Below are 62,595 nucleotides of genomic sequence, written 5' to 3'. Positions count from 1 at the left end.
CTCTTGTGGCTTCCCTTTGCTTCCCCATCAGAAGTCATATTTCTGCAGGGAAGCAACGAAATCTGCAGGGGACATTAATTCTGCGCACATGTGCAGTGGTGCAGAATTCCCCAGGAGTATTTTTAATGCTCTGTCAGCTATGGCTAAGATTAGCCTAAATGAGATATTTTACACACAGTGCCACCTAGTGGCTGAACACTATAACTGTTTAGTATTCCATTGTAGGATCTGGCCTAAACATCTGGTTCATGTCTGGTCAACTCCAGTACATATGGAAAGTCAGAGCAAGTCAGAGCACTTACAGTTCCAAACTCCAAAGACCATCATTTCTTAAAGGTGAATTTAAACTTCTTGTCTGTGCTTTCCAGGTAGCTGGGTACCCTCAATAAGATAGATCCTGAGTGGATGGCAGTGGGGAGTACAGTGGGGAATTCCTGTTGTAGTCAATGGAACTACACATGGGAATAAGTGTTGCCTAAAGTCAATGGGACTACTCAAATGCTTTGCTGGATCAGAGCCTAAATCTTTAATGTAGCCTGCTCACTGTATTCCACTGAATATTTTGTATTAGAATTACTGCAGTGCAAAAGGCAAAAAGTAGTATCTTAAATATTGCAGCACTGGGTAAAAAGGGAAAGTCTTATTTGAAGTTAATATGAAATATTAGACCTAAGAGTGAAAACTCAAGTGGACTAGGCTCAGCTGAATTTAAATGAAAACAAGTGGTACCATGAAATAGCTGCCTAAATCAAAGGTGTAAGGTGGTTCTGGAATGAGCAGAGAACCTTGTTTTCAACCAAATAGTCTCTAGGATCTATGCACACAGCCTGGTGGAACTCTGTCCAGATATGTGCCCTAAAGAGCACACTAAACATGGCCTCCCAGTCAGGGTAACCCTTAGTCTGTAGCTTCTGGTGCCAGGATTTAAGAGAAAAACTCCTGTGTTCTAACAGTAGAAACCACATATTCCAAAAGTTTTATACCAACATGTATTCTCTGAGTAACACTGCAAACTTCCCATAGTGACTGTATGGGGAGACTATTTGACACACACAAATATTTAGCAACAATTTTCAGCTGGAAGCTGAACGTTCCCAGAATCACAGGGAGGAAATATAAGTGATTAATGGATTCTCTGCTGAACAAAAACTACTTAGGCCTGTCATTAGATAGTTGCTATGGTTTCTTGATGCCTCCCGGCAGCAATTTGCTAGCTTAGCAAGAAAAAAGATACAAAAGAATGCTATAGGAAAATGCTCCATGAAACACTAACAATTGTTCCATGCACAATTCTGTGCCTGTCCTGAATATCAAGCCTTGAATATATACTTTCAATTAATTCCTTAAAACAAAGAGAGGTCTTTATTACAAACAAACACCTTGAAATATATCTTGTTAGTAATAGGTAAAGCATACTGGAGAGTTTCATCTGGATTAATGTTTTCTTCTTCTAAAAAAACAACCTCTCTTTGTGAGAATAAACACTCTTTGCAATTTCTGAATTTTCCAAATGATGCTAGGGTAAGATGGACTCTCCATCAACAGATGGAAGTTTTCATGGGTTTGAAATATACGATAAGGGAGAAGTTAATTCAGACTTGTTTAATAAAAATAGATAAGAATGGGCCAGAGGTGATATTTTTAAAAGCACCTAAGAGTGAGATTTGCACCTCACTCTGGCCTTTTTACATTGTGTAAAGGGGCCAGCGTGACATAAAGGGTCTCTAGAAGTCCCAGATCCAGGTACTAGAGAATTTTCTCAGGACAGGAACTGATGTGGATATCTATACGCTGTCCTCCAAGGATCTCTCCACTAGCCATTGCGTAGAGGCCATGCTACATGGCAAAAGAGTATATTGGTGTGGGGGCTTAGCACATAGTGCTGCAGAGATTCTGGACAGCATTGCCACCCATTCAGCAGCATGGCGAGGCTGCCGTAATTTTCACAGGTGCTCAGTGCTGTTTAAATGACTTAAGAACATAACATAAGAATGGCCATATTGGGTCAGACCAGTGGTTCATTTAGCCCAGTATGCAGTCTTCTGACTGGCCAGTGCCAAAGCTTCAGAGGGAATGAACAGAACAGGGCAATTATCAAATGTCATCCAGTCCCAGCATCTAGCAGTCAGAGGCATAGGGACACCCAGAGCATGGGGTTGCACCCCGACCATCTTGGCTACCAGCTATTGATGGACCTATCCTCCTTGAACTTATCTAATTCTTTTTTTAATCCAGTTTTAATTTTGGCCTTCGCAACAGCCCCGGCAATGAATTCCCCAGGTTGATTGTGTGTTTTGTGAAGAAGTGCTTCCTTTTGTTTGTTTGTCTGCTGCCTATTTATGTCATTGGAAGACCCCTGCTTCTTGTATTATATGAAGAAGTAAAAACACTTCTTATTCACTTTCTCCACTCATGATTTGATAGCCCTCTATCATATCCCTCCTTAGTTTTCTCTTTTCCATGCTGAACAGTCCCAGTCTCTTCAATCTCTCCTCATCTGGAAGCTGTTCCATCCCCTTAATCATTTTTGTTGCTGTTCTCTGTACCTTTTTCCGATTCTAATGTAAACCTTCTGCCCGTCAGAGTTGGCAGCAACAAGGGCCGGGTTCAATATCTAGGGGTTCCATTCCAATAACACAATGCAAACCGGCTCGAGCCCCCACCCAGTGACCTGGGACAAATATATACCACCCCCGCTGGGCGCCTCCAAGAGGCAATACTTCCCCTCTCGCAAGCACAGAGTCTGAGTGTAGCAAAAGTCTTTTAATAACAGAGAGAAACAATGTGGCATTATGTTGGGGAAACACCACCAACAGGATTCATAACACAACCCATGAGCAAAAACAACCCCACCCCAGGCAAATTGGGGCATGCCCTTTTCCCTTTGGTTCTTGAGTCCAGCAACCCCAAATCACCCAAAGTCCCAAAAGTCCAATGCCCCAAAAGTCTCTGTCCCTGGTCAGGGCAGCCCCAGAGTTCGAAAGTTTATCTGCGGAGCTTTACCTCCCAACCTGGGTGGAAATGGGACGGGGGTAAGAGGCACCTTACGTGATCTGAAGCTGACCGCCCCATAGCGGCGCTCCACTCCGCCAGCCGCCCCACAAAGTCCTTCGCTCAGCTGCGCTCCGCTCCGCCAGCCGCCCCACAAAGTCCTTCGCTCAGCTGCGCTCCGCTCCGCCAGCCGCCCCACGAACTCCTTCGCTCAGCTGCGCTCCGCTCCACCAGCCGCCCCACGAACTCCTTTGCTCAGCTGCGCTCCGCCAGCCGCCCCACGAACTCCTTCACTCAGCTCCACGACCCACAAGCAGCTCCTGCCATCCACACACTGCTCCGCGTCGAACTGCTTCACCAGCCGTCCCGCAAACTGCTCCACAATATATCTTCAGGCTCTCCCACTACTTAACACAACACTCAGTGATTTCAGCTCTTAGGTGAATTCAGCTTATAGTAGGGGAGCCCCAGTGCTGGTGCACTGTCAGCCCAAAGTGAGCTCAGCAGCCTATAACTAGACTTCTAATGAAATCAAAATTAGCTCTGATATTCCACAGTGGAGAGAGGAGGAAGTACAATCAGCATGTAAGGCCCTTACCAAGGGGCCCATACCACCAAGTATTAATACTTGTCCCCAGCCTCTCTCCATTCACACAGTTTTGGAACCCATGACCCTTGCCTAGTGAGTGCTACTTAGTTGATGGTGAATCCCTCCATCATAACAAAAGGCCACGTACAGTTCCAAGCACAGTTCCCATAATCAGGGTAATAACAATTTATTCTTCCTGCCCCAATAACAGAGACACTGGGGATCCCACAGCAGCCAAAGTGACCATTTGGGCAGCTATGGTCTCATTCTAGGCATGGTGGGTGTGCCTATGCAAATGAGATCGGCCCCTGAAGTTCTTTTCCACAACTTGCCACACCTCACCACCAGATGTCAGGGTGGAGCTCATCCTGACACTGCTTACACTAATATATCTTTTTTGGGATGGGGACTACCAGAACTGCACACAATATTCAGGGCATGGGCGTACCATGGATTTATATAGTGCCATTATGATCTTTATTGTCTTATTATCTATCCGTTTCCTAATGGTTCCTAACATTCTGTTGGCTTTTCTGACAGCTTTTTACTGAGCAGATGTTGTCAGAGAATTGTTCACAATAACTCCAAGAGCTCTTTCTTGAGTGATTACAACAAATTTAGACCCCACTTGTTACCAGCTTTGCCCGTTACTTTGGGGTAGGCTCATTTATTAGGGTTACTCTTCTGCAGGGGAGGGGGGTGTTCTGTAATTCTATCAATGTGCTGCTTATTTCACTTGTGCTCTCATACAGAACTCTACTTCTCCCTGGTGCAAGTTCCCTCCCAATGGAGCTAGCCTGCAGGACCTAGGTTCCCCAGGGCGGGGTTCTTCCAGCCCCAGAATCAGACGAACACACACACGTTAACAGAGCGTGTCTGAGAGGACCGGGTTAATCAGCACTCCCAAGCTGACCCCTGCTATGTCCCTGGCCTTTGTAGGCTGGGTCAAGAAGCATTTCCCAGCTGCCACCCTCATATGTTGCAGGTTCAGCATGTCCCGATCCCCACCTGCATATTACAATTGTTCTGGTAGTAACCCACTTGATGAGAAAACCCCACAGGATTTTTGAGTGCTGCAGGGATCTTTAGCTTAGGTACAAGGAGGTTTGCAGCACAGCAAACAGGAAAGCCACAAAAAAAAAAAACAAACAAAAACACGAGGAGGAGGAGAGAGAGAGAGACGCAACCAGCTTAATCATGAAAGTTATTTATTTAAGGCAGCTTCACTATTTTGGATACCAGCAAAGGATTTATTACTAGAATTGGACTGATAACTACTGAGCTGGGTGTGTGCAGGTGTGGGTTCATTAACATCTGGAGCAGAGATCCCCCATGATGCAGTGCTTCCCTGTTTTTCTGGTCCCAGAGTTCATTGTGATTCTTGGCTTGGAATCTCTGTTCTCCATTCTGTATGCTAATAGAGATGCCTCCCTGTCCCATCTTCAATGCAAATGTGGCTAGGAGAGTTTCCTTAATCCTGTCCCCCTTGTCTGGAGGGGTTTAGGTGTGTCTCCCCCTGCCTTTTCATTGCTTTTTGTAAGTCTTTCTTCTGATTGGCTTTGGTTCAAGCAGAGGTGGGGGGCCCTTTGTGAGTCAGACAGGTTAGATACTGTGCCCTGGTTCCCCCAGAACACAGCTGACAGGTAACACCCTATTTTGTATGTATAGTCGGGGTTATGTTTTCCAATATTCATTAGTTTGCATTTATCAACACTGAATTTCATCGGCATTTTGTTGCCGAGACACCCAGGTTTAGATCTCTTTGTAACTCTTCACAGTCTGCTTCGGACTTAACTTTGGAGCAGCCAAGCATCAGGAGGACACAAAGGTGGCTCCACCACTCTGGGCGGCAAGTTCTATGCTGTGCTTGTAAAGGTACCAGCACAGAACCTCACCCTGAGTGACTTAGGAGCACAAGTCCCATCAAGTCACTTGGATGCTTTAAAAAAAAACCCCTGACTTCCAGGATAATTTGGTACAGCATCATTAACTTCAAAACAGCTATGCCAATTTACACCAGCTGAGGACGTGGCCCACAAGAACTGTCACCACACTGGCTGAGTATATAGGACATTAAACTGCTCCGTGATAACACTTAATTAATTAGCATATATTTATGTAGGTCATGCTGGATGCCAAATTATACAGCATTTGGATTCTCTCCAGTAGTTTTGCCTCTGTTGTGAAAGAGATTGTTCTACTATCTAATGAAATAATTTACAGGAGTTATGATCCGGATGTCAATTTTGTTGTCCAGTATTGTACCACCCAAAATGTGAAAATGTGATAGAGGTAATCACCCATTTTTTCATGGTTTGTGTGTATAAAACCGTCTTCTGTACTTTCCACAGTATGCATCCGATGAAGTGAGCTGTAGCTTACGAAAACTTATGCTCAAATAAATTGGTTAGTCTCTAAGGTGCCACAAGTCCTCCTTTTCTTTTTGCAAATACAGACTAACACGACTGTTACTCTGAAAAAACACCGGTGATTAGTTATAATACTGTAGACAGCTACATTAATATTGCAACTGGACAGAAATATAGCTAATAAAAAGAATTTACAAGGCAAATTCTAAAAACTCCTATAAGTGTTTATGCAGCGCCATTCTGTGAACAAAACTGCTTGCTCTCTCACTCTCTGTCAGTGGAGACTACCATCCGATTGATAACATGGCATCAGCTTCATGTGATGATGCAGGGTAGGACTTAAAGAACCAGCTTGCCTATAAAAAAAAAAAAAAGGATTGGAAATCAAAGTTCCAAGTTTTGGTAACAGAAATTAAGCATTTTTTTTAAAAATCAGAGAATTTAACTTTTTCCATTGATTTCTAATCGGAAAGCAATTTGGGGCCATAGACAGCAATTTTTTGATGCACAGTAGTCAGATCTGCCATGTGCATATCATTATATACAAAATCCACTACCCTGGGATCAAGGAAGGATTCATTCCAATGGCAGGAGGCAGGTATCATTTGCATTGCCATCACCATGCCCTTTGAGGGATTATGCCAGGGAGAGCTTCTTTAAATGGCAACTGAGAATCCATAGAAAGTTAAAGCCCACTGGTGGAGCCTGCACAAAGATTCAGTGAATCAGAACATTTCCTAGTCAGGCTGGTTATGCTCCTTCTCTGGTGAACACTGCCAACCGCTGAGGCACCACTGCCCTGCTCCAGCCCTTCCATCCCCTGCAACAGAATGCTTTCAACCAACCCCTCCCTCTCTCTGGCTAGATTTTCTGCTGTTTGGAGCCTTCTGCTGCGGTCTGTATCAGTAGATAGGGTCCCTATGTGTACCCATAAATTACCAAGATGATGACTAGGAATTTGATTGTTATTCTTCTGATACTTAAGGTACTTAATTTGTTGGTGATTCACTCTGGTATATAATTAGCATAACATTTATTTTACACGGGAGTGTTTTGCAGACCCACGAGTTGTGAAATGGCATGGAACTTACAAAATTCTGTATGTTCCGCCAACATAGAAAATCTGCGAGAAGCTACATATCTGACTCAGAATTTGAAATCTCAGAGTCAGGCTGTCAACATGACTCCTCACAGACGATATGCATCTCTAACATTTTAAATCAATGTTGTTATGGCTCTGGAGTGAGCTGTCCCATTGCCCTCTCTCTCTCCCAATCTCTCCATATGCAACATCTTTCAAGTGATAGGCCTACAGGCATTCTCAGCATTCTCCCAAGCAATTGCTTCACTCCTATCTGGGGCATTTCCCACCCTCAGACATGTGTCAGACATTTGGCATTATTCATCAACTGCCTCAGTTTCCCCACTCTTGGATAGAAGGTGATACACAGCACGCCTCCGCTGTGCCCCAGTTTCAGCCACAGTAATGCTCAGCTCTGCCTGAATTTCCTTGATAAGAACAGGCAGTGAACGGGCTTCCTTGGGTACTGAATCTGGCCTCAGAAAGATTACACTTGATCCACTTTGACTCACACCTGACACCTCCCATGTGGGAATGGGTGGAGACTTCCCTCCTCCCTACTCCAATTCATGTGCTCATTCACAGATGCTGGGAAGTCACTTCCTTCCCATTGCTCCATTGGCATTTTGGCTTGCACCTTTATTTGCATTCATGCAACTTGCTGGCACAATGTGCACAGTTCTGGCCTAATTTCCAGCTTGCCTTGTGCACACAAATATTTGAAAGAAGGCCTTTGAAAAGAGGCATCTGGGTGTTATTCAGCTATGCAACCCCCAATCCTGCAAATCAAATAGTCACTGAGGGGATCCTGTATAATCAATAATTAGAATGTTATTTGGTGGGGAGGTAGAACACAAGATGACCTCAGCTAAGTGGTGATCCATGCTATAAAGTTTATTCTGGCCTGTTTGAAAAAATTAGAAGTTATTTACTTTGCACAGTAACTGGAGTTCTTAGAGATTTGTTTTGCATGTGCAGATTCCATTAATGGTATGCATGCACCCTATGTGCTCAACTTCAGAATCTTTCGGCCAGCAGCGTGTGCATGGGTCTTTGTGCTTGTCAGAAGGGCATAAAAGGGTGGAGAGCATAGGCGCCAACTTTTCCTGGTGCCGGTGGGTGCCTGACCCCCGTCGCTCACCACTGGCCCCGCCCCGACTCCACTCATGCTCCACCCCCATTCCAACCCCTACCCCAAGGTCCCAGCCCCAACTCCGCCCCCTCCCTGCCCCTATTGGACTCTTTCCTCAAATCCCAGCCCCAGCCCCACCTCTTCCCTGAGTGCGCTGCTTTCCCCTCCTCCCCCATCCCTTCCAGCACTTGCCGCCATGAAACAGCTGTTTTGTGGTGGCAAGCGCTGAGAGATGGGGGAGAAGCGGGGACGCGGCGTGCTCAGGGGAGGAGGCAGAGGCCAAGGTGAGCTGGAGCGGGGGGGGGGTGAAGCGGGGAGCTGCTGGTGGGTGCAGAGCACCTACCAATTTTTCCCAGTAGGTTCTCCAACCCCGGAGCACCCATGGAGTCGGCGCCTATGGTGGACAGCACCAACTGCCATCAGTTTCCACAGAATCTCAATATAAGGAACTCTAAAGTGAAGAAATGGAGGTCAGGTCACGGAATGTGCATACGGACAACACATCTCGAAGAACTCCAGTTACTGTACAGGCAAGTAACTTGCCATTCTCCTTTGAGTGATTGTCCATATGGACATTCCACTGATGGTGACTCTCAAGCAGTCAACCCCATGCATTGGAAATAGGATCTCACAGTCTAGGAGAAGAGAGACTGGAGTACGCCTTTCCAAATGCAGCATCGGACCTGGAGACTTTGATAACTGCATAATGCTTAGTGAATGTATGAACTGATCCGCAAGTAGCTGCTTTGTGTATACAAGATGGAGCTATTCTTCAATGAGGTTGCTGAAACTGCCTGAACACTAGCAGAGTGAGTCTTAAGGATGGTAGGCTGGTCCTTATTTGCTGCCTCATAGCAAGCCCTTAAGTTAGTAAGGCTTTTGTCACAGTCCCACATGACATTCTCATAAGCAAGCTAGGGAAACGTGGGCTAAATCAAATTACTGTAAGGTGAGTGCACAACTAGCTGAAATACTATACTCAAAGAATAGTTATCAATGGTTCACTATCCATCTGGGAGAGCGCATCTAGTGGGGTCCTGCAGGGGTCAGTCCTGTGTCTGGTACTATTCAATATTTTCATTAATGACTTGGATAATGGAGTATGCTTATAGTATTTGCAGATGACACCAAGCTGGGAGGGACTACAAGCACTTTGGAACAGGATTAGAATTCATGAATTTGACAACTTGGAGAACTGGTGTTAATTCAACAAGATGAAATTCAGTTAAGACAAGTATTTCACCGTGGAAGGAAAAATCAAGTGGACAACTACAAAATTGGGAATAACTGGCGGTATCATAGTACGGATTAAAAGGATCTGGGGGTTCTAGTCTATCACAAATTGAATACAAGTCAATAATGTGATGCTGCTGCAAAAAAGACTAATATCATTCTGGGGAGTATTAACAGAGATATGTAATATGTAAGAGATGGGAGGTAACTGCTCTGCTCTATTTGGCATTGGTGAGGCCTCAGCTGGAGTATTGTGTCCAATTCTGGGTACCACACTTTAGAAAAGATGTAGGCAAACTGGAGAGCAACAAAAATGATAAAAGGTTTAGAAGATCTGACTTATGAGGAAAATGTTTTAAAAAACTGGGCATGCTTAATCTTGAGAAAAGACTGAAGGGGGACCTGATAACAGTCTTGAACTCTGTTGAGGGCTGTTATAAAAAGGATGGTGATCAGTTGTTCTCCATGTCTCTGATGGTAGTACAAGAAGTAATGGGCTTAATCTGCAGCAAGGGAGATTTAGGTTAGGATGTTAGGAAAATCTTTCTACATATAAGGGTATTTAAGATCTGGAATAGGCTTCCAAGGGAGGTTTTGGAATCCCCATCACTGGAGGTTTTTAAGTACCGGTTGGACAAACACATGTCAGGGATGGTCTACTTGGTCCTGCCTCACCACTGGCACCTTGACTAGATGACTTCTCGTTGTCTCTTCCAGCCTTAATTTCTAGGATTCTATGATTGTCAGAGATCCATCTTCACAAATATTGGGAAGATACAGCCTTGTCCTGAAGGCCAGAACACATCTAACTAAGCTGGACAAAAAAATTTTGGTGAACAGCAAATTCACTGAAAAATTCATTTTTCAGTTCAAACAAAATTCAGCTCAATTTCATCAAATAGTTTTGGCAAAAAAAATTGGAAAACAATTCTAAAAAGTTGAAACCACTCACTTTGGCCATTTCAAAACAAAACATTTCAACTTTTCATTTTGAAAAAGCTCATTTCAACCATTTCAAAGCATTTTATTTTGACTTTGCACTTTGAAATGGTTATTTTGTTTGGACATTTAGGTCATTAAAAAAAAAAGATGAAGAATATCCCAAAATGAAAGCCAACATTTTTTTTGTTTTTGGTTAAACAAACATTGTGTTTGACCCAAAACATAGGTTTTATTCATTTTGTTTGTTTGTTTCAGGGGTTAAACCAAAAAAATTCAGTTCACAACGTAAACTATTTACATACTGCATGTTTTCTAGAAATGTGCAATTCCCACGGCAGTAATTGTACTTGAGGTGCCCATCATTGGCAGCCCTGTATCTTTTGCAAGAGAAGCAGTACTTAAACCCCAGGGACCTCGAAGAGGTCATTTTCATAAAGTCCAAATCAGTTGTTTGTTTGCTTGAAATTTGCCAGTGGATAAGAACAACTATGAACAACTAAAACTATAACCATAACTACACAAATAGAGCTGGAGTACACAGCAAGCCCTTTGCCTGGTTGACAGAAGGCAACTGAGAGGAAAGGATAGCGGTCTGTGAACTCCGCCCTTTTGTATCCTTGCTGAGGCACATGAGGAGCTGCATGGTGTACACGCACTGCAGATACTGCTGTCCAAAAGACTCTGAACTTGAGTACACGGGGTGTTTGTGCACCATTAGTGGAATGTGTATGAACAATCACTCAAGGGGAAAAAAAACTATCCTTGCTTACCTTCTAAATTTTGACTCTAGATACACTTAAAGGACTTTTCAAATCCACTAGGTGGTGTAATTTGTCTTTTTCTGTTAAATATAGCTTTACAAATATTCATCAAAATTAATCTCTAAATGTAGGCAGGAATACGTAATTATACAAATTATGAAGCAAGAATCTTGTCGTACAAACAATAACCTTACAGAGGTGTATAGATTTATTAAGGCCAGAATGTAGTATGTCCTCCCTCCTCACTGAAGTTATGATTAATTAAAATAGCTACAGTCAGGAAAGGGGATCTGATTTCAAGAACATTCATAGAACCAAAAAGAGGGAATTCAGTAATTGCCTTGAGTCCCCTAACTCCAACCTAAACCTGAATTAAATTAAAGGGGGAAGTCAGCTTTTATACCTTTTTTAAAAATGCCTGAAGGATCAGACTTCACTCTGTAGGACTTTATTCGCCCATGCAAAAAGAAAATGGGCGCTAAGTAACCTGTATTGATACTCAAATGTTTCAGTAATTAATAATTAGAAGAAATTATTGAATCTGGGGTCTTTTTTTCTAGTCAGATAAAATTTGGACATTTCTATCAATTTCAAATATCAATTTTCCTATAAAGCTTTGAGCCTGTGAATTTGTATTAGTTCCCTTCAGGATCTGGTATAAAAGAATGACCAGTGATGCCTTTGATTTACTAGTTCACTGTATATGGTTTATGGGGGGTGGTCCTGTGGGTCCTGCTTAACATTTAGACTCAGAAGCCACAAAAAAAGGAGAAAAAAACAAGTGGGGCTGAATTAAGCAGAACTGGCTATGAAAAAACATAGTTAACATCTCAGCTGCTATTGTCATTGCACCATCTGCCTATGTTTCCTCTTCATGTATATTTGCATAACATATTTTATCAGTGGAGAGTTCAGGTTGCTCAAGTGCATTTCCAAACAACAAAACCGCTAGAAAGTCAGGAAACTACCAATTAAGCTAGCATTCACATCCATGTCAACCTCAATTCACGTTTCTTACCATCTAAATACCAAGGTACTCAAACACACTCACAGAGTGCACAAGTAGCTCTCTTTATTTTATTTATTTATATCCTGATACATCTGAGATTACCTGTAGCAGATCAGTTGGATGGTAAGGCGGGAAGCTTATTTTACTTCCATTAGAATGTAATCAGACTATTTGCTGGTATTCATTCTAAATGATTTATTCCACTTTAAAGGGGGTGGGGAAGGAAAACCACAGCTAGGCAGACAAAACATAGAACATTTCAGGAAATATAATTTAAGAGAAATATTACATTAGAAATTTGGCATAAAAAATGAGGTTAATATGGTGTTTCTACCGGTATTTCTGTATTTTACACACGCTCAAAATATGAATGAAATGTTAATGCAACAATTAAGTTTGTGCACAAACTTTTTTTAAATTATGAAATACAAGTGGTCAAGTTATCAGAGAAATGTTATTTTGGACAGATTGTTCCTAACAGCAATGGGAAAATACTACAAAATATAATGTGGGTGAGTTTGCTTTCATAAGAGGGCCTTCATACTTGTATTTTCTTATTTTATTTTAAAAACACATCTTTTCTTTTGAATTAATGACACTGCCTCACTTTGAAGTGTAAATATATATCTTAATGCAAAGACATACAGTTTGGACAAACACCAGGAATCACAGCAATGCTTTTAAGAAGTCAGTCATGCTGCATTCTAGTGTGCAAAGGCCAGTAAGATGAATAGAAAGTGTGATCTAATGATCAAGCACATTCTAAACATTCATAGGAAGGAAGGAAAGGAACACTGTCAAAGTATGGAGCCTTGTTTACAGAGAATAAATTGAAAAAAAGCCAGACTAATTTCTCTTACCTTTTTTTCAAAGTCCATATTGCTAGAGTTGAGCATGTACGGACACCATTTAAAATTTAATGAGATTTCCTATTGTGCATATTCGATGACCTGCTCAAATGTTAATAACATTGAAAGATTTGTTTCAGAATGCGAACTTAGCAAAAGCAAGCATTCCTCATTGGAGGATCCTTATATGACAAGTCTAAGATATTTGATCTAAAAAGTTAACAATATTTTTTTCCTTACTATTTTTTTTTAAATTTCTTCTTCATAACCAAGAACTGAAGGGATTTTCCCCTCAGACTTTCCAGAACAAATTTCACTTTTGGGTTGAGACAAAACATGAGATGTTCTCCAACAGCAAAATCTATCTGTAAGTTAAGGCCTCATGAAAAACAAGGGGTTAATAATGGGAATAGTTTTGCAACCATAGCTGTAGCTTTGGCTACCCGTGAATAATATATGTATTAACCACAGTTCTCAAACTGTGGCCCTGTGCTCCCTGGAGAGCAAAAAATGACTTCTCATTTCCATATGTTGAATTGCATTAAAAGACATTTAAAATACTTGGATAATATTACTTTTTCATGCAAACAATAGCTGCAGCTGACTCAGGGAACCGGTGGTCTGTGCAATCACAAACCAGAGGAAAGGTTGTCCATGAGAAACTCTGTATTATGATACAGTCCACCCTATGAAAAAGTTTCAGAAGTCTTGTGATAGGTGCACATTTGCCTGTATTACATAGATGAATGCGTGTTCATATCTCATTAGTAACTTCCATTGATTTAAACATGATTTGTGTCTCTTCATTGTCAAAAAATCTGTTAATATAAATACGTATAAATCTGACATTACCACTAAATACACAGCTTTATAGGGAGAAAGATCCTCAAAGGCACTGAGGTGCCTCCCAGGGGTGTTAGTTTCCAAGCACCTTTGAGGATCTGAGCCTTAGGGTACCATCTACACTTGGAGCTGGGGGTATGATTCCCAGCTCGAGGAGACATACTCACATTAGCGCTGATTGAGCTAAGCCGCTAGAAATAACATGTAGCCACGGCAGCACTGGCGATGGGACAAGCTAGCTGACCCAAATATGTACCCATCCTAGGCATGTGCTCAGGGAAGCTAGCCCATCCCGCCATTCACGCTGCTGCGACTACACTATTTTTAGCACGCTAGCTCAATTAGAGATAGCAGGAGTATATCTCCGTGAGCTGGGACCCACACCCCCCCGCTCCAAGTATAGACATACCCTTAGTGCTGGATAGTCCTGTGTCCTTCAACTTTCAGTAAATATTTACGGATCACAAAGGTGTGTGTACTGATTGTGTGATAACTTGACTTACACACTTACACAAACATTGCTTTTAGCAGTGTTACAGATTATAATCTAAACAGCGTATATATCGCCCAAGTATTCAAACCAAGGTGCCTAAAGTTAGACACCTAAACCCATATTTACACACCTGAATAAAAATGGCTTGTTTTCATAGGTACTGAGCAACTGCAGTGCACATTTACTGTAATGGCTGTCAACAGGATCACTGAAAACTCAAGCCATTGTTATTAAGGTGTTTAACTTTAGACAAAGCAATTGGGAAATTATGGCCAATATATTTACCAAGAATAAAAGATGCCTCCCTGTAATTCACAGAGGATTGCCACAGGCTCCCACTTCAGCAGAATGGGGGAACAGATTCCTTAAAATACAGGCTACATAACAACATCAGTACCGATCACATTATACTTCCTCTCCACACTATCCCCGTTGGATACAATCTGTATAGAAAGATCGATCTAAATACTGCATTGCACATATCTGGCTGGTCTTGCAGTCCCCTTCACAGACAATGCTTTTGTCATAACTCACAATGAAATTATTGTAATATTGTTGAAACAGTTTGCTGTGTGGCACAGTGAATTGCTTTGCCATTTCATATAAATTTTCTGGCTTCAAGTCTTCAATACCGTATGTTTTGGTCAGGATGTATTCTAGTTTCCAGTTCGATTCATTTTTCATGTTGGCTTCTGTGAGATTCAAGTAAAACTGCCAAAGGTCCTACACGTTTAAAAAAAGGGGGGGGGGGACACAGTTGTATTGCTTGCTTCATTAAGTTTCTTGAATGATATATTGATTAGGAAGCTGTCACTGCTTATTATTCACAAATGAATAAAAGGTCATGCCCCACCCCAAGAGCTGGGCTCACACCATAAGCTGGCACTTGCATTGCAGTAATGGTGGGAGGAGGAAAGAGAACAGAGACACAAATGAGGTAGCTACGTTATTGGAGGTGCTTTCCTTCAAAGAAGAGGGTAAACCAAAGTCCCTTTTGCACATCTCTGGTGGGCTGGCCAAATGAATGTTAAAACCAGATCTAAGCTACATATAGGAAGAAAAGCATAGTAAGGGCTGAACTCACTTTTCCCCAGGCACCATTTGGTGGCATATGGATGGGTGGCCAGTGGAGGCCATGGGAAGAATGTAGGGAAATGAAGACTTGCAGGAACGAGGGTCATGTAAGAAATGGGCAGCAGATATGCACATAAGCTTTGCCATTGACTCCAGTGAGGCCAGGATTTCACCCTGAACCTTCTGGAAGTTCTCTGAAAGTGTTTTATACAGTGCCAGACTAAGTGCACCAAAGTTATGGTCTCTATCACCAAAGCTCACGTGTGTCTAAAGAGACACCTATCCATACGTGCCAGAATTTTACCTGCCTTTTCCACGGCTGAACACGGCTTTTTTCTGACTCTTATTCTGTGTTCTAGGGTTTACGCAGCAGAAAGAAAATGGGAAGTGGATCTTTCAGGCTCAGTAAAGGTTGCATAGTTCCTATTTGAAGATTTTTCCTTTCCTCCCCACACCCTTCTCCGCCTATCACTGAGGAGACAGAACCCAGCACCAATCTGGCAGCAGGACACCCAGTATGAAAAAGGCTTGAGCTATAGCTATTTTAATACTTAACACTAACACAATTCTTTTAATCTTCACATACCAACAAGCTATAATGAAGAGGATCGTATTGATACAGTCTGACTCCAGGATTGTTGGACTCTCTCTGCACCACACTTTTCACTGGTGTCACAGCAGGTGCTACAAACAAGGAATTTATTGGGTTTTCTGAAAAAAAAATTGGGAAATAATCATTCCCTTTAGGGTAAATGCTTTCAGAAATGCATTATTTACATTTGAGAACAAAGACGACAAGACCTAGGGTGCTTGGCTTAGGTACTTTAGGGACTTTTGCACAGGAATAGCTATATCAGTGCAACCGCCCAGCATAGAGTTGCTGTGCTGGTACAAACCTAGATAAGTCTCACCCATATAAACTCCACTTTACCTCAATGCAGGGCATCTACACTGGAGACTTGCACCAGAATAGCTACATTGGCACAACAATCCAGAATGTAGCAATGCCCGACGTATCCAGTGCATTTCTGTTGTTAGCCTGGTGACAGATATGGCAATTTCCTGCACCACCTCACTGAAGAGAGACAAAGTGGGTGAGATAATTTTTCTTTTATTGGACCAACTTCTGCGGTGAAAGGGAAGAGCTTTTGAGATTCACAGAGCTTTTCTTCAGGTCCTTATTGAATTAAGTCTATGTATCATTGTGGGCCAGGGATTGTATGCAATTCCATGGGGGATGGGAACAACAGTCCTCCAGGAACTATGAATAATGTGGGAGTGAGTAGGCAAATTTACTCAGGTTATAATACCTCCAGGGAGCTACCACCACCAGGAGAGATTCACATATACTGATTCAGACTGGATTCTCTAGAGAACCATCAGAGAAAGGACTTTTGGATAAACAGCTTGAGTTTAAACTGTCCAAGGGAGACCCCAATCCTTCCTTTTATTTTTTTAGTATTTTTCTCTATAATGCTTTTACCTTCAGAATAAATGTGCTTGCTTAGAAAGAGCTGGGCGTAACTTAACTGTAGGTAATTATGCTGCCTATAGCCTCTGAGGAGAAGGCAAAGCAGGCCTGCTCCAGCAGTCTGATTTGCTGGGGAACTCAGTTTAAGCAGGGAGCTGCGCAGCCTGGAAATACCCTGGTCAGGAAGGAGAGAGACACATCCAGTGTTCCTTCTAATTTTTCCCATGCACGTGCAGAATGAATTTTGTTACGTGCACCAATATGGAGGCGATGTATTACACATCACCTCCATATTGTTGGTGCACATAACAAAATTAATGTGGTGGGGGTGGGGCCAAGGGATTCAGAGCGTGGGAGGAGGCTCAGGGCTAGGGCAGAGGCTTGGGATGCCGTGGGGTGAGGACTCCAGCTGCGGATGCGGGCTCTGAGTTGGGGCCGAGGATGAGGGGCTCAGGGCAGGGGCAGAGGGTTGTGGGGAGTGGGCTCTGGCTGGGGGTATAGGCTCTGAGGTGGGGCCGGGGCTGAGGGGTTTGGAGTGCAGGCTGCCTTGGGGCTACAGTGTGGAGAAAGGACTCCCCCTAGCTCTCTTTCCCTGAGCAGCACCTGGGCTGGGGGCCGGGGGGGAAAGGAGAAGAGGCACCTCTCCCTGCAACAGCAGCTCTGGGCTGGGGCCGCAGGATAGGCGCTTCTCTGTGGGTTGGGCTGCAGCTGGGGAAGGGGTGCTTCTACCCCAGCAGATCCGGGGGAGGGGGGCTGGCTTAGGGGTGGTGGGGAGAGGTGCTTCTTCCCTGATCACGGCAGGTCCGGGGCTTGGCTGGGGCCGATGGGGAGAGGCGCCTCTCCCCACTGCAGCCTTGAGCGCCTGCACAGAGCTTAATAGGCTGCTGCATGGCCGCAAAGCTTCGAGGGAACTCAGGAGACGTCTCCACCCAAGAGAGCTGATAGCTGGGGAGCCAGAAGCCTGAGCGTGGGTGCCCTTGCTGAACCATGGAGGGGGAATTCAGGTACAGGTGCCCTGATCTGTGACAAGCCTCACCAAAGGACACAGATCAGAGCTATCTTCAACTTACGTGTTACATGCAGCTTCCTTCATGTTTTTTGCATTATCAGAAAGCCAGGAGCCTACAACAATTTGCCCTGAAGCTCACCTAACCAGACTCTGAGAGAAATCCCTGCTGGCATCTGTTATATCTACCCTGCTCTTTACAGCAAGTCAAAGGGAGGATATTTGAGGACTTTCAGTAGCGAAAATACACTGGTACATGTATTTGGAGCATCTCTATGAAGAAAGTTAGATATTCCTTTATGCAGCCAACATAACAGTGTTGAAGGCCACAAGCGAGTAGGAGCTCTGAAAGCTGAAGAACGGTGCTGGAAAGCCAGCAGATTCTTCTGAAGGAGATAAAATGGACTCTGTATCTCAATACATGGATTTTGCCTGCAAATTCCAATTGAGCTTGAATTCAGCGAAGCTTTGTCAATAAACAAATGCCTGAAATGAGAACACACTCTGAAAAGAGCAAAGTCATAGTTAGCAAGATTAGACATGTAAGTGCCTATTTTTGTCAGAGGAACAAGACAATAAAACAGATTTTGAAGCAGAGTGACTTGCATAATGCAAACTGCAGTGACAAAGCAGCAAGGTTGGTCTGTCCCGCGTACTGAAGTTTGGATGTGTAGTCAGTTAATTAAATGTGCAGCCAGCCCTGGGAACATCATCTGGGCAAAACACTGCCTTAACAGACATGGTAAGAACAAACTCTGTAAAGGTGGTTCTCTCACTTGGTGTGATTCCTTCTTATTGGGGTGTCAATGTGAAATTGGTCTATGTTAAGAGGACAGTGACTTAGAGTGCAGAGCTGATTCAATGAAGGGTTTTAGGATTGTTTTTAGAAATTCGTATAAAACCTATTATAAATGTGGAGTCAATTATGGTAAGTTTATAGATACTGTAATGAACTCAGGCACCGAAGTCACTGTTCTATGGTATAGATACAAATATTTAAGCAGCGATTTCTATTAGAAACAACATCCTTTGTAGCCACTCTGACTCTTAAAAATAAGTTATTTCAGAGCACAATGCAAAACCTTCAAAGCTAGGTGCTTATCCCAAAGAGAAATCACCTGATCAAGAAGATGGCACAAGCAGAGATTTCTTTTCCCAACCCCTGCCCCTTATCTTAATTAACTTTGAAGCAGCAGGGAACCCATGAGAGGGGTTCAATAATGATGCAGGAAACACAAAAAGCAGGACATGTTTCCTTGGCCTGAGAACATTCCCTTTGACATACATAACACACAATAGGAACTGGCCAGTGCAATTTGACCATGTCACTGAAAGAGAGGAGAGGAAAGACTAGTGATGCTTGTCTAGGAATTACTGGCGTTCATTAAAAGAGTGACACTTAGAAAGCCTCTTCTAATATCAGTAGAAAAGGAAAATGTGGACAGTCTGTCTTACAATACAATGCGAGCTTCTTCTGCTCAGTTCTCATTACAGGAATTTGGGGAGAACAGCATTTATACAGTGTTGTCGTAAGTGTTCAACAACCTTGATAAAAAATAAATAAATAGCATTTTCATCCCCATTTCTTTTTAAAAATAATTCACACCAGACTTTGACTGGCCCCAATATACACCAGAACATTCTTTTACTTGGAGCCAATCAGGAAAGGATGCAGCAAAGACACTTGTATTCTACAAACATCATTACCTTTCTCATCCAGAAGGATCATGATGCTATCTCTGTGAGTATGTCCAAAAAACTGTCCAGCAATAACATCACTATACTTGCGAAAAATCTTTACTAATCTCTCATTGTAATATCCTCTTATGGCAGTAATGTTCCTTGTGAAAGGCAGATATCCTATTGGCACATGTCCTATCACATATACCTAAAAATCAGATAAATACAACACAATTAGCATCCTCATATGAAGCAAACATTTTCAGCTTTAGCTTAGAACTGATTAACACTGAGTCTCATAATAATGCGGTCTTTGAAAGACTTTGTCAGTCTGACTACTGTAAGTTAGTTTTGTTATAAGCAAGCATGAGTAGTTAGTAACAGAGTATAAAGTAATTATGAACCAATATTTAGTAACCTTACATCAGAAAATGGGCATAAGCAAATACATTTATTACAATATTAGGGAAGTAGCAACTCCTAAAACTAAAGCTACATACATTTCCCTTCTAAGCCTTTCTTTTTGAACATTCACAATTTTTCGAAAAATATTTGCCATGGTGACATTTTTTAGCATTGTTCTTTGGACTAGTGTGAATATTTTGGGAAAGGCTGTGCAAAAAAGATTTCAGTCGTTTAGGAGACAAGGAGAGTGAAAAAAATATACTTGTTCCATTATTAACAAACAAAACAAAAAACTTTGTGTTGTTTTCTTGAACTGTTTTATGTTCCAAAATTGTTTGATATTTTATTGTAAGGTTTAAGAAATGGCATATGACTGTTTGATTAAATATTGTAGCCAATGTTTCCACATGGGGGACAAAACTGTATACACAATTTTAACTTTCATTTCCTTACTTCTGCATGCTTAGTAACCTGAACAACATTTTGTGTATGCAATAAGGATAGAGTTTGTGAAATATAAGACATGCTTTTCATGTGTATTATCTGCTAAAGGGAAAGAATGTAATATTTGTACTTCAAGTACATGTACAAACATACCCATGTTCTTTGGTACCATGTTACAGATGCAACTTTTCAACCAAGTTCCCATTTAAATAGCAGAGACGTCCTCTGCATCAAGTCTTGTAGTTTTGTGGATAATTCCATTTTGGATTTCCTGGACTATGAAAGTACTGTAATAGTCCTTATAATGCAGACATGATTCTGATCTCACTTTCACCAACACAGATCAGGAGTGAGGTCAGAGTTATAATGATATTAAACCTGTATAAGTAAGACTACAGTCAGGTCTCTTTTTTCTTTCCTATTGCTCACTACTGCATGTAGCGGGTAGCAAATATACATTTCTTAAAGCCTCTGCCCTGTCAAATCAATTGCAAATTCTAAAATAGCCCTGAAACTTGATTCACTTCTTTCTCTTTTCCTTTTGCTAGCTTTCTTTCAATTTACACAAATAGATATGATGGATACTACTACTGACATTGAGTTGATTCATTGTATTCTGCGTGTAATGCCTACCTTCTCCTTCTTTTGAAGAGAGATTTCTAGTGTGCTCTCCAACCACACTAACTGGTTGGCCGGGTCAGTTATATTCAGAGTCACATGGTTGGGACTGTAATATAGATTTGTGTTCAAACTGATTATCCTGAGTGGTTGAGGGCTAACACTGGATTGAAAGAGTTGGGTATAAAAGCCACCTGTGAAAACAAGATCAACAGAGGAAGACTGCTTTCAAAACACAAAAGTTTAACGTGAAAGGACTAAGCTGACAGTTATAATAGTAAGACTTCTATCAACCAGATTCTGAAATGTTTCCTCATATCGAGCAGCATCTTATTTCTCAAGTAATCTAGTTGATTTCACTGTATTCAATATCATTCAGAGGTGAGGAAAATGACACAGGGCATTTTTTAGGACCACTTCTACTTTTTGCCCTTTATTTGTCAATTTGCATGTGTGTATGAATTGGATAACTGCATAAGTGGTGCTAAATGCAACAATAATATCCTAGACATTTGGGGGGATTCTCATTAGCATTGTGTGAGTTCACTGATTTTCCTGTAGATATAGGACGTCTGATTTCCAAAACAGAGATCCAATTAAAGAAAAATACAATGTTTTTTCCATCCATTCTGGCTCATGAAAGGAAGCCTACGTTGTGCAGTAGTGTGAAAAAATTAACCCACGACTCTGGCCAACCCTCTATAGCAGCGGTGGGCAAACTTTTTGGCCCAAGGGCCACATCAAGGTGTGAAACTGTATGGAGGGCCCAGTAGGGAAGGCTGTGCCTCCCCAAACAGCCTGGCCCCTGCCCCCTCCCACTTCCTGCCCCCTGACTGCCCCCCTCAAAACCCACAACCCATCCAAGCCCGCTGCTCCTTGTCCTCTGACCGCCCTCTCCCAGGACCCCCTCCCCTAACTTCCCCCTGGGATCCATCCCACCCCTTATCCAACCCCCCCTGCTCCCTGTCCCCTGATGGCCCCAACCCCTATTCAGCCCCCCACCCCCTGACAGGCCCCTCGGGGACTCCCACGCCTATCCAACCCCCCCTGCTCCCCATTCCCTGACCGCCCTGCCCCATCCAACCGCCCCGCCCCATCCAACCGCCCCCAGTCCCTGTCCCCTGACTGCCCCCCGGAACCTCCTACCCCTTATCCAACCCCCCTGCTCCCTGCCCCCTTACCCTTACCATGCCGCTCAGAGCGGCAGGAGCTCGCAGCCACTTTACTGTGCTCCTGGCAGGAGCGGTGGACCAGAGTGTGGGCGGCGCAGCGAGTTGAGGCTACCGGGGGGGGGGGGGTAGCCCTAGCCTCCCCAACCGGGAGCTCGAGGGCCGGGCAAGACAGTCCCATGGGCCGGATGTGGCCCGTGGGCCATAGTTTGCCCACCTCTACTCTACAGCATACAGTAGAACCTCAGAGTTACGAACACCAGAGTTATGAACTAACCAGTCAACTACATACCTCATTTGGAACCAGAAGTATGCAATCACGCAGCAGCAGAGACCAAAAAAACAAAAAACAAAACCAAATACAGTACACTACTGTGTTAAACGTAAACTACTAAAAAAATAAAGGGAAAGCAGCATTCTTCTTCTGCATAGTAAAGTTTCAAAGCTGCAATAAGTCAATGTTCAGTTGTAAACTTTTGAAAGGACACCGTAACATTTTGTTCGGCATTGTGAACATTTCAGAGTTATGCTCCTAACTCTGAGGTTCTACTACAGATGTTGTGGAGCGGATCCCTTGGCTAGTATACCTCCACTGACTTCAATTAACACCATCTGAGGATCTGCCCCTGTGTGTGTTATTTTTCTCTTCTTGCTTTCTCTTCTTGCTCTCAAGTCCTTCTTACCCAGTCTCTCCTATTCAGAATACCCACCCCCAAATACTCCAGTTCAAATTAAACTTCCGAACTCACAGTGTTTGTGGGGGTTGGAAATTGAGTTGAGTTTGTCAGCCCGTTGGTTTAAAAAAAAAAATCATTATTGTATCAGCCTACATCTGATTAACTAAATTAGATACGGAACATTTTAATTAATTGTATAATCCCAGTGATTATTTACTAGCACCTCACTTTGCATAAAGGTGTTACTAGATCTTTGAAACTTTCTCTTTGAATTGCAAGTAGCCTCAAAGTAAACAAACAATTACTCTTCAATTTTTCTTTAAGTACGAATGTAACTATGGCTTCCCATACCCTTCCTTGATAGTTATGCTCTTATTTTAGATTGTGAACTCTTCCATGAAGAGAGTGAGTCTCTTATGTTTGTACAAAGCTTACAACATTGTAAGTGCTACCCAAAGCAGGGAATTATTATTACACTAGAACAAGAATAAAGTCTCTCTACAGGATTAACTGTAGACAGGAATTGCTATATAGCAAAAATCAATAACTCTTTTACCTCTGGAGAAACTGGGCCAGATGCTCCATTGCACTGATTCATCCTTGCAGTTTAGTGAAGTAGAGAGGGAAAATCTATAGAACTGTCAGTCCTCTCAACATTAGTTTTACAAAATGTAGCTACTATATTTTACCTTTCTTGAAGGTACTGATTGCCTCATCAGTTAGCCAAGGTTTCCAGAAATTTGCTACTGCACTGTAAACTTCATTGGCAGATACAGGCAGCTGATCCTGCCAAAAAACAGAACTTTCATTACTCTGACACACAAATTCATGGATTTTTAAAGCCAGAAGGGACCATCTGATCTGATCTCCTGGAAAACATAGGCCATAGAATCTCATCCAGTTACTTCTGTAGAGTAGTAAGGAGTGGGAGCTTAAGGTACTTTTCTGACTACAAGATATCACTGATGACAGGTGTAGCTCTGGAAATTCCTTTCACAGTAACAGAAAGATATGTGGTGCATGCAACAAAAAGATTTTTATGGCCCTACTTACATGCAAAGCCTAAAGATCCTTTGTCCACAGACCTTGAGACAAGAGATTCTACCCCAAGTGCCGACAAAGTTTAATTTTTTACATTTTATTTCAACAAATCTGAAAACCACCATAATGCTATTTTCCCCAGCCCTCTTTTGCTCCCAAGCTAAAAATGTAAACAGGTTTTTTTAGGGGAAAAAACTTTCCATCTTCTGTCTAAGTTTGATGAGAGAGTTCTCATCTCATCTCATGCACGTGAGCATTGCTTGGGTCAGATGAAAGTGCAGGAGTCCTAGTTAAAGATGTTGATAAAACTTTTTCACATAAAAGTCGAAACCAAAATGTTTTGTGGAAACAAACATCCACCCCCTCCCCCCATCCCAGAATAGCCTAGTGGTTAGGGCACTCTCCAGGGCTGTCAGAGGTCCAGGTTCAAATAATCAGAACCAAACACCTGAATTTCAGTCAGAACTGAATGTGAAGTCTCTTTTCTATGGCATTTAACACCACTAGTAAATGAGTGCCAGAAAAATTTAAAGCAATAGGATTAGGGCTTAACAACTCTGTTGCACAAAAAATTTCAAAGTTTCAAAATTTGTTTTTCTTTTTGAGGCAGGATGAAAATGACACCTTTCTGATTCACAAAACATTTTGTTTTTGACTCTCACTCTTGTCTCAAGGTCTGTGGACAAAGCATCTTCAAGTCTTTGCATGCACGTACAGCTATCAAAAACCAGTCTATATCTTTTTGTTGCATGTATCACATGTTTTTGTTTCTGTGAAAGGAATTTCCAGAACTGCACTGGTCAAATATATGGTTAGTGTTCATCCAACAGATATGCTTAAATCTAGCTCCAGATTTGAGGCTGAATTGTGTGTTCAAGGAGGCTTTGATCTGGCTCCCAAACAGAGGGTTGTGTTCTGTGTACATTTGGATTACACGCTAAATTAGGAAGCCTGGTCTAATTGGAGCTACCAGGTAGGCTTGTGCAAGAGGGCCAATGTGACAACAAAGACTGAAAGACTATTCAATGATATATTAATCTGTTGATACTTTTCTTATTGCAAAATATGTGGAAAGGACCAAAGATCATTAAGTAGCTTTACTCAATCAGTTGGTGTTCAGCATATTGGGGCATATTTCACTCCTGCTTTTGGACTGCAACAGCAGCTATATGTGCTGTGCCACATCAATGTCAGTTTGTGGCACATAGTGCCAATAGTAAGCAAGTGCCTATAGAAATATAGCCCATACAAACCTGCAATACCCTCACATTTTGTACAAACAGTGTCTCTCTTGTATACTCCCACATGATTCAAACTATGAGGAAAAAACATGGCAATTCTGCACATCAATGAAGTCTGATATTTCAAAACGAAATGCCATATAATAAATACTCACATGTTTTAGTGCAAAGCTGAGGGAAATAGGTGCAGTTTCACTTTAAACAGCAAACAAGTTTTTGGAGCATGATATTTATCTGTCCTAGTTTACTATATTTCAATGTGTTATGTTGCATACGCTTTACAAACACAACTCACATTCACCATGCAGGGTGCCCATTACATAAATGCCAATGTCTGCACTGAGAATTTACATCAGTCGATGTAAATGAGAATATTTGTATGAAGCTATCTTCCTCTAGATCTCAGGAGGTTGCTGCGTGTCAGTTATTCTCCCTAAACGTTGATATTCCTTTAAAAAAAAAGCCAAACAAATCTGAACTAAATTTCATTTAGGCAAAGGGGAGAAACAGATGTAACTATATATTATATTAACCCCTCTCCCCGCGTTAGGGCTAATGGACATACAGAATGCTGCTTGGGGGGAAAAAGGACTGTTTAGAGTGTGGGAGGATCTTACAGAGTCCTAGCTAATATTTAAAAACAAATTACTGCAACTGATCTGCTTATATAAGATCTACCTCTGCCCCTGAGATCTGGTGGGAGAATTCGGCCCTTACTCCTTTGAACTGCTGGATTAACTTTGAAATATGTTTAGTGAATATGTTCAGTTTCTAGTGTTCACTATGTTTTCATCTATGCCGAGAACAACATTGCTAACACAATGTGGAAGTCAGAAAGGCATTGTGCCAGACTGGAATGAACTATGGGACCAATAACTTGTCAGTGGAAATATCTGTAGCAGTCCCAAACAAGACCAAAAACTACTAATGCAATTTTTGATATTAGTGAAGGAACAGTGGGATTTTACATTGTCAGTTTTTTTTTGTTTTATGTCACCATTAGAAAGCAGAGGAAATTAATTACAAAAAATGTACACAGTCCTGATCCAATGTCCAGTGAAGTCAATGGACACACTCCCAATGAGCTTTTAAGCAGGCCTTGAATATTACTGGCACACTGTCAGATCCCATTAAGGATGCCACCTGTAGTACTGAGCTCAAATATTACATACATATGCATGATTTACCCAGCATAAAAAAATGAAATTTAAATAAATTGTGTATATGAGGTAGTGGTTTCATGATTTGTAAGCATCCAATTTATCTAAGTCAGTTTGCAATACCATAGGTCAATAGAAAGATTTGATCTGACATCAACATTAGTTCAGGTAACTTTACACACAGAGAAAGTTGTACTTTACATCACTGTAGTTTGGAAATATTTACACTCTGAAGATCTAGGTGTAAACTGGACAATCATAGGGTATGCTTCCAGTATAACACACAAACACACACACAAAATTTCATTTTTATTGCAGTGTTCCAGCTCTTTTAATTAGACTCAGCCATTCTGGTAAAGAAGCCCATCTGCTCATATTCCTAAAAACTCATTTTACCTGTGGCCAGTAGTCATGATTACCCAAAGCAGGAAACACCTGGAGATCTGGAAAGAAACTTTGAATGGTAGAAGTCATATTGCCAATAACATTAATGACCATCTTTGTGGAGAGTTCCTCCACTGGAACATGAGGTGGGCTATCCCTAAAAAGAAAAGGACTTCATAAGTGTCAAAGTAGTTACAACTCTGTAAAAAACTCCTCATTTGTTGTTCTGAACAACTCTGCCAATGCACCTAAATTCTGGCCTGGAATACTGCTTCAGAACTCAAATAAAAAGCTAGTGTATTGTCTGAGAGGGTCCCTGCCAAGTCCCTCCTTTCCCCCCTTTATAAATAGGTTCCATGTTTAACAGAGAATCCCATGATAAATACTTACCACTATTAAGACTTCTCATAATCAAACCAACCCACTCAGAGTGGATACGTAATCTGGATTTCATTCCTTCACTCCCCCTCCCCCCATAAGACATTTAAGGGCAGGGGGCGGAGGTGTTATTTATTTCCCTCCCATTCTGTTGAAAATAAACTGCAGTGGGTTAATCTAGACTGGTCTGTTTATATATACACACTTGTCAACACCCTACCCCTGAATTTACATAGCACCTTTTAGCTCGAAAGACCCTGAAACACAAAGACAAACCAGTAATCATAAGCATCACTACCCATCACTAAAATAAATACCCACCACTAAAAATAAAGCATCCACTAATTTACACTGAAGAGGGAATTGTAGGTAGGTAGAATGTGGTATTTTTGCTAGGACACCAAACTAATCACTTCGAGTTCTTACCGAAAATACCATGGTAGTCCTGTTTAACTACTGACATGGCCCCCATCATCACAGTGTTCAAATGCTTCATAAGCATTTATCTTCACAGCATCCCAGTAATAATGGGAAGTATCATTACCCCCATTTTACAAATGGGGAACTGAGGCACAGACAGAGTAAATGTCTTGCCCGGAATCAACACAGGAATTGAACCCTGCTCTCCTGCATCCCGGGCCAGTGCTTCAACCACAGGAGCAGCCTTTGTTGATAAGTGGGCAGGTTTGTTCTAATTCTCATCAAAAAGAGCACCACCACCAGCACAATACTGAGTTATCAGTTCAGGACTGACTCAAAGAGGAGAGGGGTTCCTCCTGAATTTTCCTTAGAACCTGATTTTTTCTTGAAAGTCTCCCATCTGAGTAGTAGCCTGGCCTGACCCAGTCCTATTCACCACATAAATATGAACCCAATATGCAGATTCAAACCAAAGACTGCCTGGTCCTTCAGTTGTTAAGAGACGATGAGGGCAGCATTATAAAGCGGGTATCTTTTTTAACCAGCCACACCACACAATAAAGGACAGAGAAGTACTGCAGATAGAGAAAACGTAGCAGATGAAAATCACATAGGAGGTTACCATGGATACAGGAAGGTCTGACTGCGTTCAGGTACCTATAGGTCTCCCCTTCAGGAGTCTGTGACTAGAAGTATCCAGTGATCAGACAGCCTTCTCAAACCAAAGTGTTGTTTATTTTGTCAATGGGAACAATGCATTTAGAGAAAAAATATTTTAAAATAGTCTATACGCGTATCTGACCTAAAGGCTTACCATCATCTGATGGTAACCTGGCAGGCCTAACTTCTTCAGACTCTCCAGTGGGTGCCTTTGTCTCAGCCTGGTTCCCACAAACTACTCCACTTGTGCTTGAGAGTATGTTTCTTTTTAAACCTGCCACAGTTCTTTTGATCACCTATGCTCCTGGGTCTCTTCCTATCCTGGCATTATTGTCTCTTAACACCCACAAGTGTTTGCAGAGAAGTGGCTTCTTTTGGGTCATTCTTTTTCATGGATTCTTAAGAATTTAAAGTCAGATGGGACTATTAAATCATCTAGCCTGACCTCCTAAGTAACACAAGCCATTAAATTTCATCCATTTATCCCTGTATTAAGTGTATTAAGCCAAATAACTTGTGTTTGGCTAAAGCACAGAAAGGCATCCAGTCTCCCAAGAGATGGAGAATTCACCACTTTTCTTGGCAGTTTGGTCCAGTGGCTAATCACCCTTGTTAAAAATTTGTTCTTTATTTCTTTTTCCCTCTTGCTTGTTTTTGCCAACAGCCAGTATTGAACTATTCAAATATATTTAGACAGTAAACATCCCAATAACCAGGTCAACATACAATATGAATAAATTATTCCACTGCACCTACAAATCTTAAACATTCAGTCAGTCTTGCAACTTGTTAGTAGGGATATCAAATGATTAAAAAAAACCTTGCAATTAATCGATTAAAAAATAATCATCATTAATCACAGTTTTAATCACACTGTTAAACAACAGTAGATACCAATTTAAATTCAGCACGGAAGCATGTCCTCTGGAATGGTGGCCAAAGCATGAAGGAGCATATGAATGTTTAGCATATCTGGCACATAAATACCTTGCAACAACAGTACCATGTGAACGCATGTTCTCAATTTCAGGTGACATTGTAAATAAGACGCAGTCAGCATTATCTTCCGTAAATGTAAACCAACTTGTCTGTCTTAGCGACTGGCTGAACAAGAAGTAGGACTGAGTGGACTTGTAGGCTCTAAAGTTTTACATTGTTTTGTCTGAGTGCAGCTATGTAAAAAAAAAGTTCTACATTTGTAAGTTGCATTTTCACAATAAAGAGGAACTACAGTACTTGTATGAGGTGAATAGAAAAATACTACTTCTTTTGTTTATCTTTTAAGTGCAAATATTTGTAATAAAGTGAGCACTGTACACTTCATATTCCATGCTGTAATTGAAATCAATATTTGAAAATGTAGAAAAACGTCCAAAAATATTTAATATAATAAATAATATAATAAAATTTAAATTGGTATTCTATTATTAACTGTGTGATTAAAATTTTGATTAATCATGAATATTTTTAATTTAATTAATTTGTTTTACATTAATCACTTGCTTATAGCCCTACTTGTTAGTAATTCAGACAATGCAAGCGGAGCAGACAGAAGCAGCATTTAAAAGGCATCAGACTCAAATGTATTGCTGCAAACAGAAACAAATGTTTGAATATTTAAAACTAGTGCACTATGGTCTTCCAACTCTTCACAGTGTTTCACTAACAAGGTAGCTATTGACTGACTCCATTACTTACCCTGTCCATATCATGAAGGAAGCTTGTTGTTCAGACTCTTTCATATACTTAAAGGCTGATAAAATAAGTTGATAAGGAGAATCACAGAAAAAATCTCCAAAAGGCCCAGGGTTGGAGGCATTAGCCCCTTTGGAAGAAGAACAAACTTTGGTGTGATCGCCAGTGATGTGGTAAGTAGGGTCTAAATGCAAGTCGGATACATGCCAGAACTGCCCTGTTTTTAGAAAACAAACAGTAATGAAAATGACTCTCTCTTGCCAAGGAGCTGAGTTTCTCCTTACAGTCTGCATTAAGATTGATGTAAGAGTCAACATCATCCTCTTTTGCCCATGCTTCACAAATCTATTTATCAACTGAGATTGAGAAACTAGCCCTGGTGAATGTGGGGCCTATGCCATCAAGTTTGCTGACTTTAAGCTTTCATTTTAAAAACTAAATTTCTTGCCTTCATGATTACAACGACAACTTGCAAATGTGAACTGAATGTACAAGATGCAGTGTTGTAATCCTAAATCTGCAGACTGCTCCGGTGCTTCTGTTGCCCCTCAAAGTTTTGCTAAACAGGAGCAGAGTAAACTTAACAAACCTCTACTTGCGCTATATTGATGACATCTTCATCATCTGGACCCATGGAAAAGAAGCCCTTGAGGAATTCCACCATGATTTCAACAATTTCCATCCCACCATCAACCTCAGCCTGGTCCAGTCCACACAAGAGATCCACTTCCTGGACACTACAGTGCTAATAAACAATGGTCACATAAACACCACCCTATACCGGAAATCTACTGACCGCTATTCCTACCTACATGCCTCCAGCTTTCACCCTGACCACACCACACGATCCATTGTCTACAGCCAAGCTCTGCGATACAACCGCATTTGCTCAACCCCTCAGACAGAGACAAACACCTACAAGATCTCTATCAAGCATTCTTACAACTACAATACCCACCTGCGGAAGTGAAGAAACAGATTGATAGAGCCAGAAGAGTTCCCAGAAGTCACCTACTACAGGACAGGCCTAACAAAGAAAATAACAGAACGCCACTAGCCATCACCTTCAGCCCCCAACTAAAACCCCTCCAACACATTATTAAGGATCTACAACCTATCCTGAAGGATGACCCAACACTCTCACAAATCTTGGGAGACAGGCCAGTTCTTGCCTACAGACAGCCCCCCAACCTGAAGCAAATACTCACCACCAACCACATACCACACAACAGAACCACTAACCCAGGAACCTATCCTTGCAACAAAGCCCGTTGCCAACTGTGCCCACATATCTATTCAGGGGACACCATCACAGGGCCTAACAACATCAGCCACACTATCAGAGGCTTGTTCACCTGCACATCCACCAATGTGATATATGCCATCATGTGCCAGCAATGCTCCTCTGCCATGTACATTGGTCAAACTGGACAGTCTCTACGTAAAAGAATAAATGGACACAAATCAGATGTCAAGAATTATAACATTCATAAACCAGTCAGAGAACACTTCAATCTCTCTGGTCACGCGATTACAGACGTGAAAGTTACTATATTACAACAAAAAAACTTCAAATCCAGACTCCAGCGAGAAACTGTTGAATTGGAATTCATTTGCAAATTGGATACAATTAACTTAGGCTTGAATAGAGATTGGGAGTGGCTAAGTCATTATGCAAGGTAACCTATTTCCCCTTGTTTTTTCCTACTCCCCCCCCCCAGACTTTCTTGTTAAACCCTGGATTTGTGCTGGAAATGGCCCGCCTTGATTATCATACACATTGTAAGGAGAGTGATCACTTTAGATAAGCTATTACCAGCAGGAGAGTGGGGTGGGAGGAGGTATTTTTTCATGCTTTGTGTGTATATAAAAAGATCTTGTACACTTTCCACAGTATGCATCCGATGAAGTGAGCTGTAGCTCATGAAAGCTTATGCTCAAATAAATTGGTTAGTCTCTAAGGTGCCACAAGTACTCCTTTTCTTTTTGCGAATACAGACTAACACGGCTGTTATTCTGAAATTTAACAAACCTGTGATCAGTCCCACTGCTGCTGTTCATGAGCCTGTGTGAGTGGTTTGAAACTGCCAAGAATCACATCCATTTCATTCTGTTGCCTCTGCTTGAGAAAGCTGTTAAGTATGGGCAGCAGAAAATGACCCAAAATTGGAGGATGAGATGGGGTGGAGTGATGGAGATCCTCCTTATTTACCACTGGGTGTGGGAAAAGAAAGAAAGAAAGCACTTCTCCCTTCCAACAGCTAGAGGAGGATGGAGTTTCAATTTTTTCAGACATATACTATACAAAGGTGGATAGGAAAGAAGATGCCTCCTGTTAGGGTCCAGAAACAACCTTCTCCCCAGCAGCTCTGATAACAGGCAGCCTAGACTTCTTACCAGCGCATGGAGGCTCTACCAGACTTATCTTTTGTATCTGTCTCTAGCTACTAGGTGTCTGGTAAATTTTCAACTGCTGTTCCTGAGCACTAAGCAGAGACAAGCACCCAATGGACTTTAGGTGCATATTAAACTAAAAGATTAATTACAAAGTTACATATTATAGGAATACCGACCTTCAGATTTCAGATATGATAATAAATAGCCCTTTCAAGCTGTAGATTTCAACGCACTTTACAAAAGAGAAAATTATCTCTGTTATACAAAAGGGAAATTGAGGCATAGAGGCAAAGTGATTTGTCCAAGGTCACACAGCCTGACAATGGCAGAGCAGGGAACAGAACCCCAGTCAGACTCATCCTAGCATGCTTTAACCAGAAACTTATTTCAGGAACTTAAAAAGAAGATGTGAACATTTGAAAATTGTAATATTGCAATTTATGCTAATGGTTGCAAGATTTGTCTTCTGGAAACTTGCAGAGGTTTGCATTTGAGATGCATGAGTCACAGAAGCTGAGTATGGAGCAATAGTTCTTTTAAAACATGTATATAACTGGAAAAAAATAAAATCACACATAGAAAATGTGGAATTTGCTTTGCTGACCAAAGGCAAAACACAAGTTAATGTTTATTATAGCGGTATAGTTAATGTTTATATTATGTAAACACATACATTTCAGACATATTGCATTATTAAATAATGCAGGGCCTAGCCTGTATGCCATTGTCTGAACCACACATCATGCAGACAACATAACCTATACTCAGCTTTGGAAAGATTAGATTTTTTATTGGTAAATGTCAGTAACATCTATTTCACTGTACACACACACACACCAACCAACCAAAAAAAACCCCAATCTGGTTGTTCCATCTCAAAAAAGATATATTGGAATTGGAAAAGGTACAGAAAAGGGCAACAAAATGTTTAGAGGTATGGAACAGCTTCCATATGAGGAGAGATTAATAAGACTGGAACTTTTCAGCTTGGAAAAGAGACAACTGAGGGGGGATACGATAGAGATCTGTAAAATCATGACTGGTATGGAGAAAGTAAATAAGGAAGTGCTCTTTCTCCTTCTCATAACACAAGAACTAGGGGTCACCAAATGGAACTTATAGGCAGCATGTTTAAAACAAATAAAAGGAAGTATTTCTTCACACAATACATAGTCAACCTGTGGACCTCTTTGCCGGAGGATATTGTGAAGGCCAAGAAGCTGGAATGGGTGACGGGGATAGATCACTTAATGATTACCCGTTCTGTTCATTCCCTCGGAAGCACCTCTCATTGGCTGCTGTCAGAAGATAGATTATTGGGCTAGATGGACCATTGGTCTGACCCAGTATGGCTGTTCTTATGTTCATCAGTATTAGTCAAAAATTTACAGATAGGAAAAGTAAGAAAAATGCTACTTGAGAATTAAGAGTTTGATTTAAGGATATTTACTTTTGTATATTTTGACATGTGATGGTCACAATTTGTGTTTGGATGCTTATAAAGCTTTAAGATTTTGAATCTTAACGTCTACTATCATTAAATAATTGTGTGATCCCCCATTGTCAGACACGCACCCCCAATAATTTCCCCAAACTGTGAAAATTTAGAACAACAACAATTGGGGGGGGGGAATATTTAAAAATAAACATTGATCTTCTCCCTCTATATATTATTTAAAACAAAAGATAGAATTCTGCCAAGCCTACTTGTAGCATGCTCTGCTCAGGTCAGGCACCGGCTGATTGATTTATCTGGGAGAATGCTGGGAGTCACGCAAATGCCTCAGCCTTGGGAATGGAAGTAAACAGCATGGCATTGTACGATTGGTGAAGAACAGAGCAAACTGGGGGAGGGGAGTGTATAAAAAGGAAAGGGGGAGGGGAGAATGCTTCCCCAGGCAGGGAAGTTTCTGGAGATTTAGAGCCAGGGGCAAAGGGAGGAGGGAGGCTGAGGCCATACGAAAGCAGGGGAGGGAACGTGGCCGTGCCACAGAGCCAGTTCACAGAGGCAGGGACAAGCCACGCGGGATGGATGTAAAGCTTTCCCAGGCTGCTAGTGAGGTGTCTCCAGTGAGTCACCTAAGGGGGGGAGGGAGGGAAGTCCCTAGCTCCCCCCGCAGCAGGGGCCCGGGAGGAGAGCTCCGTCTGCCTCTCGTTCTCAGCGTGGGCTTTGCAATTAATCAGCAGCCGGGGGAGGGGGTGAAGGGGGAGAGGGGCAGGAACAAGCCCGGCTGGCTGGAGCTATTGACTGGCAGCTCCTTTGTGTCGGGGTCGCTCCCGGTCGGGAGGGTCTGGCTGCAGGCGACAACCCCACCGAGCCGGGGCCCCAGCCCTGCCCCTCCGCCCCACTTCTTCTGGGGTGGGGGGAGGAAGAGAGAAGCCCGGCGGCTGCGGCTCAGCGCTGGCTCCCCGGCCTCCCCGCCAGACTCACCCACGGCCGAGGGCCCTGCAGGGGCGGCGGCGCCCGGGGCCGGCAAGCAGCACAGCGGCGCCAGCAGCAGCAGCAGCAGCAGCCGCCGCCACAGGCTGAGCGCGCAGCGCCCGCCCGCCAGCTCCATGCTCCGCGCGGCTGTCCTGGGCCGGGCGCCTCTCCTGTGATCGGCCTCGGCAGGGGGAAGGAAGGTGAGCTGGGGCAGGTCACGTGGCACCCTGCCTGTCCCGCAAAGCAGCCCCGCCTTGCACTGAGCGCCGCTGGCCCGGCTGCCCCAGGCCGGGAGATCGAGCCGTGGGGGCTGCTCCTGCTCCACCCGAGCGGTTAGCCCCCGGCAGCGTGTCTGCACCGTACCTTGCACCCAGCCTCTGAGGCAGGTCTGAGCCCCAGCCCCCCCTTTACTCCGCACACAAATGAGTCCCAAGTCGGCAAGCCCGCAGGACCTGGGTCCTAGGACCCTGCTAGGGGGTGGGTCAGAGCTTGAGTCCTGTGGTGACTGGGTCCAGGGCCTTCTGTTCTGCAGTGTGGACACAGACCTGAGTCAGAAGCTCTGCATAGGCGTTATGGATGCCTTCGCATGACAATGAGACCCAGGTCCAGCAGTTGTAAACCCACCTTTACAATGCAGCGTGGATGCTCAAGCACGGACTTGGAAACCCCAAATCCACAAGCGCAGGTCCCACAGACCCAGGCTTGTGGTAGCGTGAAGACATACTCTTAGAGGTAGGAACTGTTATCCAAAGAGCAGTGGGGCCCCTTTCACTAAAAGCCAAGACTTCCAATAAGAAGAGTCACCTGTTGTAACTAGGGTGTTTTATCTCCCCTAGGACAATTGGCAGGAGAGCCAAAGTTCATGTGTTAGAGAGAGACAATCACACCTTTAGAGATGGAAGAGCCCAATGAGATGATCGAGTCCTCTGCCCGGAGGTCACTGCAAGAGTGCAGTGGTCTCCGTTAGCTAGTGTACAAGAGATGGGCCTTACAGCATTTGCCTAGGACAGTTATTAGCAGACCTCATTGTCACAGGCTTCTGTTATTAGAGCGTATTCTGCACTGGATGCATCCAGAAACCTCTGACATGTAGGGAAGCCTGCTGGAGGTACAGTGCAGAACGGACTAAATATATCTGAGGTATAAGATTACAAGTGCCTTAGAAAGAGGCATATGGTCGCACTGCATAGTTAGGAGAGTTGCAAGTCAAGAGAGTTGTGTTCTTGTTCCTGAGTCTGACTCTCACCCGTTGGCCTTAGGCAAATCATTTTGACTCAGTGCCTCAGTTTCTCCATCTGTGAAATAGGGCTAATGATACTTTCCTTTGTAAAGTGGCTTGAGATCGGTGGATGAAGAGTGCTATGCAACAGTGAAGTAATATTATTAGCAGTATAATAGACAGAATTTGGTCCTAGGTTCCAGCTACAAACACAGGGCCCAATTCTGCAAACACTTGGGCATGTGTGTAACTTTGCTCCTTTTGCTCCATGGGACTGCTCCCATGAGCAAAGTTGCATGTGTGTATAGAGGGCCTCAAATCCTGCACAGGTCACAGGTGGACCTCTGCACCTCATAGAATCATACAAATGTAGGGCTGGAAGGGAGCTTGAGTAATCATCAAGTCCAGCCTCCTGTGTTGAGGCAGGACCAAATAAGCCTAGCCCATCCCTGACAGGTATTTGTCCAGTCTATTCTTAAATAATCTCCAATGATGGCAATTTCACAACCTTCCTTGGAGGTCTATTCTTGAGTATAACTACCCTGATAATTAGAAAGCTTTTCCTAATATCTAACCTAAATCTCTCTTACTGTAGATTAAGCCCTTTACTTCTTTTCCTACCTTCAGTGGACATGGGGAACAAATGATCACAGTCCTCTTTATAAAGCCCTCAACATATTTGAAGACTTATCAGGTTCCCCCTCAGTTTGCTCAAGGCTAAACATGCCCAGTTTTTTGCACTTTTCCTCGAAGGTCAGGTTTTCTAAACCTTTTCTCAATTTTGTTGCTCTCCTCTGGACTCTCCAATTTGCCCACATCCTTTCTAAAGTGTGGCAATCTGAATTGGACACAGTACTCCAGCTGAGGCCTCATCAGTGCTGAGTAGAGCAGGGTAGTTACCTCCTGTGTCTTACAACACTCCTGTTAATACACCTCATGATGCATGAGCTTGAATGTATGAACTTGCAGGATCAGGGCTTAAATGTCTGCAGAGTTAGGATCCAGTTTTGCATTGCTCCATTTTCCAAAGCAGAGTTATGGCCAAAGGACTAATCTTTTGGTAACGTAGTATAGCAGTGTTAATTCTAAATCTGAGTATGCCTTGGAAGGGATATTCTGAAGCATCTTACATTCCAGAATGAATAAAACTCCAGTAATTATAGAAATACTAAAATTAAGTTAAAACCTAATAAGATGTGAGAGTTGAGACGTGTATTCATGACATAAGGAGTGAGTGAAGTATGTTGCAAATACAAATGCTTATCTGCTCATACTACAGGAGGTCTGTGATGCCATTTATAGACAGAGAAGTGAGAATTGTTTTCCACAAAGGAGAGCATGAGGTTCCAAGGTTAGCTAACTCAGCGATATTGTAATAGCAGAAGTTCAGGAAAATTATGCTTTCCACCTCTAGGCCCTCTCTGTCTCTGTCCTCTAAATGTTCAGTTACTCTCCATCCAGTGAATGTATTTTTCTTTCTGTGTATTTTTCAGTGGTTTGCATTACTATGGTTTGCCTAACTATATTATTAAATATTTACATCCATCCACAGTTGCAGGTCCCTCACATCTGACTTTTCTCCTTTCCCTTCCTCACTCACAATAACCCCTCAGGCATTTCACAAATGCCACTTCTCCTAGCCCTAATTTCCTTTGACATTCATAGTATTTGTTTACCTTTGAGATGGCAAAAGCCTCCATCAGTAAAGTTGTACTGGGTAGCTGTTACATGTAAAACATGCATACAGGGCATGAAGTGAAGGGGGAGTTGCCTTTGTTTAAATGTGTTTGTAATGCATATAAGGAGAGTAAACAACAGAAGGGATGGAGAGTTCCCTTGTTAAATATTTACCACTCAGGCCTTATGTGTACTCCAGAGCCTTTTCTATCCATCACCTCATTCCTTTCTGCACAAGTAATAAAGACTTTATTCTTTTACTTTGTGACACTATAAATCAGTTGTCATGGATATTAATGCCACTCGTAGAGAATCATGACTTCTTTCCATGGAAATGAAGCAAAAGCATCTGCTTCCAATTCTCTGGGAAAGGGATGGGTAAGAAAGGGGATCATGTGATTTGCATACATAAGGAGACAGCTGTGATGTGAGCCATACTGATGGATGACAAACACAGTCTGTATTACTACACTGAAACTGAGGTTTAAATCAACCAATGCAAGCTCTGTAGTGTAGAGAAGAGGCTCTTTAAAGCTGCACACATGGACAACAGTGGCTGAAGCAACCCAGAATCCAGTTCCACAAGCCACGAAAACGAGTACTACTTTTCACTCCCATTAGCCTAAAAGTTCCCTTTTTTAGAACATGGTGTTCCTGAAAAGAATGCAGAGGCTGACGTTCTGAAGGGACATTCACAACTCTAACTGACTTCCATCACAGATGCAGGAGCTCTGCACTTCTGTAGGTCAAGCCCCGAGTTTTTAAAGTGATTAATATCTATCAAATCAAATAGATTCATGGTGGTTTAGAATGAAGGGGGCTTTCTTCTCTGCACCTAGATTTACAGTGTATAGTAATACGGTGTTAACAGTCCGTTCAGAGAGCACCTCCCTTGAAAAGTTAGGATATTAGAAAACAAGAGCTTGTATTCATGTCTTTTTTAGGGCCAAGTTGTTGCCTAGACCCTTATCAAATGAGGTGCTCTTGTGCTCCCTGCACAGAAGGACCAGCCATAGTTGCAGTTGCTGAGACCAAGCACTAGTCCTCCCTCAGTGTCCTTATGAGAGAGCCACCTATGGTGGGGAGGAACCAGAACTACTAACTACACCAGCTAGCAGATCTAAGGAACACCATGGTCCGGCATCAGGCCCGGGAGTTCAGGTGCAATTCCCCTCCTGAAGCACCTCTCTGGCCATACACCTTTGCAGCATCCCCAATGTGGCCCACTGGTTAAATGTCACAACTGTGTCACTGCTAAAAAAAGATCTTAATCAACCAAAAGCAGGTATGGCCCATGGACACAATGTCCTAACAGAAGGGGGATTCTCTTTACATCTTTTCCTTCTAGTTACAAATATGATGCCATGTAACTTTTTGGTTTTATTTGGCTCAGAAAACTGGGGTATAGAACCAGTTCACAATGCTTTTAAGATGGTTTATTAATACAATTTTGATTTCTGTAAAATGCAGTACTACTCTTAGAAGAGATAAACTGCCCCTCCATACAAATTAAGGTCCATAATGCACCATCGTGTTGTAAAAAGTACAAGAAGGCACTCCAGGAGGAGGTACACATCATGGGGTTTCCACTCTATGTTCCCCTCAAGGAGCAAGGCGTCCTAACCTTGTGGCATCTGAGGATCCCTAGGAAAGGCAAGCTATAACCCTGAGGTTGATGAGGGCCTGCTACATTCCTACTGCCCTCCACCCCCATCTATGAAGCATTTCTGCCTTTTGGTTCTGATTTACTTCCTTCTGCACTGAAGATCATAGAACTCGCACCCACTTCCTCCATTAGCCACATTAAAACACACACTCAAAATAGAAAAGGATTGATGCAAAGCCCACTGAAGTCAGTGGAAGTGTTCTCATTGACGTCAGTGAATTTTGGATCAGGCTGTAAGTGAAGATTATTATTATCAGAGAGGAAAGGGACTGTCAGTGGTTTGAGCCAGGGAGGTAGAACCCATGTTTCCTCTCATCTCTCTGTTTCCACTGCAGCACTACAAAGATGCTGCTCCTGAGTTTCTCATGCAAAGAGAAGCTACTAAATTGGAGTGAAGTCACACCTGGTTTCCTATGTGACCAAAGTCACCCCATATAGCCCAGCCAACTGTGGCATCCTGCCACCACCCCTCCTTGCAGTATTAACCCCATTTAGGAAATGTTTTTCATATCACCTCCATCCAAAGCACTGAAACACTAGTCCATTAAATGCAAAACTAGCATGGGTTTAAACACATTTTAATTTTGAGTTTGAATTGCATTCCATATCATGTCAAATATGTTCCATTTATTGTAAAAAAAAACAAAGACAAGTGTTTCAGAGATTTAATGCAAAGTTCTACCTGTCGCACTTTACAGAACAAGAGTTTGCCAATTTGATGGTATAAAGTAAAAACAAAAAACCAACAACCCACAAGCTCTTCATTAACCTTTCATGCCAGTAATGTTCATGTCACTTAGCTACGTTCAGTTGTGGATGGCAGTTAAATGCATCCAGCAGAAGTAACACTTGGACAGGGGTCAGGTAGCTTCTATGCTTTCTCATAGTGGCGAACAGCAACCACATCACCAAAGGTGAGAGTCTGCAAGTTGGAGAAGAAATAGAGAAGTTAAAATGCCATACCATGTCTCAACCATTTTCTACATATTGCTCAATCTGTAGAGGTTGTTCTAGTGGATGTCAATCATATAAAAGTAAACAAAACATACTCATGCACCCTTAATATTGAGTGAAAAAATTCAGAGTTGTGGTTCCCACAGCAATCATACCTTTCTTATTGCTGTTTTCAATACAGGTTAACTCATGATACAATAGATCAGAAAGGGGACCAAAATAAAGGATGTCTGGGAACCAAAACAGAATTTCCTAACTTTTGTGCATTTAAACTCTCAGCCATAACATTGAACCTATATTAAAACAATTTCCTTAAAACAAAAGCCAACAGACAAAAACCCCACTGATCCCATTTCAGAATGTGCAGTACACTATGTGTATATTTCAGAAGTTCATATGCAATACTTATTATATGTAGGGGGTATATGTAAAGGGAATCAAGTGTTCAAATAAATGTACCATGTCCACTGATGTATATGTAACCACTGAATATGGCTGGTAATTCTAATGTATGGACCTCCCAATATATTGCCTCTTAGAGGCGCCAAGAGGGTAGAGTGAAATTTTCCTGATCAAATTTCTTGTAAAATAGTTTGCTGCACACGGGCAAATACCATTGTTACTTGCTTTATAACAAACAAAAGAACACACATTTCTCAACTACAGATTGTGTCTGCATTTTTAAGTTTAAGCTATTTGGAATTCTCCACGCACGAAGAGAGAGAGAGAGCGCGCGCATCTGAACAAAAACAATAGTTAAAGACTGATTCTCCAGTGGCCAGGTAACAGAAAGTAAAGTAGCTGAACATACTTCTTTTTCATGCCAAGAACAAAAGTGATAAATTTCAGCCCAGAGGCTACATTTCCACACACACAGACACACACACCCAGTGTTGTAAGGGTTTAGAACATGTGCACTTTTCAGCCATAGCTTTAGTATCACTGCCAGGGCCATCCCTAGACATTTTGGTGCCCTACGCAGCCCCACCTTGGGGGGGTGGGGTTGGCCCCAGGCCTCCGTGTGGGGGGACATCCCCAGTCCTCCGTGGGAGGAATGGGGGGGGCACTGCGCCCAAGGTCTGTGGTGGGCAGGAGCAGGCTTGGGGGAAAGGGGGGAAAACCGCCTTCCAGCACGAGCTGGCGGAGTGGAGAGGGTTGGGGCCAGGCCGCTCCACTTCCTGCTGCCCAGTGATTGCAGGGCAGACTCAACCCCGCACTCACAGGGTGGTGGGAAGTGGAGCGACCGGGCCCCAGCCTGCTCCGCTCTGCTCCCCTGGCTCCCAGCCTTGCGACTTGGGGGGCAGAGGGGAGCCGCCCCCCAGCACTCACCGGCTCCACTTCCAGCCGCCCGGTGAGTGCAGGGCACGCCCGACCTCTGCTGCAGTCCCCCGGGACCTAGCTCAGGGACAGGGATGGAGTGGGGGTGGGGCGGGGATGGAGTGGGGGTGGGGGCAGCTTTCCTGGCTGGCTCAGCTGGCTGGGGGATCTGGCTGGCCGCTGGAGTAGCATGCAGCTCCGTAGATCACCAGGAAATTTGGGGCACTCACCACAAAATTTGGGGAAATTAGGTGCCCCAGATTTCCTGGTGCCCTACACTGCTGCATAGTTTGCATATGGGTAAGGATGGCCCTGACTGCCACAACATTATAATCCTGTTCTCAAAGCATCACTGGAGGTAGGTGGGTTAAAAGCATAAAAGATTACTCTTTACATGAACCTCTTCTCCTGGTCATCACTTTGGAAAATAATCTAAGGAGGAATACTCCATTCATTATTAAATGCAAAAATCCTCAAGATATATTACCCCAGAGAAATACTTATTCTAAGTAACTAGTTGTATATGGAAGTATAATAATTTTATTTTAGTGATCTAAAGTACTAGCTGTGTAAAATGGATTAATGCACATTTAATCAAATAGTACATATTTTTGAAGTTCTAGAAGTATATTTTGTTTCATTTGGGATTAGTACAATGCTGTATTTAACTCCCCTCCCCCAAAAGTCTTATAATGTCATTGACACTCTCTGAAGACCGTTAGCTAGAGCTGGTTGAAAAATGCTGAAAGTTTTCCATTGTCCAAAAACAGATTCAAAGCAGCAATATATCTATAGGTGAACTTTTAAAAATTCTCAACCAGCTTTATGCATAACTAGCTCTAGATTTTCTATAAAAATAGCATGTTCTCGATAGATCTAAACAAATAGTTAATCTGAGCTCAGTGATCATTTTACTTACCATTACCATTTTGCCATCCTTAATTTCTCTAACAAAGTTTGTCTCTGTGCCATCCCATTTCTGTACATGAACTAGTTTGTCTCCATCCAGGGTCACAACTGACTGGGATATCAAAATATATAAAGAGAAGGATCCACTTAAAACAGTAGCAGATACTATTCAGATTTCTAGGGAATGTATTCAATAGCCTCTACTGGATTCTCTTCAACAAACTTAGTCAAACCTGGCATAATAAACTAGTTCTAGTCATTTTAAATCCAAACCCATGAACCCTCCTTGTTTAAAATGAAAAGACCATTTGATTCTTGTTTGTCCAAAAAGGATTAAATAAATCCTGCTTTGTGTGTCCCAATGACATTTAAATGATCATTTCACATTTGCTCTGGTGTAGCAACTTTTTAAAGCCCCCAAAGTTCAGGCAGCATGTCCTTCCTCATTTCAGTTGAGAAGGATGTCTCCTAAATTGATTTTTGGATTAAAGCGACTGGTACAAAAATATGGATGGGGCATCTAGCAGAATTCCTTCATACTGGAAGGCCAAAACATATGTCATAACAACCAGACATGACTTTGTGTCTCTAGAGGAATAAGATGCAGTCTTGCCTTTCCTTACTCCCTTTCTGTGTTACTAAACTGTAGCAAAGAAGTTGAATCATTCCTCTAGTCCCTCCCCCACCAAAAGATAAGACTTTTCAAATGCTGCAGCCTGAGAGGGTGTTCACTTACTTTGCAGTTTCTGTCATCTGGGGTAGTTTCGTCAAACTCTTCTCCAAGTTTGAAGCTGATTTCAGTGTTCTTGAAAGTGCTCTGGGTCCTGATCATTACTTTGTCCCCTTCATTGCTGATTATCACTGTGGGCTTAGTGACGTTCCCCACCTGCCGAGTAGCAAAGCTCACTCCTAACCCACCAAATAGAAACAAAAATCCATCAGACCCTGATTTCTTTTACACCCTATTTGCCAAACAAACAATGAGGTGAAACCTTCCGTCCTGTTCTGTTCCTTTCACTATCACACTACACTTTACACTTCTCTGCCCAGTCATCCATACCTCATCGACCCACTTTCCTACACTCTAACTCTCTGTATATACTTCTGAGTCGTCAGGTACCCACTTAAGAAACACAGTATATTGCAACGAGAACCCCTTAGATCAACAGTGTAGTACATCAGCTTCTTGTCACTGAATTAGTGACAGTTACTTTTTGCTTATTTACGTGGCAATCTTTATTATTCCAGAGTAATGAGAGGGACCTGTTTGCTTTTTTGCAATCAACTTTTGTTGATGCAGTTGATCTCATTGTCTTTTCCTAAAATAAAGTTTTAAAAACCACAGCCTTACTACTCTGTCTCCCCCTCCCCCCCACACACACTTACAAACCCACCATGCAAAGTACATCTATATCGTATTAGCTTTGATAAAGAATGAAACGCTGGGAATAACGGAGGAGGCAAAGCCACAGCCCTTTCACAGTCTCTGCAGCAACACAGGTTATTCAGCTCAGCTAGACAATGATTCGTTTTTTGGTTCTGCTCAGAAATCACTCAAATGCTTTAATCCAATGCAAAATCCCAAATCCCACGATCACTCTCCAACCTAGCTGTGCTGGAAAATATGATCAGAACTTCAGGAACAATTTCAGCAGCCCAACGGCTGATTAGCAAGAGCTCCTTTTACCTACCCAGCGCCTTCATGTATTCATCAAAGTTCTGGCTCTCAGTCAGCTTCCAGGTAGCACAGAATGCCTCAACCATTGTGGCCGCAGGAAGGGTTAGACAGTTGGAATGAAGCTGGCAGGTGGGAGGCTGTGTCCAGTCCTGTTGGGATTTTACCCCTAAGAGATCTTCCTGCACCTCAACTGCAGCTCAGCCCCCTTCTTATTGGGACTCGGAGAAGAGGCGGGCAAAGAAGAAAGGACCAAAATTGCAACCCAACCCTGCCCCCCACAGCCCTCTCCCTCTCCCTTTGAAGGTAAGGCGAGGAGGGGCTGAAGGGTTTCAGTCTGCTCTGTGATTGGATCAGGCCACTGGGTCAGCAGAGCAAGTCTTGTGCCGCCCTCCCTTTATCCTGAAGCTCTCTCCTGCCTAGAGAGAGGGCTTCAGGGTAAAGGAGAGAGAGAGAGAGAGCATCATTCAAGGCCTGCTTGAAAACTTGGCAAGAGCAATTGCAGCCTCAAAGAAAAGATTCACAATAAGAGCTTCAGCTTAGCTTCCGTTGCACTGTAAGCTGGTGGCAATTTAAAAAGACACTAAGGAAACTGAAGTCTTATCCTCTTGCAAAGAAAACTGGTATTTTCTCGTACACATTCAAATAGCAAGGTATAAAAGGGAAGTGTAACAGGCAGGGATTCAGCAAAGAGGCTCTTCAAAAGGGAGGGACCACACTCATGTACTGGGTAGCGTTATGTGTGCCAGATCTGCTTACCCAGGACACTCCAGCCAACATCCCAGTTAAGAGTGGAAACCATCTGAAAAGGAAAACCAGATACGGAAATCAAAATAAGATGTTTGAATACCCACAGCAGGACAAAAAAAGGGGTGCTGGCTGCATTTCACTTTATCTTTGTTTGACAATTTTTGTATTAAGATCAGAGCTTAAATTTTCAAGTCCATTTTTACCACCCACTTTGGCATTAGCTAGTGCATCCCCCACATGAAATGGAAATTGTGCCAATGCTATCCCAATTACAAAGCAATCACTCCCCTTCCTTGTCACCTCCGGAAAACATCTTCTCTGCTAAATTGACAGCGTTTGGAAACTATTTTTAAAAACTGATCTTAAAATTATTTCAGTTTAGCACTTTGTTTGTTCAAGGTACGAGGTGGTGACCTAATCTCGTGCACGTTTCTCACAAAGTAGCCTGGTTCTGTCGGCCAAAATGATGTCAGCCGTTCAGACAGGCATAAAACTTGGAGGGATTCCAGAGCCCCCTGGGCTAACATCTTAAAACTTGTTAGGAAAACTCAGGGACTGAAAGAACAAGCTATTCTGTAACTCAAGGAAGCAAAGCTTGGGGACCCTGTGCCTATCCAGGGTTAAGAGCTTGTACCTTTATTGATGTATAAACAGATTGGGAACAAATGGGGAGATAAGTTTGAATTCTCTGTAAATGGGTTCTTTGTCAATGATTGGCATTTGTGTTTCTTTCAAGCTCTTGAAATACTGCATAGTCCTTGGGGCTAGGATGCCTAATTTGGTAAGTCTCTGTCAGTCGTTGATCAGGCCTGTCACCCTTAGGGTATGTCTTCACTGCAGAGTCCCAATATACAGAGTGCAAAGGTTGCTTTAAACCACCTTTGCCTTCCCACCCAATCCATTCCTGCCCACATGCAGGACCAGAGTAACTGAGAATCAGCCCCTCAGTCTGGGGAGACAGACTCCAATCCCCCATTCACATGTAAGCTCTTGCAACAACATTTCAGGTGTTGAGACAGTGGGGCAGGGGTGCAGTATTGGGCAGCTCAATATGACTGCCACGTTCACATAGGAGGGTTGACAAAGAGGTCCACTGCTTTGGGTTCCTGGTTAATTACCTTGTTGGGAACTTGATCTATTTGGCCAGTTGCTTAATATTCAGGTTGCTGAATATATTTAGATTGGAACAGTCACTGTCCAAGATCAGGCTTACTCACTCTTCTGCAGTGTCTGTCTCTAGAGTCTAAACCAAAGATTGCAGGAGAATTCTAACTGGAGCTGACTTGAAGGCAATGACCTACCTGGTTACCTTTCTTGCCTTCTCAGCAGGACAATAACCCCAATAAAACAGAATAATTTCACTAGTTGGGGTCAGACCATCCTTTGTGGATGGTATTTTTTTTTAATTATTTGAGTATCTTTACATGTTGTAAAACACCTTGATAAGACAGTGATGGCTGCATTATCTACAAACATCCATTATACAAAAAACTTACTCCATTTTTCCTGTTTAAATTCTGCTGTTGACATGTTGTTTAGAGCATAGCAAAGCCTGTCTAAGAGGAGAATAAATAAGACATCCTGGGACAAAGAAATATGCTTTTAATTCAGCTTAAAATTTGATGCATTCAGGAGAATGACACATATTTTCTATTCCCTTTTGTCTTGGGCATGCTGCCGACTCTCACTCTGCAGCATTTCTAGCACACATTTTAGGACTGGATTTTTTTTTAAACTCTTACTTGAAAAGAGGAAAATATATTTTTAGATTATTATTAATGTCGTATGAATGTAGCACATAAAGAGCCCAGTTAAGATCAGTGCCTCATTGGTACCTCAGTCACCAGAGATGCAGACACAAGGGATGGATTAAGACAGGAGCTGTGGATTCACAGAGCTGTGCTTTGGGCTGTGATATGTATGTATCCACAAAGCATCCTGCAACTTGTGCTATATTTGCACAGGAGTCTGCCTGCATGGAACATTTTCAAAACAGACTTAGGCTCAGATTCTCAAAGGTCCTTAGGTACCTAATTCCCATGGAGAGTGAATAGGATTTAGGAACCTATGTAACTTAGGCACATCTGAAAATTTTAATTTTAGTCCTTTTGAAAATGGCCCAGCCATAACTGAATTGCTTAATCCTCCGATTTGTATGTTGAAACACATAATGGGTTTTCTTTTGAATTAAGGTGCGTGAAAACATTCTGCATGACTGAATACATGATATAGTTCATAGCTTTTATTGTCTCCTTTTTCAGTGGCTCAGCCCATTTTCAATACTTTCAAATCTGGTTTGAATCTCTGTTGTGAATCTCAGTATAGTTTTATTGTGAGTAAAGAATGCCCATGAACTGATTTTAACAGTAATTTTGGAGCATATACCCACACAGTAGGAGGACAGAATTGTGTTACCTCAGTGCTGAATCTTATTTGATCTTATGTTCTGCTTTTCACCTTTGTTGCAGACAGAGAATCTTATGAAAATCCTGGCAGTAAAAGTGTCCTCGACTGAAATTATCTCAAGTACCTTCCAGTTGCCTAAGCGATTGGCTGATTCCATTAATAAAGATAAATTATTTCATTGCCGCTGGTGAGTCATAGAAAATAACTAGGTTTAGCTTACTGATGTGCTGCTCTTTTGAAATCCAAATTTAAACACAGACAAAAATGACTTATGGACAAGGCCACATGTGCTGTGCAATTATGCAGCTGCACAAGTGATCATATAATGCTCCTGTTTATAAAACTGCTGCATAAATCCATTTTTCTGCCAGCCAAGGGGAGTGGTAGGTAGAGGACCAGACAGAGGCCAAAGATGGTGAAGAAAATGCAGATGGAATGGGAGTTAGGGGGTGGGGAGGTACTTGCTTTGCAGAACCCTGACAGCAGAGTCATAGCTCAGGAACTTTGCAGGAGAGGAGAAGAGCTATCTCTTACCCACCACAGACATTCCCCTAGAGTGATGCCAGGAGAGATTGGCTAGGAGTAGGACAGGCTGGTCCTTATCTTCTGCGCTATAATTCTGGGTCTTGCTAACTCTTGCTGAACCAAATTGGTTCATGATGATGGTATGACCTCTAAGCATTCCTGTGAGGTTACAAGTTAAATGGCCCTAGGAATTCCTTGAAAAGGAAAGAAATGGCCATATATGAACTTCCAGACATTTGTTTTGTTCGGTCAAACTAATGGGACAGTAAGGGTTGACCATGCCTCTTTTGGATATTTTAAAAAGGGAAGCATAAGGGAAAGTTTAACATTTTCAGGATCTTAGAGTCCTGGAGGTCCTCATCTCATCCAACAATTAGCCAGCATCACCTTCCTGGCTCTCTACACCGCCTTCCTGAGATCCAGATATTTTACCATCACAGCACTGGGCCTTCTTTTTGCCTGATCCTGCAAGATGTTCTGACTAGACCAAATGAGGCGAGAGAACCAGATGGCACCACCACCACCACCATTAGGTTGGCTGAATCCTAAGAAGCTTGGGGAATGTAGTATTTAAGTTTCCCGTCAGACCCTTTCACCATGTGTCACCTTCGTCGTCTTCCTTTTCCATGAAAGAAAGAGGAACTTTCCCAGAATTAATGATCATTTACCTTTTGAATTCCAAGTATTTTAATGTTTTGTTTTGCTCTTCTTTTCCTGTGTTTAAACTGAAATCAGTAATAATTTTTTTTTAAAAATGTAACAAATGGAGAAAAGGAAAAATGGATAACAATGGATATAAATTGGAAGCTAGGAATTATAGAAAATTGATAAGGGAAACAGAAGGACACTAGGAGAAATACATGGCCAGCAGAGTTAAGGACAATAAGAAGGCATTCTTTTAAGTATATCAGGAACAAAAAGAACATAACAATGGTATTGGGCCACTACGAGATGGAAATGTTAGAATTGTCAATAATGCAGAAAAGGCTGAAGTGTTCAATAACTGTATTGGTTCTGTATTTTGAAATAAAGCCAAATGATTCTTAAATATTTTCCACACCAACAGTAACTAAAATATGATGTTAATCAGCAGCTACTAAAGGTAGACATTTTAAAATCAGCAGGTCCAGATAACTTGCATCCAGGAGTTTTTTAAAAGTGGGCTACAGAGCTCGCTGGACCATTAATGTTGTTTTTTTAAGAAGTCTTGGAACACTGGTAAAGTTCCAGAGGACTGGAAGAAAACCCATGTTGTGCCAATATTTAAAATGGTAAATGGGATGACACAGGTAATTATATTCCTGTCAGCATGATGTCAATCCCAGGCAAAGTAATAGAATAGCTGATATGGGACTTGCTTAATAGAAAATTAAAAGAGCAATATAATTAATGCCAATCAACATGGACTTTCGAAAATAAATTCTGTCAAAATAACTCGATTTTTTTTGGTGATATTACAAGTTTGGTTGGTAATAAATAGCATTGCTATGATATACCTATGCTCCTATCAGGCATTTGACTTGGGACCACACAATATTTTGATTAAGAAACTAGAATAATATAAAAATCAACATGGCACACATAAAATGAATTAAAAAGTGGTTAATGGATAGGACTCAAAATGTAATTGTAAATGGGGTATCATTGAATTGGTGCGTTTCTAGTCAGATTACATCTGGATTGGTTCTTGGCCCTACGCTGTTAGCATTTTTATCAATAGCCTGGAAGAAAACATAAAGTCATCACTGATAAAGTTTGCATATGACAAAGATTGGGAGTGATAAATAATGAAAGAGAACAGGTCACTGATACAGAGTGACTTGGATCACTTGGAAAGCTGGGCACAAGCTAATTATATACATTGCAGTGTAGCCAAATGTAAAGTCTTATGTCTAGGAACAATGGATGTAGGCAAGCAGGCCTACCTTACCGGATGGGGTACTCTGATGTGGGAAGAAGTGACTTAAAACTTGGGGGTCAGAGTGAATAATCAGCTGAACGTGAGCTCATAGTGCAATACTGTGGCCAAAAGCCTAAAGTAATCCTCAGACATATAAACCAAATATCAAGTAGGAATAGGGAGGTAGGGTGTTTTGCCTCTGTATTTGGCACTGGTGCAACCACTGTTGGAGTTACTGTGTCAACTTCTGGCACCTATACTTTAAGAAGGATGTTGAAAAATTGGATAGGGTTCAGAGAAGAGCCACAAGAATAATTAAAGGATTGGAAAACCTGCCTTATAGTGAGAGACGCAAGGAGCTCAATCTATTTAGCTTGTCAAAGAGACTATTAAGGGATAACTTGATCATAGTCTATAAGCACCAACATGGGGAACAAAAATTTAACAACAGAGGATTTGTCAATCTGTCAGAAAAAGAAGTAACGTGAGCCAATGAGCGGAAATTGAAACTACACAAATTCAGATTAGAAATAAGGTGCACATTTTTAACAATGAACAATTTAGCTATTGAAATTTTGAATCAATCTAGTTCAACCAGATCCATTGGACTTGAAGCAAGAATTAGTTCAGGGAAGTTCTCTGGCCTGTGGCATACAGGAGGTTAGACTAGATGATCACAATGCTCCCTTCTGGCCTTGGAATCTTTATATAAATGTTTAAATGGGTTTCCTAGTGATGTGCTTGCTATGGTAAAGTCAGGCCAAAGTCTTCTGTTTAATTAATTCATATTAGTAAAATGAGACTTCCAGTAACACCTTCACACCTTGGAGACAATTACACCTTCCTCAGTACAGCATCTTAAGAGATCTACGGCTGACATTTGCTTGCTCTGCAGAGTTTCTGAGCTCTACCAAAGCAGGCAGTCTGTTATGGCAGAGCTCTGAAGCTTTGCAGCACAGGTGCCTATTCCTGCAAACCTCCCCCATGCCTAATTTTAACACCTCCTCAACTCTGACTCCTTTCTCAGGCTTCCTTGCACCCAAGCCTGACTATTGGCCTGATCCAAAGCTCATTGAGGCCAATGGGAGCCTTTCATTTGACTGCAATGGGCCCCAAGTCATGTGAAACAAGAAAGGTCAAGTGCATGCAAGAAAGAACTAATAATGGAATAAAGCAGAAAAAGCCTTTCATTTGTTCATTATGCCAAAAAGGTATATGCTCAGTGGTTTAAAAATCCTTTACAAGTGACCTTTAAAGGTTTTGTTATTTGACACAGCTCCCTCTCAAAAAGGATCTGGCAAATCAATATGCTTGAGAAGGTGGTCTGTAACATGCAGGTGCTCATGCATGTAATATTGTTTCGGGGTGTTATGTAACATCCTTTAGTGGCTGGTCCACAGAGGTTAGCAGACTACCAATGCTGCCAATTACTGTAGGTAGTCCTTTAGCCAAGTGGTAGAGCTGCTCTGTCTGCAGTGCAGACTGTGTAGGGTTCACAACCTGCTGAGGATGTGGGTGTAGGCAGTTACAGTTTCATATAATAGAATTTGGTACAAGAAAAACAAGGCCTGGAAGTTACACACAAATGGCCTGACATTAAAAGAATGATAAAGTTGTAAAGTCAACAATTAGGAAATGCCAGAATTAAGGTTACCTGTACAAGCTTAATACTTTGCCCTTGTGCATATGCCTTATGTACAGCCTTTAATTACATGATCACATACCAGTTTTTCCACAGGGCCCCTGCCTCATTGAGTGCAAGAATGGAGGGTGCTTACGGACTGTATCAGGGTTGTGTAGTGAATGAGTTCAGTGGGTAAAAATCCTACCTCATTCAGTCTGGCAGGAGCAGAGGTGATCTTGTGCTTATAGTCACTGCATGCTATAGAGGAGAACTCTGTTCTTTCCCTGCCCCTGCCACAGAGTTCCTAGGTGATGCTGGGTGGTACCTAAAGCAAACTTTTGGCATGGGGTCACTAAATGTGGAATAAAAAGAGATAAATAATTGGGGACATAGGGGAAACTATGGGTTAGGCAGAATGTGAGTATTGTTTTAAATGGTTCTTTCCTTGATTTCTAGTAGTTTTGTTGATAGTGAATCTATAAGAATGACCATCACTCAATAAAATTTTTTTGTGAGAGAATTGCCTTGTTTTCTTTAAAGTAGGGGGATATTGTTAGGGAGGGGATATAGAGGTAGGGGCAGTAGGAGCTGTTTCCCAAGAGGACATAGTAAAGGTGGGGAAGGTTGGTTGTGGGCACATTGCAGTAAGGGTAACAGAAAGAGTGTGGATGATGGAGGGGAGCAGGGGGTGGTGAGGGCATGGAGAAATCAGACAGAATGTGGGTGGGCAGAAGGACATGGGATATTGGATGGGAGGAGCATAAAGTCTGAAGGAAAAGACGTCAGCTGGGAGATTGTTGGGTGGGTAAAAAGGGAGTGGAGAGAGGTACCGGGGGTGATGGAAAGGTGGCATAGTGTTTGTGGGTAGTAGCCGGGTGTGTGGGATTGGTGGGAGCAGCAAGGGTACAGTTACCTGACAATCAGAGCGTGAAGGTCTGCTATGAAGATACTTTACCCTGTGATGATGGTTACAGGACTCCCCCCACCCGCCCTCGTCTGGGTGCCCTTGAGCAGCCAGCTGCAGCAGAAGAGGTGAGTCCTGCCTCAGCTTCTCCTTGCTGCCCCGAGAGAAGAACAAGTTGCCCATCTTCTCCATGACAGAGAAGACCACTGCTCACTTCCCCTGCCCAGGAAGAGAATGTCCTTCAAGTCCTAGTCAAGCCCATAATTTATTAGTACATAATTTATTAGTACAATTCCAAACCTTAGAAGATCCCTCCCAGTAAAACAAACACCCAACCTAAAGTAAGACAAGTGAAAAGGCAGTAGTTCTTCATCCTCACTCCTGGGACATCATCTCCCAGTCACCTACCCAAGAGTCTACAGCTGGTTTGTTCCCCAGTTCCTCTGCCATTATTTCAGGGCCCATTCTCCAAACCGTCTACCTAAGCATGAGCAAGCCCATTCTGTAATTCCTGTCCCCCTGTTCCAGGCTGTCCATACCACTGGCCATTCTACTTATTGCTGTTCCAACCACAACCCTCTCCTCAGGGCTATTACAAGAGGGCTCCCTGTAGGATTCCACGTCCCAGACCCTTTTGTCTATGAGTCCTCTGAGCTCCTCCAGATTTACCATCTTCATTTTAGGGTCAGCTAGCCTGTGGCTGAGCCACTTCTTCCCCTGAACCAAGTGGCCTCTGCACAAACCTTCTGCTTGCCAGGGTTCCTCAGCTCTGGCCAGTACTGTCCCACCAACATTTTTCACTGTTGTCTTTGTGCCAGTTCTTTTCCTCAACAGCTCCCAGCTACTGTTCTCTGGTGCTGTTCATGTAGATCTCCCAGGGAACTCTCACCAGTGCCCTGGTACTGCTTCCTATTCCTCCATCTTCCCATCTACCGCCTGGCTCTTTATAGAGGCCAATGGCCTTTATCAGGGCCCATTGGGAAGCAGCTAATTAGTCACAGGTGAGCTGGACCTATTGTCTCTGAAGGGGCCAGTCACCCTGTGACACTGATCCTTCCACAGTTCATCAGAAGGGAATCCAACTCTGACTCATCAGTGAATTGGGTATCACTGGTGAATCTCCCCTGGTTTGCTGGAGGTGGGGAGAGGAATATGGGAGGTTTAAGGTTGGGAGTCAGACTGGGTGAGAAGCGCTGCTGGAGAATGGTGGGTATGGCAATATCTGTGTAAAAGGAAAGGGTTGTGATTAAAGGTACACAGAGGATGGAAGTTCTGTTTCACAAAATATTTTGAGATTTTAAAATCTGTCTTCATTCCAAATTAGAGCAAAAACTGAAAATTTGGAATTCTCCATGAAGGAAAATTCCAAAGTATTTTCATTTTGCATTGAAAGAAACATTTTGTTTTGACAAAATCAAAACATTTAGGTTCATCTTAGACCTTTAAAAATGTTGTATTATGATATAATAAAAGACAAAATTTTAAAAAATAGGAAACAATGTAATTTCAAAACAAAGAATTGGAACATTTCAACACAACCAAAACTTTTTCCAATGGTTTTTGTACTAAACAAAATTCCAGTAAAACTGACACCATTTTGCAGAGCATTTTGATTTCAATAAAATCACATATTCCTGTGTGATTAGGTGCCATTGAAATTCCTCTAGCCAGCTGTAGTTGTGATTAAAAAAAATGAGTAACTTTCTTCAGTTCAATTTTAAAGTCTCTATCGTGGCCTGTGTTAGAGACATGATGATCATGTGTGGCTGATGACTTGAGATTGTGTTACTGTTGGCTAGTTACAGAGAGAAAAGGAAGAAGGTGAAACTCTCTGCCAAGGACACATTTCAAATCTGCCTGATCAGTCATTGTTTTTTGTTGCAAACTTAATCATTATTTTATGAAAAAATAATAGAAAATTAAATTGTCTTTGGACCAGAAATTGTAGTAAATTTAGAGATTAAATTCAGTCCATGAACTGTGAAATTGAGGGATTTTAAATCCTGCTTTATGTAAAAAAAATTAATACTATTTCAACTGTGAAATCAGTAATTGATGTCTCCTTCATATGTACTACTGACACATGTAAGATGTGCTAGAGTGCCCTCTGCAGACAGCTGTATTCCATCTCTTACCTTAAATTCCTAGCCAGAATAAAAGAAGAGAATCTAGCTGTTCTCTCTCATTTATACTCTGCTACACTATGAGTTCTTTCTTTCTTGGTTTTAAACTCATACAAAAGGAGTTTCAAACAAATTACAGAGACAACGTGCGTGAGGTAATATCTTTTATTGGACCAACTTCTGTTGGTTAGAGAAACAAGCTTTCAAGTCTACACAGAGCTCAGGTCTGAAGAAGAGCTTTGTGTAAACTGGAAAGCTAATCTCTCTCTCACCAACAGAATTTGATCCAATAAAAGATATTACCTCACTCACCTTGTCTCTTTAATATCCTGGGACCAAAATGGTTACAATACCGCATACGTTCAAACAAATTGTCACCGGATAAGACATCTCAGACATTGGAATAAGATCTGTAGTCTGGATGTGAAAAACATTTGGATCGCAGACCTAGGTAAATTGTGGTGTAGCCACCCTTCTCTTTGAAATGTGCTTGGAGTGCCACCTAGTGTTTGCTGACATGTATTTTCCTGATGCGTTGGGCACTGGTTCTGCAAATCAAATACAGCTTCATCGTTAGAACATTCCTGATTTAAAATGTGATACTTTCGTTTCAGAAAGAGCGTAACCACATCTGTCAACCAGACAGTAATGAACTGTGGAAGAAAGATACTAATATGGAGAAGGGCTTTGCATGAGAGGCTCTACTGTGTTTTTGTTTGCTTGTTTGTTTGTTTGTTTGCGCTGGTTTATGGTAGTTGCTCATTATGGCATTGCAAGAGCAGATCCCTGAGGATCCATATGTGGATATCCATCGGTGTACACAGAGACACACACATACAGACCAGCAACAGCAGCAGCAGCGTTAGATTCACAAGGCTATGATGTAGCTGTGGTAACACTTAGAATGGATTACTATCTTGAACAGACCCTTGCAACTGTTCTTTCTTCAGAAAGAATCAGTATGGGAGGATTTAGGTTTCTCAAAATTGGATCTTCCAATCTCATTCGTGGTTGGCCTTGTGTGCGACTACCTTCCACCTCAGTTCTACAAAGCTTCTGTAAAAGTATACCTTCTTCTTCCTGTTAGACATTGCAGTCGTCTTGTTCTCAAGTGATGCAAGACTGGAATTTGCCACAATCATCTAAATATCTCTTTGTTTGTGACAAAATCAAGCCAATGGATGTTCAGAATACACCATAACTTTTGACACTGAAAAATGTTTAGTTTTCTCACTTCAGCTGTTTTTAATGGCCATGTTTCAGCTCGATATAACAGGGTTGTCATCACCACCACATTGAACACTTGTGTCTTACTTGTCACACACACATCACTGTCCAAACAGAGGCCTTTCAAGATGCTGAAATGCCATTGACACAAACCCAATCTGATGTGGCTTCTTCATATTTAGAACCTCCTACGATCAACTGACTACTCAGATAGATAAAACTATTCACCCATTCAATGCCACTGCTTTCTACGTGCAGTGTCAGCACACCATTTGTTTCTGTTTTATAGGAGGCATTGTGATACAGGAGGGCCAGGGAGTGGTGGTAAGTGTTAGAGGGGAAATATATAAGCCCAAGACTAATTAAGGCGTAGTTCCCTGTAGACTAGGGAGGGTGGCTACAGGTTAATTGGAGCACCTGCAGTCAATTAAGGCCCTGTCAGGAACCTAATAAAACCCCCCTACTTCAGGCAGACAGGGGGAAGGAGAGAGGACTGGAGTTTGGAGGAGTGCTGTGAGACTTGAAAGGTCAGAGAACCGAAGAAAGGGAGACCCTGCCCCAGCAGAGAAGGGAGAATCCCTTCCCCAGCATCTAGGGACTGAAGGTACCCCACCCAAGGGGGAAGAGGGTAAGAACCTGCAGGGGTTGAGAGGGGTTGGGGATCAGAGTAAGGAGCAAACCGCACCCCTCCCCCACTTCCCTCCTTTACCACCTTCCTGGGCCACTAGCAGGGCCCCAAGAGCAGGGGCAAGGGGTGGCATCTTAGCCCCCCACCAAGAAAAGTGCAGGACCCACCATACTAACATTGGCCATTTTGTCACATGTGGTGTCAGTAGTGGGATTTCTGCACTGTGAACATAATCCAGGGTGGGTCACAACCATCCTGCCTCAAGATATAGGATGTGGTCAAAGCACTGGTGCAAGCCACTGTTGCCCAGCAGGAGGCCAGGTCCAGGCAGCTGCCCAACAGGAAGCCATGTGGCTGCAGCAAGAGACCAATCACCTGCTGATGACCCAGGGCACTCAAGATCGGGCCATGCTGCAAGAACTAGTGAACCAGGTGAAGGGCCTTACGGAGCTGAACCGCAGGTATGATGGGACATTGACCGTACGGGCCAGCTATTGTCTGCAGAAAATGACCTGGGAGGATGATGTGGCGGTGTACCTCCTGGCCTTCAAGAGGACAGCCCTGAGCGAGTCCTGGTCCGAGACCAGTGGACAGGCATCCTCGCCCCATTTTTGTGCTGGGAAGCCCAGAAGGCCTACTATGATGTGACCACATATGAGAGGAGGCGGCAGATTACCCCCGACTGAAGGTGGAGATCCTGGCCAGGGCAGGGGTAACGATGGCCTTGTGAGCCCAGAGGTTCCATGAATGGCAGTACTGTGAAGACAAGACACCATGATCACAACTATTTGACCTAATCCACCTAGCCCAGAAGTGGTTATGCCCGGAAGCTCTCAGCTTGGAGAAAATGATGGAGCTCCTGGTGCTGGACCACTATATGAGGGGACTACTCTCGGGCCGCTGAGCCTGGGTAGGCCAGAATGACCCCTCCATCTATGATGAACTGGTCACCCTTGTAGAGAGACAACTGGCAGTCCGTAAACTGTTCAAAACCCCGGGAGGTGAAACACAGCATTTCAGGATACCAGTCCCAACCCCGAGGCCCTGGATCATCAAGAACTCCAGGAAAGCCATAGCTGGAAGAACAGGCACCAAGGAGCTGGAAGAACAGGCACCTGAGGCCCCAAAGGGACTAGGGGTCTGGGGGTGAGGGCTGGGGGAGCAAGTCAGAGGGCCCAAGAGAGAAGGCAACCTCTGGAATGAGATATCGCTGTTATGAGTGTGGGGAGTTGGGGCATATAGCATCCCAGTGCCCCAACAGGGAGGAGCCCATGCAATGTAATCTGGGGGATTCTGGGGACCAATGTGGCCTACTCAGCCTGGTGGGGGTCGCAACGGCCCCACATGAATACACCAGGCCGGTAAAGATGAATGGCATCCAGACCATAGCTTTGGTGGACTCTGGGAGTGCTGTCACATTGGTCTCAGGGAAGTTAGTGGGGCAAGACCAACTGAGCTGGGCCAAGAGTACCAGGGTGACGTGTGTCCATGGCACAGTAAATTTCTACCCCACAATTCAAATACAGATAGAGATCCAGGGAAACACTACCAAGATGACTGCCGGGGTGGACCCCAAGCTCCCCTATCAGGTCTTAATTGGCAGGGACTTTCCTGGGTTCGAGAGCCTACTCCCCCACATCGAGTTGGGGAGGGAAGTAAACCCCAGCAAAGTTTGAGGTGCCCATGGATGACCCTACCACAATTTTTGCTGGGTTTTCCCCAGAGCTATTTTCACCCCCCGGGAAGTCCTGGAAATCCAGATGGGAAAGGAGGGCAAACAAAAGATTAAGAACCAGGATTTTGACGGCAAACCAGAGAGCTGCCCTGGTTGGGAGGAGGCCCCATGGAGACCCAGAGATGGCCTCAAGCATGAGCAGAGCACCCCAAGAGAAAGAGGGGAGCCCAATCTAAAAGAATCAGGCCAAATCGGTCCACAGAACCCAACCGATGACCCACTGTATGCAAACGTGAGGGAGGAGGTAGTAGAGATAAATGGCATGCCAGTAGAAGGGAAAACCAAAGGCACAGGGCCATACTATATACTCAAGCAGGATCTGTTGTACCAGGTAGTACTAATATGGGGGAAAGTAGCAGAACAGTCCTTGGTGCCATGGAAGCACACAAGGACCGTATTTGAGTTAGCTCACAGTCACCTGTTTGGGGGACATTCAGAGCAGAGAAGACCCTGGATAGAGTCCTAGGAGGTTCTACTGGCCAGGGGTACAGGCAGAAGTCTAACGCTATTGCACCTCCTGCCCAGAGTGCCAGCTGCATAGCGCCCAACCTCAGTTAAGGGCCCTGTTGATACCCTTGCCTATACTTGAAGTTCCTTTTGAAAGGATAGCAATGGATCTAGTGGGCCCATTAGAAAGAACAGCCTGGGGCCACCGAAGCATACTCGTCATCCTGGACTATGCTACACAGTACATCGAAGCCATTCCTTTAAGAAACCCCATATCCAAGGCGATTGTAAAAGAACTGGAGCAATTTTTTGCTAGGGTAGGCATCCCTAAGGAGATCCTGATAGACCAAGGGACGCCCTTTCATGTAATGAAAGACTTATGTTCCCTGCTCCGCATCCAAGCCTTGGGACCTTGGTCTATCGTCCCCAAAAAGATGGTCTGGTTGAACGATTTAACCACAGTCCCAGGAGCATGATCCGAAAGGTGGTGGCCCAAGATGGAAAAGACTGGGATACCCTCCTACCATACCTGATGTTTGCAATACGAGAAGTTCCCCAAGCATCTACTGGTTTCTCCCCCTTCGAGCTACTGTATGGATGCCACCTACATGGCATATGTCAAGGTTTCTCCCCCACTCTGAACTCTAGGGTACAGATGTGGGGACCTGCATGAAAAAACCTCCTAAGCTTATCTTTACCAGCTTAGGTCAAAACTTCCCCAAGGTAAAAAATATTCCCCCTGTTGTCCTTGGACTGGCCGCTACCACCACCAAACTAATACTGGTTACTGGGGAAGAGCTGTTTGGACGCGTCTTTCCCCCCAAAATACTTCCCAAAACCCTGCACCCCACTTCCTGGACAAGGTTTGGTAAAAAGCCTCACCAATTTGCCTAGGTGACTACAGACCCAGACCCTTGGATCTTAAGAACAATGAACAATCCTCCCAACACTTGCACCCCCCCTTTCCTGGGAAATGTTGGATAAAAAGCCTCACCAATTTGCATAGGTGACCACAGACCCAAACCCTTGGATCTGAGAACAATGAAAAAGCATTCAGTGTTTTACAAGAAGACTTTTAATAAAAAATAGAAGTAAATAGAAATAAAGAAATCCCCCCTGTAAAATCAGGATGGTAGATATCTTACAGGGTAATTAGATTCAAAAACATAGAGAACCCCTCTAGGCAAAACCTTAAGTTACAAAAAAGATACACAGACAGAAATAGTTATTCTATTCAGCACAATTCTTTTCTCAGCCATTTAAAGAAATCATAATCTAACACATACCTAGCTAGATTACTTACTAAAAGTTCTAAGACTCCATTCCTGTTCTGTCCCTGGCCAAGACGACTACAGACAGACCCAGACCCTTTGTTTCTCTCCCTCCTCCCAGCTTTTGAAAGTATCTTGTCTCCTCATTGGTTATTTTGGTCAGGTGCCAGCGAGGTTACCTTTAGCTTCTTAACCCTTTACAGGTGAGAGGAGCTTTCCCCTGGCCAGGAGGGATTTCAAAGGGGTTTACCCTTCCCTTTATATTAATGACACGCCCCCCAAATCTCAGCTAGGGTGAAACACTGGCTGGGATTTCTTCCTGGAGCTCTAGGAAAAACAGAGTTAATAAGACACATGCATCTCTAAATATACTACCAAGTACATAAAGACTAACAATATTTTCCACATCTCAAGGACGATTTTAACCAGTTGATTCTGGGAAACTTTCACGGGAGAGTGCATCAGCCACTTCGTTAGAAGCTCCTGAGATGTGTTGGATGTCGAAATCAAAATCTTGGAGAGCTAAACTCCACCAAAGAAGTTTTTTGTTAGTTTCCTTGACGGTTTGAAGCCACTTCAGTGGAGCATGGTCGGTTTGCAGGTGGAAACGCCGTCCCCAAACATATGGGCGTAGCTTTTCCAGAGTGTAGACAATGGCATAACATTCTTTTTCAGTGACTGACCAGTTGCTTTCCCTCTCAGACAGTTTTTTGCTGAGAAACACTACAGGGTGGAATTCTTGATCAGGTCCTTTCTGCATTAAAACTGCTCCCACACCACGCTCGGATGCATCTGTGGTTACTAGGAACGGTTTGTCAAAGTCTGGGGCCCTTAGTACAGGGTCAGACATGAGTGTCGCTTTAAGCTTGTTAAAGGCCTTCTGACACTTTCCGGTCCACTGAACAGCATTTGGCTGTTTCTTTTTGGTTAGGTCTGTCAGTGGGGCAGCGATTTGGCTGTAGTGCGGTACAAATCGTCTGTAATAACCGGCCAAGCCTAAGAAGGATTGAACCTGTTTCTTTGACTTTGGGACAGGCCACTTTTGGATAGCATCCACTTTGGCCTGTAGGGGGCTGATAGTTCCTTGACCCACCTGGTGTCCAAAGTAAGTCACTCTGTTTAGGCCTATTTGACACTTCTTAGCCTTAACAGTTAGTCCTGCCTCCCTTATGCGCTCAAGGACTTTTTGTAGATGTTCCAGGTGGTCTGCCCAGGAATCCGAAAATATGGCCACGTCGTCAAGGTAGGCGACTGCATATTCTCCTAATCCCGCTAGGAGACCATCTACAAGTCTTTGGAAAGTGGCAGGTGCATTTCGCAGCCCGAAAGGGAGTACATTAAATTCATACAGCCCGAGATGTGTGATGAAGGCTGACCTTTCCTTGGCAGATTCATCTAGCGGTACCTGCCAGTACCCCTTGGTTAAGTCCAAGGTAGAGATGAACTGGGCCTGTCCCAGTTTCTCTAATAGTTCATCTGTGCGTGTCATTGGATAGTTGTCTGGGCGAGTTACAGCATTTAGCTTACAGTAGTCCACGCAAAAACGTATTTCCCCATCTGGTTTGGGAACTAGAACCACTGGAGATGCCCATGCACTTTCAGAGGGGCGGATTACACCCATCTGTAACATATCCTGGATCTCCCGTTCTATAGCATTTTTAGCTTGAGGAGACACCCGGTAAGGTTGGACCCTAATTGGGTGAGCATTACCTGTGTCAATGGAGTGGTATGCCCGTTCAGTCAGTCCTTGGGTGGCTGAGAACGTTGGCGCGTAGCTAGTGCACAGCTCCTGGATCTGCTGTCGCTGCATACGCCCAAGGGTCATGGAGAGGTTTACCTCTTCCACACCACCACCACATTTCCCTTCGTAGTAGACACCTTCAGGCCACTCAGCGTCGTCTCCTCCCTGGGCTGTAAACTGACAAACCTTTAATTCTCCGGAATAAAAGGGCTTTAGAGAATTAATATGGTACACCTTAGGCTTTCGGTTGGAGGTGGGGAATGCTATGAGATAATTAACAGCTCCCAGGCGCTCCTGGACCGTGAATGGCCCTTCCCACGATGCTTCCATTTTATGGGCCTGGAGCGCCCTTAAGACCATGACCTGGTCTCCTACTTTGAAGGAACGCTCTCTGGCATGTTTATCATACCAGGCTTTTTGCTCTTTTTGAGCATCCTGTAAGTTTTCTTTAGCAAGGGCTAAAGAGGTTCGGAGGGTGTTTTGTAGGTTGGTTACAAAGTCCAGAATATTAGTTCCTGGAGAAGGTGTAAATCCCTCCCATTGCTGCTTCACCAACTGCAATGGCCCCTTAACCTCACGGCCATATACAAGTTCAAATGGGGAAAACCCTAAACTGGGATGTGGTACAGCTCTGTAGGCAAAGAGCAACTGCTGCAACACTAGGTCCCAATCATTGGAGTGCTCATTTACGAATTTACGTATCATGGCCCCCAAAGTTCCATTAAACTTCTCCACCATGCCATTTGTTTGATGATGGTAAGGAGTGGCAACCAAGTGATTTACCCCATGAGCTTCCCAAAGGTTTTTCATAGTTCCTGCCAGGAAATTAGTCCCTGCATCTGTGAGGATGTCGGAGGGCCAACCTACCCTGGCAAAAATGTCTGCTAGTGCCTGGCACACACTTTTAGCCCTGGTGTTGCTTAGAGCTACTGCTTCCGGCCATCGGGTGGCAAAATCCATGAAAGTCAGTATGTACTGCTTTCCTCTGGGTGTCTTTTTCGGAAAAGGACCCAGAATATCCACAGCTACTCGCTGAAATGGAACTTCAATGATGGGGAGTGGCTGGAGAGGGGCTTTGACCTGGTCTTGGGGTTTTCCCACTCTTTGGCACACCTCACAAGACTGGACATAGGTAGAAACATCCTTGCCCATTCCCTCCCAGTGGAATGACCCCCCCAAATGGTCTTTGGTCCTGTTCACCCCAGCATGGCCACTAGGGTGATCGTGGGCTAAGCTCAAGAGCTTGGCCCGGTATTTAGTTGGA

General features: G+C 43.0%; 2 protein-coding genes across 3 annotated transcripts; both read right to left on the bottom strand.

The window, feature by feature from the left end:
* Window positions 1-12,287: 12,287 nt before the first annotated feature.
* Window positions 12,288-34,934, bottom strand: SMPDL3A (sphingomyelin phosphodiesterase acid like 3A). Of its 2 annotated transcripts, XM_073337195.2 has the most exons (9): window positions 34,643-34,934; window positions 31,170-31,251; window positions 29,818-30,031; window positions 26,674-26,818; window positions 23,525-23,621; window positions 21,005-21,183; window positions 19,550-19,730; window positions 15,952-16,076; window positions 12,288-15,014 (listed from the first exon to the last, which is right to left on the bottom strand). In XM_073337195.2, the coding sequence occupies exons 3-9, from the start codon at window positions 29,859-29,861 to the stop codon at window positions 14,715-14,717; spliced, it is 1,071 nt and encodes a 356-aa protein (XP_073193296.1). In that variant the 5' UTR covers window positions 29,862-30,031; window positions 31,170-31,251; window positions 34,643-34,934; the 3' UTR covers window positions 12,288-14,714. The 2 variants fall into 2 exon arrangements, with proteins under 2 accessions (XP_073193296.1, XP_073193294.2); XM_073337193.2 differs by lacking the exon at window positions 31,170-31,251 and having other exon boundaries at window positions 34,643-34,854.
* Window positions 34,935-39,846: 4,912 nt separating this feature from the next.
* Window positions 39,847-44,387, bottom strand: FABP7 (fatty acid binding protein 7). The gene is made up of 4 exons (XM_073335185.1): window positions 44,067-44,387; window positions 43,112-43,284; window positions 42,386-42,487; window positions 39,847-40,117 (listed from the first exon to the last, which is right to left on the bottom strand). The coding sequence occupies exons 1-4, from the start codon at window positions 44,137-44,139 to the stop codon at window positions 40,067-40,069; spliced, it is 399 nt and encodes a 132-aa protein (XP_073191286.1). The 5' UTR covers window positions 44,140-44,387; the 3' UTR covers window positions 39,847-40,066.
* Between the last annotated feature and the right edge of the window lie 18,208 nt (window positions 44,388-62,595).

The sequence above is a fragment of the Lepidochelys kempii genome, chromosome 3 (genome assembly GCF_965140285.1).
Source record: "Lepidochelys kempii isolate rLepKem1 chromosome 3, rLepKem1.hap1, whole genome shotgun sequence".
NCBI lineage: Eukaryota > Metazoa > Chordata > Testudines > Cheloniidae > Lepidochelys > Lepidochelys kempii.
This window is presented reverse-complemented; position numbering and strand designations above follow the sequence as displayed.

Bases quoted from the DNA above. Each gene is read 5' to 3' on its own strand.
- SMPDL3A (XM_073337193.2), bottom strand. From the start codon at position 34,769: ATGGAGCTGGCGGGCGGGCGCTGCGCGCTCAGCCTGTGGCGGCGGCTG. The intron at 21,184-23,524 runs GTAAAATATAGT...TTGTTTTCACAG, and splicing joins AATCAGTACCTTCAAGAAAG to GTGGCTTTTATACCCAACTC. The intron at 16,077-19,549 runs GTAATGATGTTT...TTTTTTTTTCAG, and splicing joins GATCCTTCTGGATGAGAAAG to AAAACCCAATAAATTCCTTG.
- FABP7 (XM_073335185.1), bottom strand. From the start codon at position 44,139: ATGGTTGAGGCATTCTGTGCTACCTGGAAGCTGACTGAGAGCCAGAAC. The intron at 42,488-43,111 runs GTAAGTGAACAC...TTGATATCCCAG, and splicing joins CAGATGACAGAAACTGCAAA to TCAGTTGTGACCCTGGATGG. The intron at 40,118-42,385 runs GTAAGTAAAATG...TCCAACTTGCAG, and splicing joins AGGATGGCAAAATGGTAATG to ACTCTCACCTTTGGTGATGT.